Below are 65,039 nucleotides of genomic sequence, written 5' to 3'. Positions count from 1 at the left end.
GGATTAGGGTTAATTATTATATATATAGCAAAAAAGATTTTACAAAATATTAGTTTTATTTATTTATACTGCGATAATGTAATATTTTGATTAGAAAATAATAATTCTTATAATAGTTAAATCTGCAAATTACTTTGCAATATTAACAAGTTTATTTCTATTTTTCCATCAATGCTTTGACGATTCTGCTGCAGCAACAAATGTATTTGATATAAATCATTTTGTTTAACAAGAATTAACAGATTCTGCTAGTTCTACATAAAGTAAATATCATGTAATATCATATAAAACAGATAGTAATAATCAGTTAGCAAAGTTTGACTGCTATTACATCAAATGTGTAGCTGTGATAGTTTTGCTCCATAATCTTTTTATCTTTATTTAATTATGTATAACCATAGATGGAATCAGTACTTTGTCGTATTACACTATCGTAATATTAAAAAAAAATCTGGATTACTTAATTTCTTTTGACCATGGTCTACTAAATTCTATTTACGTGCTTGTACAACTGAATAGAGAATCGCACTAAACTCACAAACAAAAGAAACTCACTCGAAACAGTTAACGACTATTTATTTACGAGATTTACTTTCTTTATAACACATCTATATAAGAAGAAAAATACTGAAATATTCTCAATACTCGATCGCTACTAAAAAAAAATCACCATATGGTTATCGAAAACAGTAAATTATTCTAAACAACGATACAAAAATAATACAAGACACAGACGTACAATAGAATAACATGTTTAAAAAAAAATTGTAATTGTAAAGTGTATAATACCTTCAGTCGCAGTTGACAAGTCAAAGACAGTATCCACAGTATCAAAGACGGTATGTAACAGATATGGTTCAGCAAAGACTGTTCAAACTTGAATAGAAATCGATAAAACCGGTCTTCCTTAAAAAGGAAGATGTCGTAATGGAACACGGAACAGTTTTTCCACTACGTGAAGATCATCCTTTCGAAGAAAGATACAGTAGGGAAGTGAAGAACGAAGTGCATACGAACACGGATAAAAGTCGACTGTCATCATTTGACTGACTACCTACCTATTACTTGTCTCACGTATATAATTCTAGATATCCCTCTCTCTAAAACTTTACAATTGACATGTGAACATTGTACGAACTGCGCAAATCATGAAATTTACAAAGCTATTGCTCTTGATATAACATAATAATAGTTACTTAGCATTTCTTGATATTGCCTTAGGTAATGGTATGACGTGAAGTAAATTGCTGAAATCGATAACGAAATGTGTCTACTTTTAATGCTATGTATCTTACGTATTTATTTATTTATTTATGCATCTTATGTATTTTTTATTTTAGAATTTAACAAAACTTGATTATATATGCCCGTATACGTGCCATTTTTTTGTTTTATAAATTTTTGTTACATTTAATTTATATAGTTTTTTAATATTGTAAAATTAAAATTTTGCTAGAGTGTCTATTAAAAATACAATAAATTATACTTATATCTTTAAAGCACGATTCTCGAAAATCTCGACAGAGATTTATATAGCTTAATTTTTTACAACTTAAAAATCAAGTTCTGATACAAAAGTATCTATGTATATTGTATAGACTCAAGATAAGAAAGTTAGAAACATTTTATAATCGCTGCAATTCAGGAAACAGAATGTAATGAAGGATATACCCCTATATGTTTTAAAATGGAGAAATAGTTTTTTTTAGGATGCAGTTGTAAGTATAGATATCTAGGTATATGTACTGCGAAAAGCTATACAGTCATTAATGAAATATAGCAGCCATTCTAATGATATGGATCGCCCATATGACAGGCTGCAGTAGCTGCAGACGGAACAGCATGCTTACAGCATGTGGAGGGAATATGCTGGTAACACACTGCACCAAAGCAAGAGACTACGTCTATGATTCGCTCGACACTTTGGCCAGCATCGAACGGTTTGGTGTGCGTTGTCACCAAAACTACATGCTGTAAGCATGCTGTTCCGTCTATAATCAAGTATCACTGCCGTAAGATCGTTAATTTGTAAAAAAACCTGTTTGATTATTATCAGACATCTGAATTATTAATGTTGAACTTTATTATGCCAATTAAAATCATTAAACATAATAATCAATTAGTATAATATTACGTGTAATTAGTTTGCAGCATACATTGTAAACCAAGTTACATAAGAGAACACATAATAAAAAGAAACAATTTATATCGCCTACATTAATGAATTTATGTAGTTTCATAGCTTTATCAATTTTGCAATACAAGTCGTATACAAGTTCGTAATACACCGAGAATGCGTTATTACAGAAATGTTTCCAGGCCAATGATATGAAGGTTACCGCTATCAAGGCCGAATTAAATTGCTACTTATACCTAGCAAAGTTATAGGTAAAGATTTAAACTAGCCTTTACTGATCTATAGACAATCGAGATGTTAGCATATATCGCTTAAGGATACAATAAATTATCTGCATATTTCGATAGCAAATATCCCATCTCGATCAACCTCAAAATTATTTACGTAATTGAGAAAAACTGTTTTTCAAACAATTACCGCAGCAATTTGGTCACGCTAGCCATGTACTTTACATAATGCAATGATTGGATAAAATTTAAATGGCCGTTGTTTAATGGTGAATCATGCACGCAATAAATACAAATATCTTATTATACAAATTTTTATTTAAAAAATTAATAAAAAATACAAAGTATTTTTTCATAACTATATAGGTAAAAACTGACTAATTAGACTAGCAAAGATAAACACAAGTCGGGTAAATTAAGATAACCCTTTATTCATAATTTTGAAACACATTGTATAAGAAATAATTTAAAATAATTTGTTAATAATTATATTCTAAATAATACTTGATTTTAAAAAATACTGGTATTTCAAAAAAATTATAAGTTTGTCACAGAAGTCGGATTGAATATACAAATACAAAGAATACAAATCGAATCCAATTTCTTATAAGACGATTAATTTATTACTCCGAGTTATTCTCTCGCAATCTTATCGGTGTCTATAATATGTGTTTGATTTTGTCGCCAAAAATTACACAACAAATGTTCTTCAGATTCTAAACTAGCAATTTCAGTCATTCTTCCGCTGTTACCTGAGACGTTATTCGTTTGATTAAAGAAATTCATACTCTTGACAACTTCGATTTGGAAAAGGAGATTAACGTTACCAAGTTCACGGTTAAATGTCGATTCAGACACAGCCGTGCTGTACCCGTACCGTAGGTATCCGTACCGTGCACGGACAGAAACATTAAACAAGCATGGAGACAATAAAAATCCTTGTCTATTGTTTCTGTCCGTGCACGATACGGATACGATACGGGTACGGCACGGCTGTGTCTAAATCGACCTTAAAATAATACTTTATACGAGATAACTACGGATTCCTTTATTAGGCAATTGGACATTCGTCATTGTCACTCTAAATTATAGAATATACGTATATAGTAACTTTGCGTGCAGCCAAGTAACTGTAAGGACGCTTTCAATTTTGATAGATTATATCGCGCTCACATTGATCTTGTTATTATAAAAAACTTTTCACTCTTTAAGTGTGTTAATTTTACTCAAGTAAAAACTGAATTATTGCGCAGAGTAAAATTGTTATTATATTGTATAAAATAAGTTTTATGAAACTTCCCCGAGTTCATTTGGAGCTAATGTTTTTCCAGCACCAGCAGATAGACTATCTCTAACTACGCGTCCTTAATTGCTTAATTATTAAAATATATTTTTATAGCCTTGCGTCTGCGGAGTACGAGAATAAATCGGAATTTATTTCTGAAAATCTAATCAATAAGGAGAAATATTTGAATAAAGATTTAAAAGTTAAAAATGATAAAAAAGTAAGTAATATGACAAATGTTTTTTTTTATTGACAAATATTGTCTACCTTTTTGAGTAAAATTTTTGTTATAAGTTGCTCAAATAATAATTGTATTCATTTATTATGCTTAAGGAGGTTCTACAGGTACTCTCTAGTCAGTTGAGAGATGAAGAGAAAATCTTCAAATTCATCGATTCTAAGTATTCATAAAATATTTTCGTGAATTTTGATGACGTTAGAGCTTATATCATATCCATATTAGTCGAAGCGAGGAATAATTAAAAATATCGTGTAAGTGCTCCTTTGACTCTGGCGGCTTATAATGGAAGAAAATGTGGTAACGTCGCGAACTTGACAGTTCTGCTCATATGACCGTGGTTATTTCACAATTTCACATAATTCTAGAGCGAGTACTTCTCCGTAAGCGCTCGTAAACGTTAGGTGCTTAAGTTTGAGGTGCTGTCATACTGTGGTGCTGTACTGGCTGTACACTTTTCACGCGGGTGCAGTCGCTGCGACATTGCCAAATCTCCCTTGTTATTCGAAGCACGCTACGTGAACTGTGATATGGCCTGTTTCAATAGCCAATATCACAAAATTTTACGCGATAACCCTTGTTTTTCTCGATATTTCTGAAAAGCTTAGATTAAGATCTATAAGAGCTCCGTTTTTTGAATCTCTGGTAGGTTGCCTTTATATAATTAATATCTCGTTTCCTGTCTCCAAGAGCCCCTCTGCCATATGTAGCTTATGTTAAAAACTGTGATTTCAAAATTCATTTTTGCAAATTTTTACACGGTAACCGATGCTAAAATTTTTTGAGCACTTTTTTCGCATCTTAATTTATACGTCCATAAAGTTTTTTCCAATTTTTAGATACATCCATTATCTGTAGAACCTCCTTAAAGAAGTAGACAAAATCATTTATTAGTTAAATATTTGTCAGTAAAAAGACAGGAGTCACTTACTTTTTTACCTCCACTTTTACCTGGTATATCTTTTTTTTAGATATTCCACCTTATTGCCAACTAAATATTCCAAAAGATCAACTCTTTTTATATCGATTGCGGTTTAAAAATGTGGATTAGAAATCCGAGGAAGTCAAACAAAAAAGCGTGTAGGGTTTTTTTTAAGACTTAATGAATTAACACGTTCATGTCATCGATGAGTCAGCATAGTGTCCGCATTAAGCAATGACCGACCGGTGAATCAGGGTATCACATGTTAAATATTAGCACGTTTGGAAAAGTTGTATAATTTTATACATTGATATTAAAAAATAAATTTATGTAATATTATTAAAGAAAAAATAAGTAAAATAAAGTCATAAGCGAAGTCGTCGAACGCGAATAAATGCTTTGCCATAATTTTCTACCATTCTCAAGAACGAAAATAACGTTGCTCGTATCGGACTAAATATTTTTTTAGATTAACAAAATTTTTTTCTCATTGTCAGTGTAAGAGACAAAACTTCGAGTTTGATAAAACTTGTAATTCGTGAATAAATTATGTTTAATAAAATCTCGTGTTAGCCTCGAAAATTCGAAATACGCTAATTTTTATTAGAAAGATATATCCATTGAAAAGATAAATAAATACATTTTATTGTAAAATAAAATTTGATATAAATCACTAAAAGTCTAATTTTCGGTTTACTTTTTTTCGTTTAAAAAAAAGAGGATGGTCAATTATGCCAGAACATCTTGCATATAGATGGTTTATTTTTTCTATATTTATGTATTTATTTGTATAATTGCAGAATATTACAGACTATTTTATTAATTTTGTGATATCAAAATACAGATAATATCAAAACACAACGTAGCTGCGTTGAACTACGCTTTCCAGAACTACGCTCTTAGTGCTATGAGCGTGTTCTGTCCTTATTCAACGCTAGACAAGTCGAGCGCTAAGAACATGGTTCTGGAACGCAGTCTATGTAATGTAGAGTCTTTTGTTGCTAGATATATTTACTTATGTTTAATAATTAACCCTTCGTCACCCCCCTGGGACTTTTTGGGCACAAGCGAAATTTTAAGCTCAAATATCTCCGAAATAAAGAGAAAGCGAGATCTAGCTCTCCTCCCTAAAAAAGTTGTTAGTAGTAAGAAAAAAAATAAATTTTTGTAAACATTCAATTGTTATTTAAAAAAACTTTTAACATTTAACTATTGGATAATGTAATAGAGATCCTGAAAAGTAACTCTGAATTTTTTTCAAATTTTTTGAAAGCCTATAATAAAAAAAAAATGGGTTTATACAAAATGGACCCAGAGGGGCAACGAAAGCAGTAAAAATAACGGTGGTGACGGAGGATTAAAAGAGTTATTTGTTATTTGTAATATAAAAGATTTTACAAAATATGTTATAAAACCGGTTAGAATGGGATCATGTAAATATTGTAAATGAAGGCATTGGACTTTTTAATTAGCAGATACGTGGCAAAGATTCTTGAAATTATTATTATTATGTCCTCCCCCTCCCTTATATGTTAAGTGTGCTTAGATGCACAAATATCATTTGAACTAATATTAAAGCATACATATTATTAATGCATGGGTTAAAAACAGATTATAGCCATGCAAGTTTAGTGTAAGCAATTGCTAGTTTAGAAAGATGTTTACGATTGATTATTTCGTCGGAAATGTGTGGCAGTTGTTTCATAAAGTATATATATTGAAGACATCTTGGACCAACAAACGTTTCCGTTATGAATTTTTGCAGCTCCTCTTTCTGTAAAAACTCTACATGTGTACTTGTTCTAAAAACAAATCCGTTTGATTTCACGAGAAATAATTAGTTCTAAACCTGTTCTAATCCTGGTTCTGGCGCAATGAATGTCACTAGACGAAAGTTATCATAATCATGGGACAATGGCACTACGGCAGCTTCGGACACAAACGGATGACTTTGTAATGCAATTTCAATTTCCGCCGGAGAGATGTAGTAATTTCTGTAATTAATAAGCTGCTTGACTCGATCGATTACGAAGACATTTCCATGTTTATCGTAATAGCCTACGTCTTCGCTGCGAAACCATCCTGAAAGACACGAAATTGTGTATTTTTTTGTGCACATAAAGAAACGGATTTGACATGCCATATGTACAAATTGGATCAGAAAATGCATGGAGAAATATTAAATCTCTTACTTTCTCTGTTTTTTGTTTTTACAATAGATAATCGCGCATAAGATTTGTATAATATAAAAAAAAGAAAGGATAAAAACTGACTTTTTTCAGATATATGTATAGCTTATGTTAAATCTAGTAATTATATGACTATAATATGATATAATGACATCAACTCAAGCTTCTGGAAGTTGTCTTACGCATCGCAGTTACAAGAACAATTCGAAGAAGAAATTAACCATTGTCGTCAATAACAATTCTTGTATATCTGCTATCCTTATAATAGCCGTTCATCATGGACGAAGACTGACACCAAATCACACCAATGGTGTACGGACCCACCGGTTCTTTCGTCGCACAATCAGTGATCAACAAACGAACATTTTTAACCAAGCAACCGATAGATCCGATGATGTTCATAGTGCCTCGTTGGTAAGCAATCACACCTGTTTCAGGCAAACCTGAAAAGGTTCAAGAAATGTTGGCTTTAGGCATTCGTGAACTGTGCATTAATCGTTGTTCACAATTCTGATAAATGTACGCACAATACAGTTGAATAATGGAAACATTTGGCAGCGATTTGATAAGACTGATATGAACGTTGTGCTTGATCATCAATCCGCCGAAAATAACCATTTTCAAGGAAGAAGTATCGTATTTCTCGAGGATGTCGAATCTTGACAACCGGTTGCACATATTAGTTTTAAGGTATATCCAAGTCACCTGAAACAGACGCATTTTATATTTCAATTCTTTATTATAATAAATACATAAATTACAATTCTTACAGCAATATTGTTAAAATATAAGAAAAGAATATTTCTCTATGGTACCTTATACCTCCGTATTATTTGACATAAATGATGCTCCTCGAGAAATCCTGGGGATTTGATCACTTTTACTCCCATAAGTATAGCACGAACAGTCAAAAGCAAGCTGATAATCCAGTCCAAGGATTCGAACCATAAGCCGACGTCGTTGTTCGAATTCATAATGGGAATCTGGTTCGATGAATTTAGAAAAAATTTATAAGGAACTTCTACGTCTTTGAGAAAGCCAGTTGTACCACAAGATAAAAGTATTATTGCGGGGTCTTTAATATTCATTTTTACACAGAAGAATCGGTTAATATCGAGTCGATTAAATTTCTTCTGCAAAATTAATTCGAAAGACTCAAACTCGTCAAATGCATCGCCGAAAACTACGATTTTTGTAGAAACGTTCATTTTCACCACGGCAGCTTGAATCATTCTTACATTGTCACAGTCAACAAAGATTACCTTTGGAGTAACCCGCGTCAAAAAATATTCCGCATTCGCTATAAATATTTATGTTGAATAAATTAGAAAGCATATAGATACATAACTGCGACGAACAATGTCGAAATTCAGAAAAAAAAATATCATCTTACATCTTATCCCTTTTTTTCGTTTAGGCCATGGATTCACAATAGCGCCGATATACAGTGCCGCTAAATATGGTACATAAGCCTCCAGTTGGTTATGCGTACACACTGTTATTACGTCGCCGGATTTCACTTTCAATTTTCTCAGCCATAATGCGCATTTTACGCTTCTCTCTTTCATTTGTTCGAATGTACTTGTTTTCCCCGTCGCCGCATCAATCTGCAAAATATATTAATCTCATATTCCTATTAAATATGTCCTGTTTAGTAAGATCACGTTAATTCGACGTTATTAATAAATGCTTTCTCCGTGTGTTGTGTCTTATGGAATTTTATTTAAATTTTATTGAAGTTATTATGTATTACCTGGCCGATGAAATTCGGTCTTCTCGAAAATTTCATCAAAATTTCATTTCCGATACTGATATGCTCGTTATAAATCGGTTCTTTTGTGTCTATTAATCCTCTATTTCTTTTCTTGAATGGAAGTGTTTTCTTAAAAACAATAATGTACATCAGTAATGTTATTAGAATAATGTATGCATCTTTACGAAAACTTTGGACACTAAATGTATATTTTTTACCTCAATCTTGTAATTGGCACTCATACCGTTGAATATTTAATATATCTGTATTATAGTTCAATAGATTCTGAGATCAGAAGTAATACTATCCGATTGTTACAATAAATGCCGCATGACTAACCTTTCACTTTTATCGACTGTTATGATGTGAAATACCCTTCAGTCAAGAATTTAACTGAAAATATTTTGGTCAGAACCGCTATTGGGCTTGTTATGATTTTGAGCGAAACCTCTTCGCATGTATATTCTATTAATTTAATAATATTGTATCAATTTTTAAAATTTTTATTTTGTTTATTTATTAATTATTTATATTGTTAATTAATTTTACAGATTAAGTTTTGTAGAGAATATTACGTATAAATATAAGGATATTTATTTAATTTATAAAACAACGTATCGATCGATATTATTAAATTAATTTTGTACAAACAAACAAGGAAATGCAAAGACAATATTTTTATATATAAATTAAAATGCTTACACCTCGATACAGCATGTCACATAATAAAATATTATTTTCGATTATTATCAATCATCGTGAATTATATCTTTTGTGGTCTTCTTATCTCTTTCGTTAACTTCAACAGTTTCTTTTTTTCAAAAATTTAATTTTAGAAGAATTGGTAATGTATGTTCATTCATCAAGAATGCGTCGCTTGTCTAATAAATACATGTCAGTTGGATGAAGAAACTCAGAATTCATTTAATTTATAATTAATCCGGCCGTCTGAAGCAATTTTTACGAATCAAAAAAATAAAACTCACGTCACAATAATTTTAATTTTTTTATTTCACCTTACTTTCTTTTAGAAAATATTGAGTAAATCTATATATTATCTTTAAATATCTACTAATAAATTATAGAATAATAAAAAATATGCAATATGTAATTAATACCACTGATTTTTAATTAGTGTGTAAAAATCACTTCAGGTGACCATTTATGCAAAAAAAAAATTAGTTGTCCGTTCCCGGCTTAACAAATTTTCTGTTACAACCTACTACCTAGCTTTGTGCCACTCGAGAAATCGTTGATTGTTTTTCAATAAATTCTTTCTTCTCTCACGTTCCCGTCGAACGGCGATATTTCGACATTCAACTTCCTTGTTTCGCTTTATTTTCATGGACAGCAATTCTTCTTTTAGCTGTAACGCGAAGAATTCAGTTTCTCTTTCTCTCAGATTTGTAAAATTTATCTTGCCTGACAGCAAATTAATATTAAATGGACCTCAGTTAAAGACATTTCACATAGAAGTCCTAGTCGACCTAGACCACTCGATTCCGTGGGATTGTAACTTTTTATTTGTCTCGATCGCAACGTTTGAATTGCTTTGATTCCTTGAATCAGATGAATCTTTTTTTGAACGTCTTCGTCCTTCTGCTTAGATAGTATTAACTTCAGTTGGCGGGATTCCTCGTTAATCTCGGCAGCTTTTGCAAATTTATTTATTTGCTTATTTCAGATATCTTTCATACATACATTAATATTAGAAAATGACATTGATACCTCTCTTCCGTTTCTCATCTACCATTGAATTGAGAGCCTCGCGAGTAGCTTGTTTCATCGCGTGACATCTCTCGATTATCTTTGCCGCTTCTGTACTTTGATCTCGTCTCAAGTTTTCTAGTTTTTTATACAATTCTTTTTTCTTCATAGCGAAGATAATTATTATCTCAGTTTTTGTAAATTAACAATTTACATGTTACATAAATATGCATATAAAAATTAATATTTATGATTTATGTAGACGCTATATATAGATATGCGTGTATCAGCAAAGCAAATAATTATTTGTTACATAACGGCTATAAGTGTTATACGAACGAATAATTTGTATGTAAGAAAATTGAGATTCTATGTAAGTGACGTGAGCGGACGTTGACAATGTAATTACGGCGATTGACGTTTCGTGCAGCATGAACGATGCGCAAAACACGCTGCGACATTTATCACCATCCTCTTTTTTCCGATTATTATAGATTACATTTTGTAAATATCTAATTTGACATTTGCCTGTTAGAATGCAATATCACCTCTTTTCGCATTCTCTCCGCCTGCACCTTGATATCGCTTATCGACAACTGCTTGGCAAGAATAGCATCTTCTCGCGACAGTAACGCACTTGAATGCTTCTCTTGCATCCTCCGCATCTCTCGCATCCGTTCCTCCTGCTTTTTCTGAACCTCGAGTCTCGATATCATCGACGGATCGCTTCCACCCTCTGCTAACTGCCGTACTCTGATATTTCAAAGATCAAAAAATTTGCAAACGATTTTAATATTACAAATGTGTATATGGCAATGTTATGTGGGACAAACTATAAGCGATAAATATCTTGAAAATACATTTTGACCTCCTTGCATCTGTCATTTGTGACTCGCGCGCATTCTCTTAGAACGGATGAGAACGTGTGCCTAACTTCCACCGGCTGAGAAATAATACGATGGTATGATTAATCGCGAGGCACGGCAGTCGTATGCCGTTGAATTAAAAGCACGCACTTTGATGACTGGCGACGACTTTCCTGCACAATGCTCTGCAAGCACTCGCTTTTGATTCGATTTTCTGATCAGACCTTTAGGATCCTGAGAACAGCTCCATGCATTTTTATCGGCGTTATTTATTAGATTCGCAGCTTGCAACTTGTTAATCGTTTGATAGGCAACCAGTCTCTCTTTTACATCTGATTCAGGTTTTGTTTTAGACGTAATTTTATGAGTAGTCCAGTCCTAGCAGGGATACGAAAAATCTTTAAATAGATCTTGAAGACATATTTTTCGTGTCGCTTTTTAATTTATAAACCGAGAATCACGAAAGTTCGTGTGCTTTATATGAAACATGAGAGAATTCGCGATTGACATAAAAAAAAAGCAGTTGAATTATAACGCTCTATTGATAATATAATTCAACTTTATGGAAATATAATGTTATTTAAATTCAAATTGAAGACAGTTTTGCAATTTTTTTATTTAATGATACTTATATGTAAGAACGATCGGAAATACTTAAAAGAAATTTGCAGCAGTTTTTACGAGAACTTAAATCGTTTTAAAACAATTCATTTAATCTCAGAAAATAAATATAATTTACCTACTTAGTTGACATTTTTGAATTTATAATTTTCACAAAGACAATTATTTTTCACAGTTATTTCCATATCTCTGAATACTTTTTAGATGATCCTACGTATATCATATGTAGTACATGCACATTACGATTATACTTTACTTATTCGAGTTGATAAAAAAATATTTCAAATTATTTGCTCTTACCATTTTGAGAATTACTTTTATCCTTAAAAAGAAATAATCCTTTTTGCCATGCTATGTAGAACCCAACCTTCAAACATGGCCTTGCTGTCAAAAATAGATCGATAATTTACATTTCATAACTTTCCTCAAACATTATGCAACTGTTTCTAATTATGTTTCTAACTATATATATTATACTTTATTCTATGTTATTTTAGAGTGCATTTACGTTGAAGATAATTGTGTCAATTTTCTCAGAGAAGCAACGAGAGAGATCTACGAAATTGTTTGATGTGGAAACACATGGTACATGAATAGACAATTCGTTGTGCCACATGTTTATTGATATCTCTTTCTATTCCATCAGCCTCAGCATCTCGCTGAGAGAAACACGTCTTATACGCTGCTGTTAAATATATTAAGGAAAGAAGATATATACTTTAATATTAGTTTCCCTGAGTGGGCTTTGTACTTCGGTAATACGGGACGCGATAACGTTGTGTACCGCTCATATATATAGTCAATTGATATTCATAACGTCTTATCGTTAATGAGTATTTCCCTCGTTCCAACTTTAATTAATACTGCACAGATACACACTACTTACGTAGAGATGGAAAATCGATTTAAATCTCAATTGAGAGATCTGGGTTTTCCTATGAGAAACATATCGCGACGTCGGCGATTGATATCGTTCTTTTTCTTGTCGACACAATTAACTTATAATAAATTAACTGTTCGTATAATATATTGATGGGATTTGGAAATTTACGAAAAATCCTCGCCAAATCTTCGAATAGTAAGGGGGAATTAATTACCTCAATTGATATAGGGTATCGAAATTTTACATAGTCTATGATTCATTTTTTAAGATATTGTGTTTGATGTTCATTGTGTTTCGTATCATAAGCGTCGCTACGAATATATAAAAAGTTTAACAATAAAGTAAGACTACGATGTAATATACAATTAAAGATCGTTCGGTTCTTTTTGCTCACTGTCTCTTATAAATATCAATCACGTGGAGAGATAGTTTCACCTATATTAGTTTAATCGATCTATTCTCTCTCTTTCTTTTTTTTTCTCTCTTTAGATTTATATTATATCTATAAGATAGAGAAAAAAAGTTTTTTAAGTAATAACGTTTAATCCATATGTTGGTGAAACTAACTCTGATGTATACATAAATAAATAAAACGTTACGCTGCTGTTATATAATACTCGGTTGCAATTACAAATAAAACCATTTAGACAAAGTATGTCCTCGTCACGAATGGTTTTATCTTTCGAATAAGAGATAATACAATTTCCAGATATTTGAGATATGCAGTTTTCTTTGCAGTAACATGCAGTATCGAAAACAGTTTTAGAATTTTTTAGAATTGTTTTTAGAATTAATTTAGAATTAATTTAGAGTTAGAGTTAGTTAATTTATTGTAGATATTAATTAACCAACATTTTTTCTAACAAGATTTGTTTTCAAAAAAATTGTAACGGTAATTAGCATAAATATGTTTTTCTAAACATAAATAAATATGTTTTTCTAATTCATCATTATCATTTCAATTATTAGATACTACGATCTCATTAGTTAACAATCCGTGTTCTATTTCTATAGAATTAAAGCAAATACAATTCGCTAACAATAAATCAAATTCATTGATGTAAAAGAATGACAAGTACCAATCAAAAATATCGAGTATTTATCGATCTGCATCGCTGATGCAAGAATCATATTTATTCATGTTTTCGTCTTGCATCATATAGATTATTGTGTTGTACTTCAATTCGTTATTACGAGTGAAAGCCCAAATTAATCCGCGTAAATTCATTGAACGCATAATAATGTACGATCCAAACAACGCAAAACTCAAGAGACTTGCGTTGTCTGAACAATTATTATTAACAATCACTGGTGTCCACAACCTACTTGCACCTTATCAGCTACTTCTATTGATATATCACACATAAATTATTATAATAATAATAAACGATATATCGTCACGATCGTCACGTTAAAATGGCTAATGTCGAGTGAGGCGGTCAATGTCTACGAGCATGCAGAATTTGGAAGTGCGCGCGGAAATACCGTAGATGTCATGGTCCATTAAACTCGCGCGCGCGCGCGTTTACGAGAGAGAAATTAAGAATAATTTGTACAGAGCGCCTGTGGAGCGCGTTTAATTTAATTGCTGAACGACTTGATGATCGCCGTCATGCTCTCGTACGTTCCGGTGGCGAAGCCCAGTACACCGATCAACACTATCATCACATCCTTTGCGATCGTGAAGAAACCGAGGCTGGTGTTGTGCCAACAGACGATCATCTCGATAATCGGCGGAAACACGAGAGCAAGGGCGGTGCTACTGACCGCACCGACCAGGGATATGAAGAGACCCAATTGTGGTACCGCTTCTGCCAGGATAACTGGAAGAACAATCGATATTAAATTATCACGTGTACATCAACAAGCTGCAAGCTATTTATTCCGCATCAAAGTTATATATATTTATAATTTTAGATAAGCTTTTTATTCTGTGCATAGAAGTATTTCGTTGTAAAGATATAAAAATATTGTCAAAATTTATAATTTGAGAGATATAAGTTTGACGAAGAAGGTAATGTAAACAAAAGTAAGTTTGTGATGTAAATAATATAATTTAATAAAACTCTCCCGATGTAAATTGTACTTACATGTGATGAAGCACATGACGGATCGGAAAACGATTTCCGCAAACACTGGCCGTTTAAATGGACCGAATCTGTCAACGATGGCGGGCCACATTATTGCGATCGGGACGTAAAACTGCAACGCGTAGGTAAGCAATATGCTCAAAGAGATGGCGGTCTTGATGCATTGAGGCAAGCTGCAGAAAAATTCAATCTGTTAGTCGAAGAAAGATCGCTCGTTATATCTTTCGTAAATAGAAAAAAAAATCATGTGCAATTCAGTTCGATGATTAATAATTAAAACATGCACGAAGCGCACACATTATTTATGTTAAATTTTCGCGAAGTCACGAAGCTATCTCTAATATTTATCACAGGACACAGCAAACGTTTAGGTAAAAACCTTAATTGACTGATGATTTCCCCGTCCATCCTTGGAATACAGAAAAAAAATGTTAAGATAATCGTTCGACAATCAGGCTAACACGACAAGATAAGTTATAAACGATATGCACACAAAGTGTAATTAGCTTCGATACTTACATTTCCTCTGGCGCAAGATTGAGCGTGACCGAACCAGCAACCGCGTCACCGTACTTCAGATAAGACAGGAAACCGATTGCGACGAACATAGTGCCGACTATCACCATACCGACATTGAGAACACCTAATGGCTTGTTAAAGTTGCGAGGTTTCTTCATTTCATTCTTCAGTGGCAGTACCTGTAAATTGTCAGAAGTGTCAGAAGAATAATTAACATAGAACGTATACTGTAACGCCAATTTTTGTTCTTATCAACTATATTAACAAAAACAGTATTTGTACTTACTAGAGTAATACCCTCGAAGGAATATATCACAGTACCAAAGAACAGAGGTAGGTTGTTCCAATCCGCGACGTATCTTCTCTCGTGTATGGACGGTACGTCGTGGCTCATGATGTACATAGTGGCAATATAACCAGCGATCATTAGGAAATTCGCTATCGAGGACACCGGTACCAAATACTTGAGATTTCTAATCCAAGTACTAAGCATTATGGGAACCAATACCACGGCCATGTGCTCGTAAACCTCCATCTCGATTCCGTGCGCGTCCAGTACCTATCGCGAAAAATAAAACAAAATTTTTAATATTTATTAATAATCTTTATTTATTGCTAAGATAAAGTATAAAGATTAGATTAAAATATCTTTTTTATCTTTCCCATAACAATTTATTATTAATTATATGCGGTAAAGATAATGTTATCTATCGTGAGCAATTTTGGGGGAACTTCATTTTTCTTGCAATACAAAAAGAAACAGGCATACGGCAAACAAAGCATTAAAATCCAAAAAGCTAAGATGGAGTCGGTGAAAAATGCTTTACCTGCTTCATGTTCGAAGAAATGAAAACGAAATATACGCAGCAGAATCCGAGTTGCGTGACACATAAAAACACATTAACCAACTTTCTGCAACAAAATCACAAGAGAGCAACATAAATAACATGCACCTTTGGCGACGCGGTAATGTGAAAGAAATTATAAAAAATAATCAAAAGACGTGTAAAAAGTAAACTAAAAAATAGGCATACGAGTAGCGTTCATGTGGATTAAAAAGTGTGTATATAAGTGAGGATCAAAACGATTGTGACATTGCGTGAGCTTGTGTTCCTTATTATTCCGTATTTCCTGGCTTCGCCATACTTCTATCACGCACCTCATAAAAGTCGAATATTTACGAAATCCAATGGGACCGGTAGCAAAGCACATCTCCACAGTTCCAGCAAATCCATTCGCGTAGATGCCATCGCCAACGCGACGTGTCACCTCCTCGTTACATTTAATCTGCAAAAGATATTAGTATCAAAAGCGTAAGGCTCCTGTAATTTCATCAGAGTTATATTTTATTACGAAAAATATTATTAATTTCCTATATTTAATATTTCTCAGATAAGAGAGTCATATATTATTTCCTATTTTATTTATATAATTGATGATTATTAATTAATTGCACGTACGAGAATGTGTTGAGCGTGCACGCAAATGATACCAAGGAAGATCGTCAGCGGGGGTCCCAGTAGTAATCCGGCGTTCTTGAAAGCATCTCCCAACGCGAAAATTCCCGAACCGACGTTACCCTTGAACAGATGCATCATGGTTTCCAGGTACCTGCAGTTCGTTAGTGCGTTCTATTTATTCTCGCCTCGGCGTGATATTCGACGGTGACAGGGTAAATCAAGATTAATCATCGGATATAAGCGGGATTCTAGTCAATAGAGAGATTACATAACTATGAATCAAAATATGAACATGAATGTTTGATAAGCATTCCAAATATGCCAAGAAAAGATCATGATTTGCGAGAATTTTTTGGGTTTTGCCAGTCATGGATTTTGTTCGATTTTGCTCGCTTAGATTTATTAAATACGTCTCTTTAATTATATACAAATCAATTTGAGCATATACTGTTCAGTAGTTTAAATATATCAAAAAACAATTTCTCAAGGATATATAGATTGCAATTCGACAGTATATTAATGTAAACACGCTCTATACATATGTGCAATTAGAAAACAATTGGCCGTACCGAAGTGTGACCGTACGCACTTGTGTGCGACACGGAACCTATTCATTCCATATGCCACCACATGTTACCGAAACCAGTTCCTGATACATCACTGTGGTAGATTGTATCTGTATAGATATTTGTTCTGTGCGTGAGGACTAGAGAACCGTCCAAAAGTTTTCCCGTAACCATAAGAAGATGTTTTCGCATTTACTTTTAGAATACAAAATGTTGAATCGTATTGTCGCGAGACAACTTATACCTGAATTTTCATGATTTTATCAATATCTTTCATAAATGCTTTTATAAATACGAATAACTCTACTGCGATATATGAAATATCTAAACAAAAATATCAGTACAGAGATTATAAATATATAAATCTCGAATTATATTTCGAAACGTACTACCTTTGTCGTAAATTTTATTCATAAATAAAACTGTTTTTGAAATAAAATTAAAATTAAAATAAATCATATCAATTTAAATTTAAGAAGTCATATTTTTTTGAAAGTTTCTTAGCTGCGTTTATGCAATTCGCAATCCCTAATAACAATAAAGCAATAAATAATTAGCTAAATATGATTATTGACGCAAATTGATGCATTTATTTCGCTATCATTTTTGCAGTACGGTTAAAAGACACATTTTCTCCGCAATTCGGTTATACCAATGCATTTATGTATGTGCAAACGTATTTCTGTAGCTGAGAACGCTAGAAAATTGTAACAAAAATTTTAACCGATGTCAAAATAACGTAACATTCTGACAAAACGTGATTCTTCCCGGAAAAAATAGCTATGAGTTTGCACGGAAATACAGTAAATTCGGTTTTTAACGGACTATGAGTAATCAGGTAATATAATACTCGCTTCCGTCTTTTTGAAATCATACGCTTCGCGATGATCACGTGCCGTATCACTCTTATCGTGTGCAATATTTGTTTGTTTCTCCAGATTTGTTTACTGTTAAGGTGTGTAACATTATTTTCATCGCTCGTGCATGACACGCACTAAATGTTCTGTTTCTGTTAATGCAACCTTCATCAATGTCTAATGTTTTTAATCAACGTCAATCTATATCGTTTTGCTGTCGATCTATTGCCGGTATTCATAGTTGGATCTTATATTTAAGATTGTCTTAAGTCTGGTCAAAGACAGTCTTAAAGCTGGACTCCATCCAGCCAATGAAATGACCGTATTAGCATCTTAAGACATTACTTAAGACGGTCTTGAAATAAGATCCAACTATGAATACCGGCTTATTTGTGTTTGTGGTTATTAAAATTTTGCTGCTTTGTTAATGCCAATTAAACTTACGAGGTGGGGTGGTGCACGGTGATACCGTGCTCATTACTTCTTCCCTTGATGGCATCGCCACCTTTCTCCATCGCCAAAATGGGATCTTTCGATTGGAATGCTCCATAGGTCCCGCTATTTCTGTAATAAAAAAAAATGTGCAAACAGAGATTAGTATTATGACATAATAAATTGTCACGGATGCCAGAACTATTTTGTTATTATAAAAAAATTCTATCTAATTGTCCAGGATGGAGGAAGTGGTCACAATTAAGTTAATTGTCGCCGTGTACGTACAGCTAACGATGGACCGTGATATTTCACGGGGCTTATTCCATGTACAATGTACTAATCGCCGGATATGTACGCGCGCATGCTGTAATTTTCAAGCGAGATGATCGAATTTTCACAATTAACGTTAACTGCGACGTGAGACTGACGCAGATAGATAAACGTATAGCGAGATAATATTTTTCTAACGAGCTTCGGTAGAGACATGATTGTCATAATCATGCCAATAGAACAATACGACATTCTTGGCAACAATCTGACACCTGAAATAGCATGTCTATAAATTTAAGGCAGATATTCGTCCCGACGTTTATCGATTGTTTCCGTATTGTTCTGGCATCTTATTTCGAGGTGCTATAAATTATTACGACTCGAACTTGTAAGCGATATGTTTGTATTTATAAATAGAAGCAAACTAAATAAGAGTAATCGGTAGTAATTATTAGGTACTGATAACAATTGGTCTTCGTAAAACTAAGAAAATTTTTAAACCCGTTTGTCACAGGACGTGGTAACACAGGATCGTAACATTGTTTAATGATCGTCCACGTAATTATGCAACTCAGCGAGTGATTAAGTTAGCTCCAACGAAGTAATTAAATCACATTCCTCATATGGCGCGTTCAATCAGAATTAGCAGTGTCGCGCACTTGCGACTGCACTAATCTTCATGCAATTACTGTCCGTCACAGCGTCTCGTATTAATCAACTTTTAAATTATTGATTACATAATGCTTCTTTACGAACAAAGTTCATTAATATGAAACATCTTCAGTAAAATAAACTTATAATAGCTTTATCGGATATTGATATCGGAAACAACATCAACAGATTATTTATTAAAGAGAGAGAATCTGTTTTACATTCCCGATCGTTTATGTTAAGATAAACTTACCCAAGTGGCTGCTTGAGAGTTGTATCATCGCCGTGAATGGAGTTCTTCGGCGAAATCGGGGAAACCGGATTGCTGTTCATTTCCATCTGTAAAATAATTAGACAGTGAAAACACATTTTCGAATTACATTTCGAGCTAACATGCTCAAAGCATATGTAGTAATGTATGTATATTAGCCTATATTGTCCATGTTTTATAAAACATACGTATGAAAATTTTTTACTGATTTGGACCTACAATTAAGCACTTTAACATTTTGATTAGTGCCTCTTAAGTGAAAATTATCTTTGCGTAACTGAATATCGACAAAACTAATTGAGAGAATTGACTAGTATAACTTAAAAATCTTTGAAATAGATAAAATAGCTAATTACGATTTCTAGTTACGCGGTGTTATTTCTAGTCCAAATACATAAAATTAGAGGGGGAGGGGGTTATGATATACAAATAATTTGATTACTATAATCGTGAGCCCCAAATTTTTCCCAGAGTATATATACACAGAGAATATCTAAAGAAATACTAAAGTATATATAGAACAGTGCGCCTCTCGAGACTCTATTTTCGCGCGCGGCTCTATTCGCGAGCCCAAAACTCTGAACTCGCGCTTTTCGTAACGACACGTACGTCAGAAAGTCCTTTGTTCAATCGTCTAGACGTGTTACGACAACATGATGAATGAAACGCGTATGTATGTACATGTACGGATCAGTCCGGCGCCAAGTATGCGGACTGTCATCGGCACGAATAAGCGTCGGCTCGATTATTTTTACACACTTTTACAGTACATTATTTTCTTTTTTCTCGCTGGAAACCGGACTGTAACGATAGATCAAAGATCCTCAGTATTATTCCGTTATTAACAACATATTGTCGTCCGTCAATTGAACGCGCCTTGCACGCTTCCGTATTGATTGGCTTCTTAATTAATCCGTAGCGTGCACAGCATTTAATCCCATATGGGATCAATATAATTTAAAATACTAAATGAGAAAAAAAAGGAAAAGAAAAAAATACTCGCTTGCGAGTACGTGTGAGAAACGTGACGAGTCTAGCTTGACAATAGTTGTGAGTTGTGACTATACATTTATGTATACATGTATACAAATCGTTACAATCGTTGATTTTTCATTTTCCTTTTATTTTTTATTTTTCTAGTTAATTGGGTAGTGAGATAATTGACATGCCAGACATAAATAAACCGATCAGCCTCATAATCGAAGTATTTACTTTGAATATTACTTCAACGTTTTTATTTATAAATTATACGCAGCTAAAATAAATAGCGCAGTGTGCTTATTCGTAATAAATTCTTCGGTTAATTTATCTCCAATACGATTAAATGAGTGTACATCTGTTTATATATATAAATGAATCATCGATCTGTAATTCGATGCTTTTCCACCTTTCTTTTATCGGCAAGATAGAAATAAGAATAAAATTTTTGGGAAAAACAAAGGTTTTATCGATGCTATGTAGTCTCTGTTACATGATAAAAGCGAACAGCGAGTGGTACCCCTCCGACGAAGAGAGAACTTCGTAACGCGGAAGTGTACAATCGTCATCAGGCGGTGTTTCTTCAGGCGAAATAAAAAGAGACGACCTTATATATTAATTGTCATGTAAAACGCGCATGTAATCATTTCCTGCGCCACTTACCTTTAATAGTGTAAATGATCTAAATCGAGATATCCTCCAGGTTACAGCCTGAGAAGCTATTATATAATTAATGTAAACCCCGTGTGCTATGTAGAAACACTGAATTGTCACCCGGCGCAAGTGGAACAACACGAAATATTTATGGCACCTTTACTGACGTGAGAAAAAAATAACTGCAACTTTATAAAAATACGGCCGATAAGACAAACGATAAGACAAATGGCGAATATTACAATGGCGCAATTACTTTTTTGACATAGCTTCTCAAGGAGAAAAATGAAAATGTCAATTTCATATCATACTGATAAAAAAATGACGTAAATTTAGTCAAATTGGCGTTATTTTAACTTTCTGTTCTCTTTGAGTTCTGACATCGACAACATACCGTGCAGAAGAATAGATAACGCCGATAAATAATGCGCCTAGAATTGCAAACCTCGTCAATGCTGCAATCATTAGTGCCACTTGCACAACAGAAAAAGCATTTAGTCATGATGGAATGTAAAAATATGGTCTGTAAAATGTCATATTCATTAACCATATGAAAGAAAATATAACTGTCTGCGCTAGATAATATTCTCGTGTATGTAACGTGTAATCTATTATCGCTTCTCATGCTAATAGATCACGAATCGTGACCCTTAACCAGATCCAAGCGCCTCAGCCTACAGAAGTAGCATATAGACGGTTTTGCTCATTAAGCAGATAACTTAAATTAAAATTCCAGAAAGGCGAGCGTAAATAACAGATGTTGAAGTTGACGCGGACTCGAAGTTATAGTGCAAGTTATAGTCTAAATTGGACACGGCATTGCAGAAATAAAATAATACGACCCAGTATGCGAACTTGCGAAGTCGAGTTTCATTATATTTTTTCGTTTATTTATATTTGTATTATTTTATTTATTTACATTTAATATGTAATAAATACGTGTTTCACGCGTGTACACGACAAATATATTTCCATTTATCACGTTGTTTTAATATTTTATGTTTCCTTTCAAAGTATAATGTACCATATTGAATCATATGTCGATATTATTTTGCATGTTCATATAATGATTCATTTTAGCGATATAGTTTATCACTGTCTCACTGAGTGATTGCGGTATGTGGACTTCGTAATTTCGGAACGAAGGCAACAGGCGTGACAGTACGATTTTTCTGAAAGTTAATACTCCGTTTAAAATCCCTTTTACAACTACCTACAGTGGCATATCTAAAGTGTATATTACGTATTTGAGCTAGTTTTATTACTTCCGGTTAATTTGACGCTCTTATATAGACATTACTTTCGTTTAATTCGGCGCTCATGTGGAAACAAACGTGAGGATAGCAAGCAAAATTATGCTCATATTAAAATTTATGACTACGTTTGTAATAAATTTAAGTACTTTAAACACTGTTATATAAATTGTATATTAAGATAACCTCACATTTGTATCATCATTTCCATTTCTTTTGAATTAAAATTTGACTAAACACAAGTCTGATTGGAGAGATTTTCATGTGCAAATAATCGATCAAAATCTAAATCAATTTAAGTAAACAGATAAATTTTATCGAGAGATATGTGCTGTGTCAAGAAAACAAAATAACAATTAAAATATAATCGTCGATATATCATTATAATAAATTGTGCGTTCTCAGAAGAGAAGGCACGATTTATTATAATAATAATACCAGTGAAAGAGAATAAGATGATGTGACATTCGTCGAAAATTTGTATTCCACCTTTTTGTTGCAAGCTAATCATACAATCGTACGGTAAACACGTTGACAATGTACTTATCCAGTTAGTCAACTTAATGTAATCACTGTAATTACTGTCGTAATTCGTCAAAGAGCTTTTTTTAACGTGTCGACGACACGTGTGATTATTTCGATCAGAGAGATGAGGAGTAGCGTCATGCAGGCTAATATTATTCAGATTCAATTAATCGAATCTCTTAAATCACGATGACGGGAGGTAATTACGTTTGGAATCGCCCACAGTATTTGGATTCCCGTTAATCGTATGTGGACTCATGAACACGTTTGTGCTTCTACGATTTCACGGTAAGTAAACGATCGAACAGATAGCACGAGCAGCCGCTAAAGCTCAAACGACCTAAATCACTGTCACGTGTCTCGCTCGAGGAAATTGCAGCGCCTGCATTAACCGACGCGAATTCGCTTTTTGGCAATGTTACCGCTGCCAGCGACGATACCACCAAAATAGAAGCGTTCACCGGCGCTCTTTTAGTCCCCAGTCACGTGCACTTTTATCAAACGCGAACCGTGATTGCGTCAAAATGTCAATAAGCATTCGACGTTTCTGCTTTCTTTCTACTGAAAAGAAGTATAGAGAATTTCTGAAAGAAACGCTCGAGAAAAAATTCCTTGTACCTTCCGAGTGATAGTATAGCGATCGTAAAACTTGATATGTCATTAAAAGTCATAACATTCGAGTCGCGATTAAGAGATGATCGTGCTTCTGTTTAGACTGTCAAATATGATTAGATAATTACTCAGAATAACTGATAAAGAGATATTACGCGAGGAATTGATACACCTGCGTTTCGAAGAATTTTTGAGAAATAGAGCAGTTTCGGAAGATAAACATGTCTAAAATTAACTTGAATTTACTCCCGAATAGCTCGGAAGAACAGACATGACTTAAGACGAAGAGCTTACAGGAAGTAATTATCTTTATGAATACATATCTCAGACATGGAACGACGAGCATTCGTTTCTGTTTTGATGTCTAGTATTTCAGAGATAGTGCGCGAGTTCTGGGACACGCGGTATATGTACGAATGTGTATAGATATCGCTCGGAGAGAAGGCAATTCGCGCGCAGTCAATATGAAACCGCGATCAAAATGTCGAATCATCAAACGATAAGCTGACATCATTTTCGCGACCACTCATACGTCCCTATAAGTATTCCTCGCCTATAGCTTTATAAAAAAAAATTCGACCGCGTAACGCAATAAATGAAGCTCACTTTCACTCGCGTTCACTTCTCCAATAGCTGAAAATGAAGGCATTGAAGTAGGTAAAGGCATCGTTCACGTAACGTGAACAATTTAGCGAAATTACGACAAATTGCAAAAACAGGATGCTTAAATTCCTATTCAATAAAAATTATTCTAGTCTCGGTTATCCTCGATTTTCATTCCTTCCTATACAAATTTGATGCATGCATTGCAATAATCGCAATTCACCGCAATCACCAATTGAAATTGTTGCACTTGCTATCCTTGAAATGCGTTACCAGGAAAAATGTTCTTTTTCTGTCAGCGTATTAATATTTACTAAGGTGTATTGAAGTATATTACGTGATGCAATACATAATTGTATCATGTGATGTATACGTGAAACATACAGGTTTCAATGCTTAAAGGACATTCGACACAAACTACTATTCCGTGAATTTTCACCTCGCTACATTGGTATACACGAGCCTCGCAGAAGCCAAGCTGTACAACTTTGTGAAACAGTGAGTAGAGAAAATTGATGACGTTATAGATACACGTGCTTTAATTGGTATTAGAATTAATAAATTTATGAAAACCGCAATTGATTGATTAGATTAGTTTCTGAGAAATTCATATCTTTGTATACGTAAAACCGCATTATGCAATATCACGTTGCGCTTTATACCAATCGAATCGTATTTGTATTCCAAATAACGATATTTCGGCGCTAAGCTTAGTGCGTCATTAAATGCAATTTTGGCACTTGCCAGAAAATCATGTCGCGCGCTTGACGCAGTTAAAAACAATGTGATCTTGATGGTAAAACCTTCGGGGAGATAAATGAATGTATTTGCAGTTAAAGCTAACTGCCCGAATAAAACTTATCTCCATGTGAATGGCATGGTAAATATTGTCGCAAAAAACAATGTCGACACAAGTGTAAATGTTCGAAAAAATTACGCATGTTTGCAGGTGACAGTCGATGATGCCCACCGCCAAAATAAATTTTACCACACGGCTAGGAAAATTCGAGTACAGAACGATAATGATAAGAATTGAACAAAATTGTACATTAAAAAGATAACAGAAGTAAATAAATGCAAGTGACCATTCAATATAAAATTCATACTTTTGGCAAAATTTACAAACACAAAAATAAAATTTCCAATCTTTAAACAAAATAAACTCCTACTGTTATTTTACTTATGCAACGTAATTTTACCTAATTGAAGTATAAAACTATTTTCTGTCTTATTTGCTATCTATTAATCCTACTAATCTTATCTGATCTTGCTTAAATTAGTTTTCATCTTAATTCAAACTTAATTTTTTATTATCTGACGTACATAGATGCACATGCAATAGGTAATAAAACTATAAATAGATTATTTTAATTACTAAATGTAATTGTTTAAAACTTTTAAGCTTCTCTACGTCTGCGTGAATTATATATATTATGCAATATGTGATATATAAGATGACATAGTAAAAAGACCAAAAATTTTAGAAGCATATAATCCTCAGGAGAATTGATATTTATTTAGCATACATGTGTAAAAATTATTTCTATCAGTAATTTATTTCAAATCGGATTTTTATTTCGATTTGTGCAACAAATATTCTGTATGTGTCTGTCTTTCATTTCAAACTTTTTGCAACAGAAAATTATTTTAAAAATATACTTTAAAAAAGTAAAAGTATATTTTTAAAAATTCCTAAGAATTTTCGATTTTATAAAAATTAATTAAGCTCCTTTCTCCATCAAGATTATTTAAGAATTTTAATAGCTAAAATATCACTCACGTGTTGTAACAATCATGTTATTACAAATTACTTGATTTATTATCGGTTGTTGTATATAAACTTAAAGTTTTATACGACGCCAATTTTTACATCATACGTGTTGTATCTCTTGCTTGCCACAAAAGTTTCTTAAGATTCAAGAAAATACGACATGTTTTGCGAAAATATGACGAAAACTAATGCGATCATATTTGCGAAGGCAAACGTCATTTGTTTACTGTTCATTAACAAGTGATGATATTTCGCGCGCAAAACTTACATCCGATCATATTTGTCCAATTGTCATTTGAAACAACGGGATAATAGTATGATTAAACGTCTTCAAATTAGCTTATTTCTTCAATCAAGAATTTTTCTTGCTTCAACCTTTTGTGCGATAATCATTGCACGTGATAAGATTTTATGTTAATTTATTTGCATCACTAAAACCTCGAAAACAAGTTATTCTCGTCGGTTTCAAGATAGAGAGAGTGAGGAGAGGTCATTAATTCATTATTCAAAAGTACGTGATAGTAAATAAAGTCTGAGACACGTCATAAAAGGTCAACAACTCACTCAATGGGTTGTCGGGAAACGCGTGTGAAAATTAAATAGCAGATGACACACGTACGTACCTTCGTTCGCGGTCAGTTCGGCTGTTCTCGGCTCGGTTATATCCAAATAATAAGAGGACGCGAATACTGATAACCCATGGATGGTGCTGTCGATTGTCGCCGTTCCTGCGGTTGCACGTTCAACGGTCGGCTGCTTACACGCGACTGAAACGGTGTCGGTCTGAAACGGTCGAGGAATACTCGGCGCAATAACCACTCGAAGGCTGTCTACTTCCTTCTGACTATTCGCTTGCTGCTGCTGGTGCCGAAATGCCGTGTCCCTTTATTCTTGGCACCGGGCTTGTTGAGACCCGGGGCAGAGACCGTGTCGGTTTCATCATCGAGTGCACGAACCGAAAATCGACCTCGATTCCGAGGGAGGTCATAACTTCACTTAGGAAAATCCCTGGGTCTCGTATACTTCATCTACCGGCTGTGAGTTTTATCGATAACAGCGTGGTCGTTATCGAGGTCATAGAGTTTACGAAGGAAAAAAAAGGCGGAGTGATAAGAAAAATCTGTCGTAACACAGCGATAAAATTTAGCTATAACAAATTGTCGAGATATCGTTCGGTGAAACATTGCAGTGGATGGTTTGATCATTTAGCTTAGCAGATTGAGAAAATTTAATATAGCAGATCGTTCGGGGCAATCTCGAGTGAAGGGTGCTAAGAAAGGAACTCACAAATTTAATGGGTCGGAGTTAAAAAAGAGCTTAGTGGCCAAAGAAAGAAAGATCATAATCGAGCGAATTAACTGTCGCATCAAAGCGCATCACGAGTGTCGCGCCGCGCGTGATTGGGACCGTCTTATACTTTCTCATGACTGCAATTAAAGATTAACAAGTCGGAATAACTTGCGTGGATATAGTCATTCATTTTGTTAGCATAAAAGACTTCAATGACGCGACCGCAACGTGCAAAGGATTGATGTATTACCGGTCAACGCACTCGCTTTCGGCATCAAAGGTTGAACTTCCCAGACGCAATGATAAGCCAGTAGAAGTCAGAAAAGGAGTGGAATCTTTTCTGATCCGAAAAGTTTACACGTACTCGTTACAACGGAGACTGTTTTTTGGAAACCCAACGGTGCGATTAATGTGTGACAATGTTTGATAATCCAAATGTAAATAAACTTCACGCTTAATGACGAAGGATACGTTGCGACATAGTTTAAAATAACGTCGATGGAAATCCGACCTCGCTATTGACGCGCGTCCTCGACTTCGGCACGGAGGTTTCCTTTGATTCCTTATTTGAAAGTAAGAGTACATTCGAGGCACCCAAGGCCTCCGCGCATATGCATATGCACAAACCGCAACTAAAACCGAGCGATCGGGAAAGCGATATAAGAGGCGTGGTAAAGAAGCGAGATAAGGAGTGTACACGTTGTGCGGCGTATTGAAAAATTTACGCGTATCAAATCTGCGGCTGTACGGCGAGCGACTCAGCTCTAACGAAAACGGACGACACGCGCGGCACGCGGGGACCAGAAACAGAAACGAGGTCGTACGTGAGATTTTATAAGCGTGGATTGACCTTAAACCGTTGTACAGAACAAGCACGTAATATATCTGATGTATACAAACATATACTCGACACTGCACACTGCAGAATTTTTGTTTCGCTTTTAAAGATACCTTGTCATTTTGTACGAAAACTACAACGACTGTTCGAGTAGAACGGAAATTAAATATTACTTCTTTCTATTTTAATGCAATTTTTCGAAAAGCGGTCTCCTCAGCAAAATATATAGCGTGAGGGCTTAGAATTAATCAAGAACAGATCCCAGGGAGCACATATTAATTTCATATACGTTTTTTGAATGTATTGTTTCATAACCGTAAAGAACCATTAAGAAACGTTTGAACAAAAATGTTTTTGAAACCATGATTTAAGAAACGTATTTTTTACGTTTCTACAATTAATAAAAATACCTATTTTGTTAAACTTTTCCTTTTAAAATTATAATATATATATTATAATAGCTTTAATAGCCTCTTTTGAAACGTTTAAATTTATATTGAACTAATTATTGTATACAAAATAAACACTCTACTAAACGTGGCCATTGAAAAAACATTTATACGTGTGTTCCGTTCTCAAGAACTTCCTGAACTGGTGCACATCAATAATGCAATTAACTTAGAGTGAAACAAGTATATTTTGTTTCACTTTAACTTATTGCATGAATGTGCACCAGTTCAGGAATTTTTTCGAAAAAGAATAGACCTCATAGATGGTATATGCATAAAGCTTCTAGAACATTCTCACGCATGTCTCAAAGACATCATAAACACGTTCAAAAGACGTACAAAGTAGGAATTTTAAATGTCTTTATCTAAAATGTCTTTATCATTAAAACAAAACGTTTCTAGAATAGTTTTTTAAACGTTATTTTGTCGGAAAAGAAACGTTCCAGCAAACGTTTTTCGAATGGACATTTTTACTCATGAGAAACGTTTCTAGAAATCGGTTATAAAACGTTTCGGAAAAACGCTTATAAAACATTTCTGAAACGTGTATGTGATACCTGAGATGAGTTCTCTTCTTGGTAATTCATTCTCTTACATGCAATTGCGTAGCATTGTCTCTTACGTTGCAAAATCTGCGAATCTCACTGTATCACTGGCGAGATACAGATACCGCGATCGGTTAATCGCGAAACTTCGCGGAATTGCCATCATAAATGGTTTCATCAATTAAAGTAATACCCGTCGTGCGATTAGTAAGTTTGCTCTAGGTTGCGCTTATCAGCCGCTGACAGTTTCTCTATTGTGGAGAACCGCGCAAAATATCGCGAAAGCTCTGTTCGCGATCATAAATCTCATCTTGAAGGGCTGATACGCGAATCTTCGCAAGCTACTCGATAAATATTATAAATAACACAACGATAGAGCGAATAAGCCTCCAACTGACATTTTGAGATTCGAAAGATACACGTTTCATCTTTCTTTTTTAAACAATTCGAATTCTGGAGATCGTTTATCAAATATACATATCACGTAAATATAATGTACATATTTCATGGGTGGTGAATTGATCTTATCGCTCAATCGTATTGAAATATAACGATAAGTATTGGAGATCGCTAAACAAATTAGCGCGATTACGACGAATATGATAATTTTCGGAACAAATACGCTGATTAAATTGTAACGTAATGGAATTTTGTTATTCCGTTACGTTTGCTAATCAATACTTTTCGCAAGCCTTGAAGAATCTATAAAGATAGCGGCGACGCTTCTCTACTGTGTTGACAGTGTAAAAGCTATGTGGTCTGCAGCAATTTATCATAATAATTTATTTGTTAGAATATAACCGGTCCACGATAACCGATGCTAACCGGTCCAGTCCGCACGGCAAAACATATACTTAAAATTTTCCATTAGGATGACGCAGCACACCGAGGAATGCTTTCGATAACAATAAGCATGCATTTTCATTATCTAAAGCAAAATAAACATTAAAAGGGCTGTGTGTTCATTTTATCATGTTATTAATTCCGAGATAACATGTTGACTCTACCTATGGAAAAATTGACAAGACTCTTTGAAGAGACCGCCGTGTCCACACTTATTCTATTCCACAAGATTTGTAAATATTATAAAACAATGTATAAAGTAAAATAGTAAATAGAAAGTTCAAAATTTATGCGAACAACATCCTGCTATTGTCTTAAGCTTTAATGTTTTCCAATTAAAATTACGTTCGTTATAAAGCAAGTTTCTAAATTCCGCAAGACTTATTTATATCATAAAATAATGTATAAAGTAAACGGAAAATTCAAAATCCATGTGAACAACATCCTGCTATTGTCCTAAGCTTTAACGTTTTGCAATTAAAATTATAGTTTGTTATGGACAAGTTTCTAAATCACGATTTAGAACGAAGGAATATGTTATATAATATAGGCAGATCGCGTTACTGGAATTTAAGTTTATTTTGTATTTTGCAACCACTATTTAGAGAATTGGTGCCAAGATGCGTAGTCTCGCGGAAGAGGATCCAAAATAGCTAACGCTTTCGGCGGCTGGTCAGTGACCGATGCATTTTGCAATTCTTGATAATGTACGAAACAATAGATCGCTTCCACATATAACGAATGCCCATAAATATGCATATTCTTAAAAAAGAAAAAAAAATCTCTTTTAAAAATCGATTTATATTCTAAGAAAATTTATAAAATATGCCAACTACGTTTAAATGTTTCCCTCAGCTGCTAGACTATTCAATTATTTGTAATATTTCGATAAGAAACATTAATTAATAAAATATAAGAATGTTACGGATTTAAATTTATAAATTTTAATTATTTTGGAGAATTGCAGGTAATAAAAAATCCGTAAACATTTTAATTAAATAATCTGCCTGTAAAAAAATCTCTGTAATCAGTACACTACAAATATTTTTTACATAAATTAAGAAATAAGGCAATTATAAGACTGTTCTAATTCAATTTCATCAAAATGATGACTCATGTCATTTCCGTAACAGTTAATCAATTTCCAAAGAGCTTCTTGTGGTAATATTAACATTTCCATACAATGCGTAATTACCGTGACAAAAGCATTAAGTATCATAAAATATCAAAGGTCGATAATTAATGAAAACGAAATGTGCGAGATGTATAAAGTTAGCGGTCAAAAGTGACCGTTATCAAATCAATGTGTTAAATCTGTGCCAAACGGAAGGCTGTATTGGTCCTAATTTATCATCAACTCCGACTTGCAGACCAGAACTCGATCTGGCAGTCGTCCGCTGTTACGCAAGCTCGGAGACCTTGACCGACGCGCGATATCTGGAGTTCGTTTTAAACGTTCTTTCTATAGCATCTCGCATCGAACCATATTTTTATCGTCATCTTGACAGTTAAAAATACCTACATATATCACTTTTGATATTATTAAACCTGATACAAGCGCCACGTCGTATAGGAATCAGTGAGGATCCTTTTCTTTTCAATAAAAACAAAACAGTGCAATATACAACTGCGTATATAAATTTTTTTTCACGTCCTACACAGTGTTAAAAAAAGTTGGCAATTAAAGAAACTGACAAAACAAATGCGTTGCTGAAGCGAAATATACACGTGTAAAATTATTTGAGTTTAAATTAGCTTAAAGGCAAATGCACTTGAGGATGAGGACGCCGTTTTACTCGTTGGCAGCGAGTGCAACCACTGTGAAGCGTACTTCGTTGGGATCGCGTTCCATATATTCCTTGCACACGCGGGCAGCATCGTCCAGAAGTGCCTCCGGTGTAGTTGAGCCATGATTGATAGGAGCAGGCTTTCGACCGTCTAGAAAAACAAATATTTGTTATTACAGCATTTTTAATTAGCCATGTCATAAAGTCAAATGTAGAACAAACGCGTACCTAGCTCGTACAAGGAACCGTCCTTATGTACAAACGCGACAAAGTGGTGGTACACCTCCATATCCTCAGCTGGTGCCTAAAAGAAGAAAATAAATCTGTAATTTACAGTTTGAAAGACAATCATGTCATTTTCAGTTACAAAGTAGCCAAGTACCTCAGTCTGTCCTTCCTGGGCAGATTCCATGTGAGTATCAATAATTTCCTGCGATTTTTCTAAACGCTCTCCACGTTCAGCGTATGAGAGTCCTTTGGTTTCATCTAAGAACTTCTTGAGAAAGCCATCCTCCAATTGTATGCTGTAACGCAATAAAGGGAAAAGTATTTTTACTGTTTGTCAATGTGACGGACTAGATTATTTATGATCATAGATGCTTACACGTCCAAATTATTCGCTACGCTGTGAAGTAACGCAATTGTCCCACATGCGTTTGAGATATTTTGCTTCAAATGGTATACAGAATCTGAACCATCATTCTTGCTATCCTTAACTTCTGCTTTATCCTCTTCAGCCTTGTCAATCTAAGAAGACATTAAAGCAAATTTTTATATACAGAAACATGTCAGTCAAATCACCAAGACGCTTCGTCATATTGTACACTACATATACCTTTGAAAAAGGATAAAGCAAAATAACGGCAAGAACGGGCCTAGGGACGATTGCCAGCAAGTCCGACTCTAAACCGTACACATCTAAGACCGACCATTTCTTTGGAACGCCCAGCTTGTGGAGGAACTACAAAAATAGGCATGAAGTCAGTACACTGAATTTTTGCGCATTTCCGACCGTGCCGAAGAAATCTGTTAGAATGTTTTCTTTCGCGCGAAGCACGTGCTGATCGACGTATCCACGACTACGCGATCGCCGAGGAAACAACGAGATTAACCCGAACCGGCTGAACATTGCAGCTGCTTACCTTCGTCATAACCTGTAACAGAAAGCCCGGTTGTTCAATCGCTGCTCGAGCAACGTGTCGTGACTCGAGATGAGGCTCACTTACCTCTGGATTCGACTCCAAGGGCACCCAAGCCATGATGAATCGCGATAATTTTCACACGTAAGAGATTCCGTTCCAACACGCCGGTAAACGTTCCTCGACAAGCCCTTTCACGTCACACTCGTCACACTCACCACGTGATCACGTCACAGTCGATTCAAATTCGTGCAGTCTCGTTTCCATGACGAGACGACATCCGACATCGCGCGAAACGTCAAGTCACGCTACGTCTCGTTCTCGAATCGCGCGATATATTGCGATATATTGCGAGTGGTCGCGCGCGCAAAATTGTACGGTGTACAAAACGAAGGAAAATTATTTTTACTGTTTATCAATGCGACAGACTGGATTATGTACGGCTGAGTTTCTAAATTCATTGCCAGCGCTGAAAATCTATAGTATACGTTACGCGTACTATAGATTTCCAGCGCTGGAAGTCTATAGTATACATGTACGGATCCATCCTGTATCCGCGAGATGTTCCGTTCGCGACGACGGGAGATTCGAGAGTGAAATAGTGAATAGAGTGAGTACTGACGCCACGCCAATTTCATAATGATCCCGCGCGCGACACGACGCGCGCGATCGCCAAGTTCGAATGCCGAATCTATATACACGACAGTTAAATGTTATTATTACAAAGAATGTAAAATACAGAATTGATGCAGGTTTTGCTTACTAATTAAATGAATTGTGACGCCAGTTTTCCCGAAATCAATTTGTTTCCGTGTCTATCACGTTTTTCTAATAATGACGAAATATTTGAATATGCAACTTTGGTACGTGACACTACGTGAGTCAAATGGATGGCTAATAAAAACGTACAGTTGATCAACTAAAATTATGCAATTAAATTTTATTATTGCATGTACAGTATACAGTAATTGAACTTATTAATATTGCAAAAATATATTATGTAAAATTACACAACACGAAAATCATAAGCGCAGCACGGACACGCACCAAGGGGAGAGACTTTATCGACAGTGCCAGAAAATGGATATGCCAAATAGTTCCAACGTTGAAAATGGGTGCGAGTGGCGTTTCGAGCGGTCCAATATAAAACGGTATCATTTCAGGTTAGGTCCCCGTGGTCCAGCAGACAGATATCCACGTAAAAAGATTCTGTAACATATCATTTTTTTCATACAAGCAGTAGATTGCACGAGCAACTTCTTATTTACATCTGCTTTGTAGATTGCACCTTGGATGATACTTTAATTACACTATGAATACGATAATGCAGCCAAATGGAGCCGAGATGCACATATACATACATGACCATAATTTTACCATTGGTTAAAGATAACGTGACCTCAGTGAAGAGATAACATTTACTCTGAATTAATCTTGTAACACGAAATTGGTAATCCAACATTTGTAATTACGTATCCACAATAAAGTCAATCTACAATTGTCATCAATCTACAATCAATCTACATCAAATCTACAATTGTCAATTTTTGAAAAATATTTTTTCGAGATTTATAAAGATTTCTATTACAATTGTGAATTTTCGATTTGAATGCCAATTATTGAAAATTTACGATAAATTGACAGCTATACATGCATGCTAATTTAATTTAGATTAAATTTAATAATAAATATTATTTAAAATTTTTTCTAGGGTTTTAGCGGAATTACAGTGTTCCATAAAAATGTTGAACTGTACACATGAATTATATAGCGTCGACCAATAATAATGTGATCTTTGTCCTAAAACAATATGGAGTGCTAATCTAATCTAATCTCTAAATATGAAAGCAAAACAATATACAGAAATAGAATTCTCGTCCAGATTTAATATCAGTCAATAGGAATAAAAGACTCGTTTAACAATCATTGCTTTCACTACAAGTTTTTACTGGCAGGATGACGTTTATACATATCTGGTGTGCCGTACTGATTCTCTGTGTGACAGTAGAGGCATATGTTAATGTAATAACAAACTGGGATGAGAATAATTTTGTGCCATTTGCAACAAAAGCACCCAAATACGATCCAACTTGGTCTAGTCTAGACAGTCGACCGCTTCCGTCCTGGTACGATGAGGCAAAGTTTGGAATCTTTATTCATTGGGGTGTATTCAGCGTGCCCAGCTTTGGCTCCGAATGGTTTTGGAATCATTGGAAAGGTTGAACATATCTACTATCTTAGTTCTTATATTAAAAAATACTATGGAGATTAATGTGATATCTTATAGAATTCTATAAATGATATTGTAGAGGAGAAAAGAACTACAAAATTTTCCGATTTTATGAGAAAAAGGTATCCTCCAAATTTCACCTATCAAGACTTTGCACGAGACTTCACTGCTGAATTCTTTGATGCTTCCGAGTGGGCAGAATTATTTCAAGCGTCAGGTGCAAAGTATATCGTATTGACAAGCAAGCATCATGAAGGATATACACTGTGGCCATCAACGTATTCATTCAGTTGGAATTCTATGGATGTGGGGCCTCAAAAGGATCTTGTTGGTAATGAAGACATATATCTAATAACAATAAGATTTTGCATTAAATATAAACATTCTTATACGTATTACTTTTTCTGAAATAGGTGAACTGGCAGAAGCAATTCGAAACAAGACACATATAAAATTCGGCTTGTATCATTCATGGTTTGAATGGTACAATCCTCTTTATGTAACAGACAAAAGAAACAATTTTACAACAGATAGATTCGTCACCCATAAAGTGATGCCAGAATTCCGTGAGCTGATAGAAACGTACAAGCCGGATATAGTTTGGTCAGATGGAGATGGAGAGGCAACGGATACTTATTGGAAATCAAAGGAATTTTTAGCCTGGCTATACAATGAAAGTCCTGTAAAAGATACAGTAGTGGTGAATGATAGATGGGGCATTAATATACCATGCCATCACGGTGGTTTCTTTACATGTGCTGATCGTTTTAATCCTGGTAATTTATTATTATGCTTGTTATAATTAGAATTATCTAAATTATCAAAATGTAAAAGAGAGTATATTAATGGCAATTAATAGACTGGCAATTAATATTATTTAATAACTGATTAAATTGTTATATTAACAATAATTTGCTTCCCAGGTGTACTTCTTCCACATAAGTGGGAAAACTGTATGACTATTGACAAAAAATCCTGGGGATATCGCAGAAACGCTGTTTTATCCGAATACTATACATTGGCTGGATTAGTAAAGGAATTAGTAATTACTGTAAGCTGCGGTGGAAATTTACTGTTGAACGTTGGGCCAACAAAAGATGGTATTATTACACCAATATATGAAGAAAGATTGCGTGGAATGGGTAAACATCTTTTATATCTTATCATATTTTTTATTAATGTCTTGATCGATTCAGATATCAATTTTCTGATAATCTTAATGATATACAAGTAAACTTTTTGTTTTAGGCGCTTGGCTAGCAATTAACGGCGAAGCTATTTACAATACTAAGCCTTGGACAGTACAAAATGATACCTTAACTGGAAGTGTATGGTACACTATAAGTAAAAATGAAAAACAGCTATATGCCTCAATTCTAGAATGGCCTCAATTCTTTAATATCTTATCGTTAGGCTCGCTTAAACTTTCGGAGAATTCTCAGATACATCTACTTGGTTATTCGTCAGTAATTCCTGTAAGTGTATTACTACTTTTACCAACCTTTATGTTATAAAAATGGTGATAAAATAATTTTGAACATTTATTTCAGTGGAAACAATCCGATAATAAGCTGGAAATAAGTTTACCTCCTAACGCACACAAAGGACAGCCAGCTTGGGTATTAAAATTTAAGGAAAATAATCATTGAATGGTTGAAGATACAGTATTTTATATATAGATATAGATTTTCATCAATATATGCATATGTATTTACTGTATACATATGTAATACATATACTTACTAAGAATATATTTCGTCTGGTAGACAAGTTTGGAATTAGAATTAGAACTATTTAGAAATGTACTTAAATCATGAAAAATAATAAATCTTTATTAAAGTACTTGGCTGCCATCCCGTGCGTCTTAAAAGTTTGAATAAAAGAATATATCAGAAAACTTTAATAGAAATATTTTCTATTATACCTATATAAATATGTTAATATCAAATTTACATCACTTATTAAAACTAAAAACAAAGTATTTATAAACTTTTGTAGCATTTTTGTAAAATCGTTCCAGATAAATAAGTTACAATGAAAAAACTTTATCTCTCGTATAATCTTTCCTATTTCTCTCATATCTCCTCGTAACTCAAATTCATGCGATCTTATTTTCGTGAGAAGCAAAACACAAGTCGAGATGAATCTCGCTCCTCGAAAACACAATTGGTAGTGAATTGTTATAGAATGTAAACATTAAACATTAAACTGTGGGTGAAGAGATCATTAATTAGCACATAGCGATCGTTCTGTAAAATTGAAGCAGTTAAATAATACTGCATTTGGATATAAAACGGATATTTTTTACAAAAAGAAGAAAATTCTGTAGCGTATCATTCTTCGCATTTAAAGCAATTTCGATTTTATCTACGGCTGCTTTCCGATATTCCCTGTCAGTTTTAAAAATATATACAGTTTACGTCACGTACACTATAGATTTTCAATATTGGTGGTATAATGTACTGCGTGACTGTCGTGGTCGTGACTTAAAGTATAGATTTTTTCAATACAAAACCTAACCTAACATCCATTGTTCTCCTTGTCCCCTGTCCCTTCTCTGTATTTTAATTATACTGTATTTTTTAAACGTGATAATGACCAAGACACGAAGACGATTGTGGTCAACTTTCAAAAATAATGTAGCTTATGAAAAAATAACATAACATTTATAATACGTGTTGATCAATGTTATAAAATGAAGACCGTTAATCTAACAGTAACTGCGTGGTTATGTGACAATAAATAAAGCTTGTCAAGTTTACAATTATTGTTTTGAAATATATATTGCACTTTTCTATTATCATGCATAATTATGAACAAGATTATATGATTCAATCATTGAGGAAACCGGTTTGCGTTTAGTGTAGTTTAATATAACTGAATATAATAAAGAGCATTTGTTTCAAAACTCAATGCTTTTTGTGGAATTATTTTGTAAACAATGGCCGCTTAAATTTTCCATTCAAGTTGTATTGGTATCGATAAATAATATATAATGCCTGGTTTAAAAAATACGCGGTAACGATATCTAATCTCGAAACGATACAAAACAGTAATATAATCTTCGTCGAGTTTTAATACAAATACGGAGAGAAATAAAAGACCCGTTTGATGTCTGTTGCTTTCATTAGCTCAAGTCTCGTGGGATCAGAATGACGTTGTTTGGATGTATTTTGAGCACTGTGTTGATTTTGTGTATGTTAGTGGAGGCACATTATAACGTGATAGCTAGAACAGATGAGGAGGAGAATTTGGTGTCGATTTTAACAGAAACACCTAAATACGATCCAACTTGGTCTAGTCTAGACAGTCGACCGCTTCCACCCTGGTACGATGAAGCAAAATTTGGAATATTTATTCACTGGGGTGTATTCAGCGTGCCCAGCTTTGGCTCTGAATGGTTTTGGAATAATTGGAAAGGTTGAGAGTGTTATTATATTTTTTATATTTATGAAATATATCATGTATGTAGACTATACTGTTATTTATATATGTGATGTTGCAGAAGAAATTAACTCTACGAAGTACTCCGACTTTATGAAACAAAGGTATCCTCCGACTTTTACCTATCAAGACTTTGCACGTGACTTCACTGCTGAATTCTTCAATGCTTCTGAATGGGCTGAGTTATTTCAAGCGTCAGGTGCAAAGTATATCGTATTGACAAGCAAGCATCATGAAGGATACACATTGTGGCCGTCAACATATTCATTCAGTTGGAATTCCATGGATGTGGGACCTCAAAGGGACCTCGTTGGTAATAAAGCTACATGTATAACAATAAGATTTCGCATTAAATGTAAACATTCTTATAGATATTCTTTTTTTCATATGAAATTTCCAGGTGAACTGGCACAAGCAATTCGTAACGAGACAAACATAAAGTTTGGCTTATACCATTCCATGTATGAATGGTACAATCCTCTTTATGTAACAGACAAAGTAAACAATTTTACAACAGACAAATTTGTTACTCAGAAAATAATACCAGAGTTACAGGAGTTGATAGAAACGTACGAACCAGAAGTAGTTTGGTCAGATGGGGATTGGGAAGCGTCGGATTCTTATTGGAAATCAAAGGAATTTCTAGCATGGTTATACAATGAAAGTCCTGTAAAAGACACAGTAGTCGTGAATGATAGATGGGGTAGTGATATGCCGTGCCATCACGGTGGTTTCTATACGTGCACTGATCGTTTTAATCCTGGTAAGTAATGTAAAATTATAAAATACTAATACGAACTACTAATATGTAATTAGTAATATTAATAGTATATGTAATATGTAATATTATTAAATAAAGATTTGCATTTATACATAGGTAGGTTTACAAATTAATAAAATTTTGCTTTCTAGGTGTACTCCTTCCACACAAATGGGAAAACTGTATGACTATTGACAAAAAGTCCTGGGGATACCGCAGAAATGCTGCTTTATCCGAATACTATACATTGGCCGGATTAGTGAAAGAGTTAGTGATTACCGTGAGCTGTGGTGGAAATTTACTGATGAACGTCGGACCAACAAAAGATGGCATTATCACGCCAATATATGAAGAAAGATTGCGTGGAATGGGTAAACATCTTTTGTATCTTATCATATTTTGTATTAGTGTCTTGATTGATTCAGATATTAATTTTTTTGATGATCTTAATGATATACAAGTAAATTTCTTGTTTCAGGCGCTTGGCTAGCAGTTAATGGCGAAGCTATTTACGATACTAAGCCCTGGACAGTACAAAATGATACTTTAACAGAAAGTGTTTGGTACACATTAAGCAAAAATGAAAAACAGTTATATGCCTCAATTTTAGAATGGCCAGATGATAATATCTTATCGTTAGGCTCGCTTAAACTTTCAAACAAGTCTCAGATAAATCTACTTGGTTATTCGTCAGTAATTCCTGTAAGTGTGTTGCTATTTAGATATATGTTATAAAAATAGTTAAGTAATTTTGTTCATACATTTTAGTGGAAACAATCCGATGAGTTGAAAATAAATTTGCCTCTTGATGCACACAAAGGACAGCCAGCTTGGGTATTAAAGTTTGGTGATTAAATAATGTACATATATTTTACTAAGAATATATTTTATATTGTATATATTGTTTTCAAAAATACATACGAAAGAAAATGACATTTTATAGAAAATGACATTTCCATAGAAATTTTCTGTAACAAAAATATCAAATACAATGCAGCGTATTGTAATCATAGTTGTAAAACGCTTCAAAGTAAATTAAAAAAAATTAAAAGAAATACCAAGCACCTCTTTGTTATTCCACAGATAAGCAAATGCTAACAGAAAAAATATTACACGTGAGCTACTTCGTATAGATAAGCTCCAAGTAGTTTTGTCTGGAAATAATAAAAAGATAAGTTGTAAAGATAAATCGTTTTAATATATCGATTTTTAAAAAATGGTCAATTAGCAAATTTTTAGCTGCTCTACCAATAGTTATGCTTACCCCTTGGATGTAATTATATACATTCAACTTTTCATTTTGAGAATGTGCACCATCGTCACCCTGGCCGACTGGTAAGAGCAATACATTTTTACCAGTAACTTCCTGGAAAGTCAGGGTAACTGGTATCGACCCGCCTTCCCGAGAAAGGTCGGGTTCTACATTGTAAACATGTTGAGTTGCTTTTCGGCCAGCTATGTAATTCGGATGGTCGGGATTCTCGGACCATGGTTTGCCACCGTGGAACATGCTCACGTTCATAATATTTGGGCTACCTCTGCTTTGCCATTTCTTATTTATATAAGCGATAACCTTCTCGGTCGTCTTATCCGGAGTCATATTAGGCACTATTCTAATCGAAAATTTGCCAATAACTTTACTCGGAATTACTGTTTTTGCTCCTGGCTCACTGAAAGCACCTTCTATCCCATGAATAGACAAACTGGGCTGCCTCCAACGATGCATTAAGATCTTGGTCTGCAAAAATTGGAATATAAATCGGGACATATATTTAACATGCATTTTTAAATTTATAAAAAAGAAAAGAGAAAATATATACATGCACATACCTTATCTTCCTTATGCGCTAGTTGTTTAGTTCCAACTGTTTCCCTAAATTCATTTACATCAAAATCTATATCCTTGTAACTATCTAATTCAGCTTTTGTCAATTCTGCCACATTATCATAAATGTTGTCTATCAAAATGCGACCGTTGACATCGACCAGGGTATTCATTAAGTAAATGAGATCTGCCATAGCTTCATATATACATCCACCAAAGGTACCACTGTGTAAGTCCTTAGTAGCGCAATTGACTTCTATTTGGAAATAGCAAATGCCTCGCAGACCATAAGTGATACATGGTTTCTTGGTGCCCAGCCAATAATTATCAGATATGCAAACGTAGTCTACGTTCTTTAAAAAGCTGTCTTTCCTTGCCCAAAGAAGTTCATCCAAACCTTCACTGCCACTTTCTTCCATTCCTTCAAAGACAAACTGTACAAAAAAATTCCAAGCAATTAAAATAAATATAATATTATAAATTAGTCGACAATATATCGAGTCAAGCATTCTTTATTTCGTTAAGAAATACCTTGAGATTAACAGGGATATCGATCCCAGTTGCTTTGTAAGCTTGCAATGCGTGTATCCAACAAAGAACCGGCCCTTTGTCATCTGTGCTGCCTCGACCGAAAAGTTTTCCATCTTTTTCAATAAGAGTGAAAGGCTCGGTATCCCATCCATCCTTCTTTAGCGCAGGCTGTACATCCAAATGTCCATACAAAAGTACAGTTTTCTTTTTCGGATCTGAGCCAAGACTACCGAGTAGTACAGGAGGGAGTGGGATTTCACTGCCATCAGGGAGAGGCTGTTTGCCTACGTCAGCTAATTCCGTAGTCGCTCCAAGATTCTTCAACCTCACTTCTCCCCACTTCATCATTTTAATCACTTCGTCTCTGTGATCCGCCCATGCTGATACGGATTTGATAGCTACCGCCTCTTTCAAGTTATCTATATATTCCTGTTTATGCTCGTCTATGTACCTATAGCAGCGCAAAAAAAAATAACCGAATGAAAGTGAGCAAAAATTACAAACAAAACGTACACATAAACGACTGTATACATTGAGCCTGCCCAAAAATGACGTCTTTCTACGAAATTAGCTTTCGTGAAATTAGAAATACTTTAAAGAATAAACGAAACGTACTTAAATAAAGTTTCCAAGGCCGGTGGTAATGCCATGACTGTTAATATTAATTCCGTTAGAACGCACGAACGCAGATCAAACGTGTAGTGGCTGGAATGCAACTGCCAACTCAACCTGGTTTGGCAAATCTGGTACTCCTATAAGATAGTATATCTTCCTCTCCCCTTTACTCTCTCGTTTCCGCTCTTTGAGAGAGCACACGCTATCACGCGAAACTTACGATAACGCAATACCTCACTCACTCACTCACTGTGGCTGTGGCAGGAATCAGGAGTGTGGGTCGTGTGGGATCGGTTAGCACAACAGCTGACAATAACAATGACACCTCGAGCCTCGAGTCCTCGTTATTATTCGAACGTGGGACCAATCAAAATAGATTTCACATAGAAACTCACGGAAACGCCATTGTTGCATTATAAAATGATTACAAATTATTAAAAATTCGTCAGCATTATCTACTTATTGTTAGTATTATTCTTCTACATATGCCAGATAAAAACGCTCGTATTATCTATGATGGATATATGACTGCAGCGGAATACACATTTGACGAACATGGCTTTGCAATTTTACTCTTCTCGTAACTCTTTTTTTTTCTTTCTGTTTATAACATCTGTGACACATTATACACTCATCTTGTTTTGTGTAGCATTTCGCAGATAAAAAGTTTTATTTAATGTATAAATAAGAATTATAAAAAAGAAAGTTAGATATAATTATATCTAACTTCTTTTTTTTAAGAGACTGGAGACTGTTTTTCATTCTGCTCCGAATCATACGAAGACGATTGTTGCAAAAAAGTGTTACATTATATTATATTATTATGATGATTACCGAAATATTGCGTTCTTCTTTTGTTCCTTTATCAAGTTAAAATGTTAAACTGTTAGAGAATAAAGCTAAACGTCAAATGTTAAAGGTGCATTTTCAAATGAATAAATTCCCATCTCACATATTAAAGTAATTTGGACTAAATACCGATAAATTTAATCGACGATTAACTCAATCGGCGAAATTGTCTACGACAACATTTTTCGTTACATAATATTGTTATATATATATATCTTTCTCTCTTTCTTTATTCTATCTGTAAAAAAAAAAAAAACTTATGTAAATATATAAATAAAATAATAAAAATATATAAGGCTCTCGTGATTAAATCAGTAAAATTTACTAAATAAAATAATCCTCTTTTATATGTTAACCCTCCGTCAGCAATCATGTTTTTACAAATTCGTCGTTCTGGGTCGTTGCTTCAACACGCATTGACAGAAACCGGCGTCACCGCGGCAGCAATCTCTCTATTATACGGTCTACCATAAACTTTTTTTAGGGGGATGAGGTATCAAACACCGTTTCCTCTCCACAAAGAAATGCAAGAAAAAATTTTGCTGGGGGCTTTAAAGCCTCAGATTGCTAATAGGGGGTTAATGCTTATATATGTTACCAAAATGCTGCAGTTGCTTGATAGTTAATCACCGATCAAATTAATCGAAATTTTAAAAACTATTAGGGGCAGTATTCGTAATTCGATCGTATATAATTAACATCGTTTTAAGTACGATTTTAAAATGTTATTTTAAGATGTTAACATTTCGTACGTTGATTAGAATCTTAAGGTTATCTAAATCTAAAAATAGACTTAAGCTGATCTTGAATACACAAAATCAATCCATGAATGTCCCATGTCCGCTCTATGTCCCTATATGATCTCGAGGTGCCGTGCGGTCATTTCATTGGCTGGACGGACTCTTGAGGTCATCCTTGAGATCAGACAGATCTTAAGATCTTATACAGGATCGCGCTACACGAATACTGCCCTAGGACTCAGCACCACTTTAGAAACTATGATATTAATCTTCTTTATGTCGTCCTTGATTTTTAATTAGAACGCTATTAATTTCTACACGTCTATCATTATCGTGTATCGAGCGTTCATCCAAGTGCATTTACCCGGAAACTATCCCTGCAATGTACGCATGTCGCGCGGTCGTCGAAGGGGCAGCTCGACCCATGGTCCTGTCGACTCCAGTTTGACTCCAACGTTGTCCCCTGTACTCTTCGGCTTTTCCGTCTTTCTCTCTAATGTCTTCCCCTATATATCTATTTCTTTCTAAGCGCAGAATGAACGCAGTGCAGCTACAAGGACGCATGCATCGTTCTGTCAAAGCTCTTGGCGCGCAAGCGCAATTTGTCGGGCAATGTCAAATAGACCGACTCTTTTCCTTCTCTCTTTATCTCTCCCACTTTGCGTTAGATAATCGTTCTCGCCGAATGAAACGCATCTCGAGCATGACGCCGGCTGCGGAAAATGCGCCGCGCTGTCGCGCTCGTTGACGCGATTCGCCACGCCTGTCCTTTCTCTCCCTCTTTCGAATCCTCGGAGTCCTCCACCGTGTATGCGTCGCATCGCGATTTCCGTGAAATTGACGCACGATTGACGGAATGCCAGTGAACGCATCCGTGGCTTTGCCGGCCCGTTGTCCCGTAACAAGGCACCTGGTGGAACGTCGCTCCTCCATGAACCGCGACTCCGTGCGCTGAGTCGTGCTTCGTTGGTATACATCAAACAAACATCGACTCGAATGCTCATTTATTACGCTCATACATCAACTGTCAACGAAACGAAAGCGGATTCGAAGCTCCAACGAAGGCAGAAGTGTGTATGCTGTAATGCATGTGTTAAACGCGTTCAATATAACAATCTCCATAATTGTTGAGTTTAGCTTAAATTAGGTAACTAAAGGGATAAGAATCGTACCTGGCCGTATTCCAATACTCATGCTATTTTCAACTTGCATCTTAATTTGTATCTAAGAACATACTTTTAATATTTAGGTAAGCGATAAGAAGAACTGGGCGCTAAGATGGTACGCGTGATAACGGTGCACAATTTCCTGGGACAGAATGTCGCCCAGATCGATGAACCCACGGCGACGTGCACGGCTAGCAGCCAGGGGCAGGAGATGCTCCTGCTGGCGTTGCCCACACACTGCGTGGAGGTATGGGAGCTGATGAATTCGGACGTCAAGTTGCGCACTGTTTTTCCCACGGTAGACATGATCAATCACATGGTACACTGCGCCAAGGGAGACTACGTTGTGACGCTGGAATCAAAATATCTCAGAGACACTGCGAGCAATAATCATGCAAATAGAGCCACTTCTAATTTTGTAAGGATTTATGTAAATTGGGCTACGGCGAAAGATCAGAGTCAGCCGATGCGAGCCAGGATTGCTGGGCGGGTCACGCCGAGCTTAAATCGACCCTTGAACAGCTTGGAGATGATAGAGTTACCTCTGAGCGTGCAACCTACGTTAATCGCTTGCTGCCAGTGCACCGGGAACTTATTGGTAGCTTCCGGAAACAGTGCGATTCTGCATGAGTTCAAGATCGAAACGCAACAGGTATCAAAGATGAAATTTATAGATTTTGAGCCTAGACCTTGGTCGTTGGGATTCACATTCATACCTACACGCATGGAAATCATGGAAGATTTTATAGCAATCATGGATAATACAAATTTATCCGTTTTTCGTCTCACAAACTCGATGTACGAAGATATTGACCAACTTAGCTCTTTAACTTCCACTTCTTCTTCCGTCGACAAGACGTCCATATCCACAGATTCATCTCTCGTAGATAATAGCAGCAACCTTGGAAATGATGATATGTCACTGCAGGGAACAAATGTAAAGCACAAATCTATTGATCAAGATTGTCAGTATGCGACACCTAAAAATAATGAAACAATTGTGACCAATGTAAAATCTAAAGATAAAAAACACAGGAGTACAAAGGGAAGTACATGGTATAAGCCAGAAGTAGACGATTTCAACAAAGCAAAGGCAAGTAATAATAAGAATTACATAGACTGGGAGCACCTGATATGCAACGAGAAAGATGAGATGCAAAGGCTAATTGCTCAAGGAATTATTGATCCTTCTTCACAGCCATTGACGGTGAATCTGCCACTGATAAGCTTAGAAAGGGCTGGTCCAGGTCACGCTCTCAGTCCTTTTGTACTAAATTCAGCGGACATAAAAATCTTCATCAAGACAACTTCGCCTGACGTAGGCTGGTCTGAAAATTATATGATAAAAAATTTACTATGTTTAAAAATCAACGCTGGAAATAATAATGCCAAGGTAGACGGAATTCTAGAGATCTTCAGATGCCTCGTACTGAAGCCGCTGTATATGAAGAAGGAATGTAACATCACCGGTGTGAAGAAATCTATGTTGCGATCCGATAGGTACAGATACTTGCAAGGTGTAAGTTGTTTCGTTTGTACTACGCAGGAGGGATATCTGTATCACTTCTCAGCGGCAAGCAGCGGTTCTCTGGATGCGACGTGTCTGACCACTTATCCGTTCACCGCACCTGTTCATCACGTGGCGCTGGAGCACACGGTACTTCACGCATTGACCGAGGCCGGTCTCGAGTCCTACACATTACGTCTTTCTCATCATATCGCGAAATTGTCAAACAGCACGGACAGCGTTAGAGTAACTTGCCCCAGTGTCAACGAACCGGTAAGCCTTATCGGTTTAAGACCGTTCCTGGGAATACAGAAGCTGTTGCATACGAGAAGCTATATAGTTCTGCTAGCTAAGGCCGACAGTTCTTGGACCATGTACTCTTTGAATCTACCGAAATTCGAAAATGTATATTTCGATATATTGAATGCAGCAAGGAGTCATAAATCCTCCAGTCCGAGCACTTATCGACATTTGCTGGGAGAGGCACACGCCTTGATACGCTTGGCGAAGGATGTTTCGTACGATGGCGTGGATAACGAGGAATTCGACGATGCGATGCACAAGAATGATCTCAAGTTGAAAAACCTCTACAATCAATCGTGCGCGTTGCTCGCGGATTACTATATACGATCGGAGAATGAATCGGATTGGGATTTGTGTATTCCTTACTACAAGATGTCCGGGCTAAAGCCTTCCGAGGTGTTATCCAGGAAATGCAGTCAGGACGCACCGGGACTCCTGACGTTCTTAACGGATGCGCTTCTCACGATGAAAAGCGGATCCGAAGCGGACGCGCTTTTCCAAGGATTTAATATCATAGAAATCATCTGTAAACTGGAGAAGGAGGATCTGTTGAAATTAATCTTCGGGAGTCCTGTGCTGAGGGAGTACGCCACCGAGAAACTGATAAATCTTCTGCTAACGCACGAAACCGACGATATTGTTAAACTCGCCTTGGCACTCTTATACATTCAGGCCGACAAACAGGAACAAGCGGAGAAGGCGTTGGAGCCAGTTTCCGTGCGATGTATCAACCAGATTGTTTTGGAACGCTGGGAACTGCTATTCGACGTAACCGCAGTGAAAAAGAGGAGTCCTATGATCGCTACTTTCTCGGACTTTGCCGGTATCTTGATGCTCATAAAGAACACTACCTTCGCCGATATCCTGATACAATTAATAGAAGACGAAGGTGCGTTGTCGTTGCATCAAATCATACAGGTGTTCCTGGAGTACTTGCCGTCGCGAGTCGGAAGGGACGGGCACAACGCAGCTGCCACCCTGCAAGTTTTTCTCGAGAAATATTTACATAATTATTTCAGTTCGAAATTCATGATGGAGTGGCCACAACCTGTAAATAAAAATCAGATACGCTCGGATTTTGCTCTCATTGAGGCGTTCAAACTATTAGTGCGATCATACTTAGGCAAATTAACTCAAACAAGGGTGCATAAAACCGATCTCAAGGAGGATCAGGGAGAAAATGATAAAGAATATTTCATGTTCGCCAAATATCGACCGAGCTATTTGAACAAAATGCCACCATACGCCAAAGATTACCAAAAAATTTTAGGCATGAACGATTTTAAGGATTTAGAGAATTTTAACAACGCATCCGAGACCGAGAAGATTATACCTAAGGAATTGTTTAAGCTGCAATCCATACTGTCGTGCGAATTTCTGCCGGTCGAATGTTTGCACGAGGTCAAGCAATTTCTCGAAACGCAAAATATCGATGGAAGCTTGTCTCTCAAGACATTATGCATTCAGAATACGGAAGAAGTGACGACAATTCTAATGGATAGTTGTCCACAAGCTGTAGTACAGTATGCGAAGGTATTTTTAATACATACACACACATGTAACACGTGATATCGTGATTTTTATTCAAACATTTTGCCAGGAGATTTACTGTCACTTTATCATGTTGCAGGATAAATATACGAAGGACACTGAGTGGAAGCATCTTATTGAATTAACGCAGGACAAAATTGCCACTTCAACGACGCAACAGGAGTTACAACTCTTGTACACGCAGATCATGAAAGGTAAGTTAAACACAATAATATGAACGGAATGTGAAACAGATAGTATATGTATAATAAAATAATCTTGTTTTTTTTTTCTGAACTTATAGAAATCCTGAATTATTTGCCACATGCATTACCTATGAAAAGTCTACATCGCATCTTACCGAGAGATGACATGGCAGCATTTCAAAGATGCACCGAAATGTGCAATCAAATCATGCATGCGGATCATGTAAAATCGTTGATAATGGAAACCGGACAGCAACTTTTGACAACTTTAAAGTTGTGAAGATAGGTTTCCATTAAATATCATTTGTTAGCTAATTTCTAGACAAGGAAGTGATAATACTAAGGAATTACGAATATAAATTCGGATATCACGTTTTAACAATGATATCACGAAAGACTACTTTGTGTGCACTTATACTCGCAGATTAGCCATTTCTACAAACATTTCAGACATATGTTCCTGATTAATGCAGTCACATAAACTGATGTTAGTTAATAATTGTGCTGATGCACGCATTTTTAATGATAAATAACTTTCATCAATTATTTAAAAAAATTCGAAGGGAGATATTATAAATAGAATTTGTCTATAATTAACTGTTGAATCGTTCTATATAGATATATTATATTATGACTAAAAATATAAAATCTGTCCCAGAGCAAAGATAATAACTTAACACATAAAGATTGACATAAAATAATGTATACAAAAATTATAAATTTGGAGCACATTATATCTATACAAGAAAATGTTTTTAATTATTCATTAATTGAATTTAGAAATAATTATATAAATGTTTGAATGCTCTACGCAGTTATATCAAAATTTATTAATATTAATTACATCAATCGATTTTGTTCTGCTCTGGAACAGAAGGTATGTCTTTAGTGAAATGAATTTTACTAAAATAGTTTTTATCAAATCTGTTGATCCTAACGAGTTTTACGTAATCGATTTTTGAGTGTTACAAAACATGTAACTTTGATGTGCCTTTAGCAATGATTTCTCTTTATTGTAAATCTAATTATGTTAGAATGATTAATAATATTTATAATTCATCATAAAAAAAAAAATAAATACATAATAATCTAGCTGTTACTTTTTTATCCTATACCTGGTTCATAATTTTATCCCTAACATAATAACCAGTAATCATTATTAGAATTACAATATTAATTAAAAAAAACATAGATTTCGAAATTTTTATTAATGTTACAGTAGTATTAATATAAATTTTCAATAGGCATAACAATTTTGTATATGTGATAAAATAAATTCTAAAATAAAGATAATACAAGGTGTCCCAGATTTTTTCCGTACAAACTTTAGTAATATGTTCTATTAGCAGAAATAAGAAAGAAATGTTACATAAACATACGCTCCAAAATGCTTTATTAGAAAGTTATAGCAAAAATACGAGATGTATAAGAAACAATTTTACTTAAGTTTGCATTTCAAAGTGCCGCCAGCCTATGTCAATATAAACTATACATCGATGTAATATGGAACTTACTACCGTAGGAATTTGAACTCGTCAAACATAATTGCAAATAAACATTGGTAAAGACTGTATGATGCAGCACTCTTCTGTTAGGAAATCTTCATTGATATTCTCTAACAGAAGCCTTTACATTCCCTGTACACCAACCTGAATATAAAATAAATATCCGTGTATTCTTCGTTTGTTAAAACTCACAGCATTTTGGGACAATATTTTACGAGATACTGTTCATTACTAGTAGTTCATACAAGTTTTCATGATTACCTTCAATCATTTCAAATAGTAAGCACGAAGAAGCAGATGAGATAAACATCATCGAACGGTGTATCACTTATGTACATGGCATGTTACATATCTATGGCAAGACCGTTATTATTTCTTCAATACGAAATTCTGACTTTTACGATAACGTTCTAATAAAGCATTTTGAGATCTATATTTATACAACATTTCTCTTTCTTATTTCTGATATTCTATTTCATAGAATATATTACTAAAGTTTATACCAAAAAACCTGAGACACTCTGTATAACAAGATCCAAATTTGAGCAACTTGAATATTTTCAATAGAAATAAATGTGATACAATCTTAACAGTTTCGCAATAGATATAAAATATATATTTATACCTACTATTTTCATAAAAATAAAAATAGATATTAGGAATGTAAGATGTTAACAAATTTCTATGGCTATAATAAATTGCCCTGAAATATTATTAAACTGTTATTCATGTTGTTTAGTGTTAATGATAAATGAGCTAATTGTCCCAGTTTTATATTTCTTATATATACAGGATATCAAAGTTAAAGAATCGGTACAATACGTACAATAAAAGTGCGATAACTCAATATCTTGAACGTCTTGCACATCTGTATATACATTTTCTGTGTTTAGTTGACTAAATATTCTAGAATTTAATTTTGCTAAATGTTTGAAGAACGTATTGAAAAAAACGTTTTATTATTTTTGGTTGATTACCTAATCCAAATGTATTCCTGAATAATCCATATAAAATCCATATAAAAATGAACCGTTGTATGAATCTTCAATGCATTTGCGCCCGTCTACATTATTTCAAATTCCCTGTTCAGTTTTGACAAATCTCTAGAAGAATATGGGTATTTTACATATAAATAACTATCATAAAGTTTTTATACATTAATCTGTATAGAATTTTGCATAAAATGTTACCTGTTTTCTATAGCTTCCATCAACTCATATTTATGCATCAACGATATAACTAATCTTAACGTAGACCATATTGTGTTTGACATTGCTTTAGGAGGTACGTTACTAGCTCGTGGGCCTCTCCCTGCAGCTTGTTGATTCAATGCTGTCAAAAGATGCTCGCCTGCCTCTCTGTAATATCATAATAGTTTCATCGATACATTGCTAATATTTTTCTTATATAATTTGAGAATTATATACAAAAAAGGTCTATATTTACTTATATGCTCCAAGATTAACGCAAGATATGCCCAAATTGTAACGTGCTCTAATGAATCCAGGCGATAATTCTAAGGCACGATGATACGCATTTACAGCTTCCGCCGATCGCTGACCATTAGCTAAAGTGGCACCCAATCTATTCCACAATCTGGAATCCTTTCCAAAAAACATACAATCAAACATGAGTGTTAGTTCGGATATATCCCAACAGAAATAGATTGCGCTTACATCAGGACGCACGTGCAACGCTGCTTGGAAACAATCCACAGCTTTGTTGTAATCGTTCGATAAATTAAACAATATACCTAATCCACACTGTACGTCCGCATCGATTTCATCCGTAGGATTCATTCTTGCGGCTTGAATATACAGATCTTTGACTTCATCATATACTTTGCTAAAAAAAAATGACATGTAAAAAAATATTCCAATATTAAAAATGATTTTTTACTTACTCGTATAATAAAGTAGACACGCTCAAATTCGAATGTTCTTCTTTGTTAAGATTAGGTTCTGAACCTGCAAGATGGTTGTATTTTTCATTCTTCAGTAACCATTCCTTTAATGTTAGACAAGCTTGCTTTTGATAAGACTCATTTGCATAAGAAGCTGCTAATGCCATGAGAGCAACGCTGTTAGATGAATCCAAACACAGACAACGATTTAAAGCAGAGATGGCCAAAGGATCCTGCTCGTTCTCGGCTTGTGTTTTGCCAAGGAGTAGCCAGGCTTCAACGTTATTTTCATCCTGTTGGGCAGCAGCTTCAAAACAGAGTACAGCGCTTGGTAAATCTCCCGCCTCTAATCGTCTCTTGCCTTCTTCCAATGCATTTGGCAAATCTTTCATAGGGTTTGTCTCACAGAAATCATATTCTTTATTAAACGGATCATAATATGTGTCGAATTCTGATACCCACGGGTGCGTGGAGGAGAGTCCATCTGCAGAGATCTTGTCCCATTCGTCTTGAAATCGCTTCCATAATGACTCTATATTTTCTTCTAAAATGTCAATCATTTTTATATTAATAATCACATATTGTATTTAAAGATAAATGTACTTATTTTTATAAAAAGAAATTAAAAATATTACCCGTAACAGGATTTTTCTTTGTAAATTCGTCTACCCATGTACCCGCAGCTTCTAATTCCTCTTCTACTTTATTCAACACTGTATCGTCATTCGACACTGTATTGTCATCGTTGACGAGACTAGTTGCATCATTATCTATAAATTGTTCTATCCATTCTTCGCTTGTACCATTCAGATTTGCCGTTTGACTGGTTTCTATTGGAATGTCACCTTCTTGTGCCATAAATTTCATAAACTTTGAATACGCAAAATTTGGATCGTTGTCCTCCTTAGCTTGCGCGGCTTCATTTTTGTCGGTACCGTCACGTACGGTATTCGTATTACATTCTAGAAAATCTTCTGCCCATTTTGGATCCAGACCATATTGATTAATCCTGTCGAGATCCGCGTCTTTCTCTTGATCTTGAACAGGTAATACAGATTCGTTCCATATATTGTCCGCCTGCAGTTCCTATAATTCATTTACGACAATTAAATACTTTACAATGCTAAAAATAAATATAATTGCACGAAACGATAATAAATTTAATGAAATTACGTCTAGAGTCTTAGATGTAAGGTACGAATTTTCCCAAGCTTTGTCCATGTCGCTCTTTAATTCCTTCATAATCTGCGGCCCAGCTTTTGGAGGATGATTAGCCTGATCGATCTCCCTCATTTCCTGCAGTAGATTGTCCATTCGAAACGTCTGCGGGCAAGCGGACTCCCCCAAGAACTGTTGAACCAACTGATCTGCGTCCGGTACTTGGTAAGCCTCTGCCGAACTGAATGGTTGACGAATTCCTTCCTCCTTGAAGCCATGATCTTGCACATAGTGCGACGTCAAACGTGTCAGGGGACTGGGACCTCCGCAGTCACCTTCCACTAACTCACGAAATGCCATCTTTTTATATCGTTACTGGCTTCCTGCATAGGAAAACAAAACGATTGCTGTTTCATCTTTTTATACACACCCTATAGAAATATTATCTGCCATTTCATCCACGTTAAATATTAAGCGTACATCGAGTCCAACAGTGGACACTTAAGAAACATTTAAACGGAGCAGCAACGTGAAATGTTCTACTTCTTATCTGGTAAATAAAAAGGCCGAACATCTTTATTATGTGCGATATGTAATGCAGAAAGTTATAGCTGTACATAAAAGTGAGGGTCAATGTATTAATACGCATGAAAGGCATAATAGATAGGCAATCGCGAATGCTCCGATTTTGCATTACGTGGAACGGAATCGTTCAATGACAAGAAGATAGCCGCGACCTGGCGCTCGCGGTATCCGAAGTGAGCGCCGATTGTAAGAAGGAACACTTGCCGCGTGCGAAGTTTGGCGTTAGTCAGCCAATTTCGTCGGGGCCGTCCCTGCCCGCCACAGACGCGTAAAAACGACAATTAACGGAATCACCTCGGTCTCGGTGTTTCGTCACCACCCACGTTCTTCCCGTCCTTGTTGTGATACACTCCGAGTTATTGTGACGTGCGTTCCAGAATAGACAGCAAGATTTTGATGATCGAGACTTTGTACCGGAACAACTGGAGGAGGGAGAGGAGTCAGGAGATACGAGGACGAGGACTGGACTCTCGGCACTCTCGCTAATGATCGAACGCGCGCAATAGATCGGCGAGGACGGCGAGAGGGAGAGAAAGAGAAAAGAGAGAAAGAGAGAGAGGGGAAGCGCGAGAGAAAGAGACAGAAGGCGCAAAGAGAAATGCCGGATGAGAGATTTGTTCGTGAATTTTTTCAGGTGAACGCTAACATTCTCCTTCTTCCGACGAGATGCGGAAATACGCCGATTTAAAGGGGGGAAAAAAAAGAAGAAAAAGAAAATATATTAATTAACCTTCCCTTTAATAAAGAACCCGCGCATCGCATTTCCGTAAGGTGCGCCATCTGTACTTCGACGCGCGCGGCGCGAGGTGTGCAGGTTCGCGCTCGCGGCGGGCGATGGAGGGACGATAGGAGCCGCAGGACGCTGATTGGCTCGCCGTTTCGACATACGATACCTGCCTGCGATTCTCGAAATTTTGAACCGCGATATTGCGATTCTCGAAATTACCACTTTCTCCGGTACTCCGGGGTCTCCGGGATGGGACAGTTCGTGTCGTTCGTAACGGGTGCTCCGGGGACTGTCTCGTACGTTTCGCGATCGGTATTGCCCGAAAAGGGCATCGCGGACGCGAAGAGTGATCGCGAGTGTCTTGTGAAGTGCCGTCCGATCGCCGTGACATATAAAACATTGAAGTGTTATCGCCACTATGCTTGGAGTAACGGGATCTCGGGGAGTCGCAGCCTCTGGGTGAGCTGAGAGTTCGGAGCATCTCCTCGTTTCTCGTCACTTTCTCGCCCGGGTGCATCGAAAGCGGGACGAATGCTCGGCCATTAGCAGGTATGTGCATATAATCTATAAAATTGGCAGTGTCATTGATGTGTTGTACGTCTTTGATGAATTGTACGGCGCGGATGCGCTAGAGATCCATCAAGTGAGCTTCGTACGATCGTATCTACGATGGAGTATGTATATATAGTATGTACAAAGTACGCCAACGACCGGTATCGCAAAAAATGTGAAGCATTATCTAATTGTCGCGATTAAGCGTAGATGGTAACGGAAGAAATATGGAGAATATTAACCGTCAGTAAATATTAATCGTAACGTTAATGGTAAAGCGAGTTAATGGCCTATTTACATCGATCTCTTGATACGCGTATCAAATAGTATATTTGAGCTGATCAATCAAACTAATTTACTAGTTATTTACTATTTAATACGCGTATCAAGTGATCGGTTTAAACTAGGCCAATGGGTTAAAACGCACACAAATTATACTTCCATATTATACTATATAAATATTTTTTTTATGCACAGTGAGATATACACAAAATTGCATAAATATTTTTGCATAATATTTTGTAATGCATAAAAATATTTATATAGTATAATATATAATATAGAATAATTTGTGAAAGTACATAATAGTTTATATTTATAACATACTTTATATTTTGCGAAGTTGAATTTTGTTTTTACTTCGAAAATAATTTGGATTGATTAGATAAGAATGTCGGGAAGTAGCATAGTATTTCATGGAAAATTAATTGGATTAAAAATTGACAATCGTGCTAAATATACATAGGGCAATTGTGCGATTACATAATAAAAAGATTAGATGTTTTTTGAGAATAAACCAAGGGGTCTATTTTTAAGGAAAAAGCAATATTTTTGATATTTCATTAGCAATAAATGAATGTATTATAGGTGTTATATATAATTTGACTTCAACTTAAATATCGCCAATTAAGAAGTGAACTTGGTTCATAATTTTCTCCTTAACTCACTTTACCATCATATTCCATACTTCCAACTCTATACTCCATACTTCATATACTCCATACTCTATACTTCATATTCCATACTCTTTTATTTTAATCTTACTACGACACACTTTTCCATTACACTTTTACCTCTTACATCTAATTTATTTAATATCCTTTTCTATCTCCAGCACACATATCCTCTACATTTCCATATATCTAACCCACCCATACCTTCTTACACTCATACTTGACCTCTGAGCAAATAGGTATATAATTAAAAATAAATTGCACATGTTATTTGCGTGCTTTTTGTGCAAATTATTTTTTAAATGATTACTAAATTGGTTTCGTTTTTGCGTTATTATCGCTAACGTCACTCGTATGTCGTTAATCACTCGCATTTATTGATATTTACAACAAGAAAAACTGTATGATATTGCAGATATTAAATACATATAAAAAATCTGCATTTTCCCAAACTTATAAATAGAAATAAAATATCTTGAATACAATAAATCTTCAATACAAGAAATATTGGGCATGTTCTTTGTTGATTAGATATTTTTGCGTTTCTCATAGATGGTTGATTTTTTAAGATGCACAATTTAGCATCACGCATGTGAACATTAAAAAGAGCATAAATAATGCATGCAAATTACAAGTACCAGATCAAAATATAATTGTATAATTATATATTTAATTATATATAATTATGTAATCATATAATATTAAACTAATTACATAATTGTCTGCGTGCACTATGGTTTAATAACACATACGTTTATAAAATAAGCCAGAATAATTATTGCATTCAAATTATATCATTATATTCAGTTATATCACCATCATTTCCATAGCTCTTCTGGAAAATAATTTTTTTGTAGAATCGGTATTATTACTAAATTAAAATGTAATTATTGTCTGACGTGAAGGTCTCAAAATGACGGTATTATTCTTAACAATAAATTAATTATTTCTCATTTATTTTTTTTAATTATTTATTTCGATATTTAATAAAATTACATAATAATGAAGATAAACGTTCTTTATAATTTTCCTATTTGTAATATTTTATAATTTGATCAAGATTGTAATATATTAAAATTGCATTTTGCTTGGTCTTTTGTTTTTGATAGGATTTTATATTAGAATACAAGATATTATTGTCTCATTCTTTTTTTTATATGTACTTATATTAAATAAGAACGTTACAGATAAGTAACATAATTTGTATCAGAAAAATTAATGGTCATAATTTTCACGAAATGAAACTAAAAGTTTTATTTCTACATTTTATTTCAATAGCTGCAATATAAACATTGATCATGTTAATAATTACATAGAAGAGATGTTTCCGAATATATAAGATTCAATAATTTTATAAACGATTAACATTTTCGATTCTTTCCGTGTTTTCTTTGCCAGTTATTTCAGCAGTTGTCGACAACATTATTTATTGACCAGCGTTCTTCTTTCTTAGATCTTCGATAGATTTTGCGACGAGAGTCTCCCACTGATCAGGTTTATTTGTTGTATACCAATCGACTATCAAATCCATCTTCTCCTTTTGTTTCTCAGTACATCTCTTACATTTGGTTTGGAGAGCTTCGCTAAAAATCTCTGAAATTAAAATAAGAAACTTTTATATTGATTTTAATTCGTAATGAGCATAAAGTTTTTTCTCTCCTCTTTTTTTTTCTTTTCCTCTTTATAGCTTTTGTTATAATCAATAAGTATACGAATGGAATATAGAAAAATTAAGTTTTTAGTAAAGAGTATTTTGCTGATATTTACGCAGTTTTTACAAAAAATAAGATTAAAAGCCTCCTCCGTCATATTTTTAAAAAATTAAAAAATCTGTCCGAAAGTTAACGATTATACAAGAATCTCTATGATTGTCCAGAATAATACATAATATTTCTTGTTTTGTGTATATAGGATATCTATATTTCTACTTTCGTTACATTTGAATGATACAATCTTCGAGTAATTTAGTGTCAGTTTTGGGAAAAGTTTAAAATATAATATTATTGTAATAATACATAATATTTCTTGTTTTGTGTATACAGGATATCTATTTCTACTTTCGTTACATTTGAATGATACAATCTTCAAGTAATTTAGTGTCAGTTTTGGGAAAAGTTTAAAATATAATATTATTGTAATATTTTTGTGATTTTTCAATTTTTTAAATTATATATCTTTCTAACTAATTGTAAGTGCCGAATGAAAACTTGCTATTCTCTCGAAATTATCTAAGGAGTATTATTTTGTCATTTTCTTTATTTCTTTAATAAGCAATTGTTAATTATTCTACGTTAATAGACACATCTAGACACTGTTGAGGAATTCTCGATTTCTAATTGATCAAAGGGTCTGTCATAAAAATGTATTCGTTATAACATTCTATAATGCATAAGTATCAATACAATACCTTTAAAGAACTTCGCATCTGCTGTCACGCATGGCGCCGTTCCCATAAAACAATTGTAGTATTGATTTCGCAATTTATCGTTCTGAAGGATACTGTCGGCGTCAATGTCATCATACTGATCAGAATAGAGTTCTTCCGCGAGAACGCACGTCAGTGCAATACCGATCGTCACGATGTAACTTAATCGAGCCATTGTTTCTTCTATTTTCACAACTCGTAAGATATTGAACGATCGGCCGAATGCGCGTCTTATTTATATACTATAAGCATGAGATAAAAAATCGTCATAAGATGACATGCATAGGATGATGATAAAACTGGTAGTACATAATCGTAGATACATCTCTGACAGCAAATGAGAGAAAAACGTGACTGTAATAATTATATATCGTTGAATTATTCAGATAGACCTGGTATGAGACATAAAATTGCGTTTGAATATATGTATATGTATATGGCCAATTAGCAATTGTCTTATGTAAATATTCTTATAATAGGCTTCCAGGTACAGATATGAATTGTCGATTAGTTTCCAGATACATGTTTTTCACAATAATTTTCCTAACTATAGTGTGATGCTATCCGAAGATAACTTTGTACTTATAAAGTTATGTAATGTAATTATTATGAAAAACATGATATTTATTGTAGTAAGAACGCTGAAATTAGAACAGAATTTTAAATTTTGTAGATTTATTGAAGACTACAGCTCTCTTAAGATTATTTTAAAACTTCTTTAAAAAATATGTATATATACATCAAAATAATTTTAAATATTTCCTAAATTCAGGTAAAGAAGTAAGGATTAGATGATGTATATATTGTATACGTATTGAAAATAACACAAAAATTGGTTAATTATATTTGCGATAATTATTATTCTTGCTTGAATTTTTCTTAAATATCTCTGTTAGATGAAACAGTTTATATCTGTGGAAATTATTAAAAACATTTTGTGATACCTCTCTCTACTTGACTTGTTACCTTCGAAGACACTTCGAAGTTCTGAGTTATATATTGCATTGGCAAATAAAAATGTGTAAACATAAAAAAACAATATATATCTTTTATGTGTCAAGTCTCAGGGCTTAGGCTGAGTTTCCACTGAGCGCGTTACGCGTCGAGTCATCCATCGCAATTAAAACATCTTATTTTATTACATTATTTGTGACGGGATGTTTAGATTGGTTAACGACAGACGACGTGACGCGTGACGCGCTCAGTGGAAACTCAGCCTTGGGCAATAAAAATCACAGTCTGAATCACAGAACTAGTTCATTAAACTAGTTACGACGTTGTTTTCTCAATCAACCTGCGTAGTTAAGACTGTGATTTTTATTGCTTATAAGCCCTGAGGCTTGATACGTAAAGATATATTGTTTATATATATATATATATATATATATATATATATATATAAATACATTATTTTAATACTTTTAGATGAAAATCCATTTATTATCACTTCTGTTATCTCATAAATAGAAATTTATAAAAATGTTTCTCTCTATTCTTATATAATCATTTCAATTCTCTATTTTTATGTTATTCCGTATTACGTTTTATCATCATAGAATTTTCAATGTTTTATCTCGTGATTATTGAATTAGAGAACTGTAAATATTCTATGAGAAGAACAAGAATAAGCATTGAAGAAAAATACTTTATGTCAAAATTTAGTCAGCATTTTCAATATAGCACACGAATTAAAATTGTGAATTATGCAGTAAAAAATATCTGAATATAATTTCTAAGGAAAAATTAATTAAATTAGTTAAAAAATATTTTTGTTATCTTTTCTCTTTGCATATTTTTTATTTTAATACATTAAAACAATTGTTCTTACATTAAATATTTTTTTAAATATTACAAACATATTATATATAAATATTGCCAGCATATGTGGTAAAGCACATCTGCCTTTTTTTAGTGTCCGAAGATCTAAAATCTAGAGATCTAAAGAAAGTCTCAAGTCTAATTTTAAATCTAAACCCTAAGCTCCGACAGCACATACCTATATCTACTTTTTCTTTTGTGTGTGTAAGGTGTAAGTTTGTTTGTGTATGTATGTTGTGTATCCCCTCCACCTGCTTTGACGGTGTGAGTAGTCGCGTTCTCATTCTGACTGGCATCACTGCCACTGCCTCCAAGTTTTACGTCATGTTTTATGCAGAATGAAATCCCCTACGTGGGAAAACGTCTGTCTGGTCTGTCAGACTCGCGGGAATAGTTTGTTATCGGAGGCCTGATCTAATCGTTCGTAAGTTTGTAAATATTAGGCCGATAAACCGTGCTAATCGCTCATGCATTAGATATGAGTTTCTACGGTGCTCAGTCTTTCGCAACGTGACGTATTATGAGGCTGCGACGAGAGACTAACCTAAAAGGGACGTTCTTGACGTAACGTAGTCAGTATTATTGTCTCCGATTGCCCACAAAATCTCATTAAACGATGAGCGATGCGTATCAAAGGCCTGCTACTGTTGCTTATCTGCATAGCAGGCAGCAGCATCGTTTTCATCGCTTTCAGCAATCAACGACCTTCCATTCAGACTCTAGTGACGGAGACTCACAAACAGTTGCGGAGCTTCCAGGTATATTATTATTTAGCAAACACTACCGTGTCGTTTATCTTTCCATTAGTTTTACACACAAAAATCTTGCTTCTAGGAAAATTTAAAAGACGTTGAGGAGAAACGTCTAGTGACGGATTCTAAGTACCTTGCGTTGCTTGGTCTGGATGGACAGACAACCACTACGCCGATCAGTCCAAAACCTCATAATGTAACGGTTGTGTCGCTCGTAAGGCCTGGAAACGAGCAATATATTTATGGCTTCGTTAGGAACGTCAGCCATTTTTTGCCAAATAATAGTATTGTAATTTATAGCGTCGGTTTAAACGAAGATTCCTTACAAAGTATTAGACTCGCCTGTAATTCTACAAGATGTAATGTGACTCACTTTGATCTAAATCCTTTTCCTGCTCACGTCGAAGATGACACGCTGCATGTTTATAGACCTTTAGTTATTCAAGTGAGTAGTTGTCCAGGGTGTCTTTATTTAGTTTTACAGAACGACCGTACTAATTGAATAATGCTTTTATGCCGCAGACAGCTTTAAATACGCTAGGTAGTATAATCTATATGGATTCCAATGTACGTCTGAATTCCTCAGACATCGCGAAATATCTTTGTCCAAAATCTGGAATCTTGACTTGGCCTACAAGGCACGCCATTAGTTCACTGACACATCCAAAGATGTACGAATACTTTCATGCCTCTGCTGAGAGCTTCTTCTTTCTCCCACTGATTAGAGCATCACACTTAATAATTAGCAATTTTAAAGATATTAGAGAAAAAGTAATGCTGCCTTGGGTTCAGTGTGCATTGACGAGGGATTGTATCTCCCCCATTGGTAGGTATTCTTTATTTTTATTTTTATATTGATATATTTCCGTATTTTTTTATACTTTGATACTTGCTTTGATAGGAATATGTATGGGAATATGGGAATATCAATTTTTCCTCCGTTTATATTAAAATTTTAATTGAATATTTGTAGGTGCGCAATCGGCGGGCTGTAGATTCAACAAAAAACCACAATATCGGTATTCTGGTTGTCACGCATACGACACCTCCGCGTTAAATATAGTTTTGGGATTGCATTTTAACTTTGATGATACATACTATGTACACAAAGAACGGGAGACGTATTTTAACAAGATCCAGCCCGAGGAAATCACCGAGGAATACCTTATGATTACACGGCAAAACAACGCTACCGAGACCAACGTTAAAAATTTCGTTCAAGAGCGCTAAATCTTTTTTGATCTCAATTTACCTTAGGTAATACGTCGAATAAGCACAACTTAATTTAAGATTGTTAAGCATTGAATTAAATTATAATAAATAGCAGAATGACCAACAAACTTGAAGTTACGTTTCAAGGGCATTAAATGTCTTTTAAAAATCCTGAATCTAATTCTCTCTTCTTTCTTTTCTCTTCCATTCTTTTATCGTTCACAATGACATTCTTGATACAATTGAGTAAAATGATGATACTATATATGTGTTGCAGTCTCATTACATTTATTTATAAGGCACTAAACTGTCTCGACATTTGACATGGTTCATATAATTTATGAATTCGTATACTTTCGATGACATATATTATACTAACACTCGTACTTCTCTTAACAGGGGCCGACCAGAGTTAGTTCAAGCCCTGACAATGAAATTTTTTTTCACAAAATATTCTTACGATTAGTATATGTACAAATACAATAAAATATAACATAGAATACATATATTTTTAAATTATAGAAAGAGCTTTAAGATTCTTCGAAATACACTTATTCTATCTTCGACGTCATAAACAATTTATACGTAACAGGAGATTATCTGACGCGTTATCTTTATTTATATCGGTTTCTCTTCTCTATCGTCGGCCCTCAATACGCATTTCAATCGAACGCAGGAACATATTAAAGTGTGATTGTATTATTACGAGTGCAAAAATATTTTAGAATTTTATGATTTACGCAGTCATGGATTTCTCTTCTTCTTGAAGTCGCTCAATATCAGATTTATTCATGAAGTAGTATGAGGGCTGTCGAGATTTCTGAAAGGCAAGAAAATTAGTTTCTTATTTTATCAGTTATTCGATAGAAATACGTGACCTTACCAGATCTTTAACAATGCGTTTTGCTCCCGCCTTGATCAATATGTTACTCAAGGCTTCCACGGACGGCACGCCCATTGCGTAATGAAGAGCCGTTCTCTCCAACTATAACAAGGAAGATTAATATTCTTATATTTTATGAATGCATAATATTTCTTGTTTTTCTTTTAATTTTGGACACAACAGTCAGTAATTTTCTTAGTTAATGCTAATGATTCATAATAACATTTATAGTTAGAAAATTACATTGCTCAGTTATTTACTCTAACCGATTATAATTCGTGGTATTAAGCCAGTTTTATCTTTTTATTACGCGAGCGTGCTCTTTTCAATGATTCATACATTATCGCCGATGCGTAACGTTTCCGGATACATTTTTGCGATAAACTTGACGAGCCCTTCATCTTCCCGAAGTACGGCGATGTGCAGGGCGCATCGGCCGATCGAGTTCTTTCCAACCGCCAGCAATTTCCCACCCCCATTAGTTTTACTCAATAGTTCCTTCGCACGATCCTCGTCGATGGTCCGAATGGCAGCGTGTACCTCTTCGCGTTGATTCTGGAATACATGTCGGACGATCGCGTTAAAAGTCGTAACACAAAATAACAGTATGTCATTTCTCATTGCTAATTATACATTACTTACCACGTAATTAGGAATTGATTGCAGAAATTGCACAGTGGCTTCGTGCTGTCTTTGCGCGGCCACGTCGATGATGTTTACGCCGTCATCTTCGGCGTCGAGAATATGATCGTAGCCCTCGAGCAGAAGCTCGACCAACTTTTCAGTCTCTCCTGCGTATCGAATTGAGTTCGTATTATAGGTTCTCGTAATTTTTATGTGAGCATAGCTTGTATTTTTTCTTTTCTTACCTCTTGCCGCAAGATAAACAACGAAGCGATCGATCTCCTCGACGTTCTCTCGGATATTCGCCTGTTCGGCAACATCTCTGGCTGTCCGATACAATTCATCCCTGAAACCGACATTGACCTGCGTTTCCAGCAGCAGGTGATACAACCCATCCTTCGAATAGGAACGAACCGCCGCGAAGTGGATCATACTTTGTCCATGTTCGTCCTAAGAAACATCGATTTCAAAAGTTTTGTTCTACGAAAGTTGGGCTATATTTTTGTTCACGTACTCTATTAGGATTGCTAAATGTGGATTCAGGTACGTCCGAATCTGGGCTTCGGGGATAGCCGGCGTCATCGTCGAACGCGTGGTTCTCGACATTACCCAAATTTTCCTCTTCGCGATCGGGTATAATGAGAACGTCGGATTCCTAAAAGTCGAGTGAAGAAAATCAGCGTGAAGCAGTCCAATATTAATGCGACAGCAATGATATTTCACGGCGTTCAATTCTTTTGTCATTCAGACACATACCTGTTCATTGGCTTTATTCTTGCTAGCAAAGTTATATAAATATGTTGCGAGATATGCAATCGGATCTTTTGGACGTGCGTTAGCAACTTCTGTTAATCCTTTAATTAAGGGATCACCAAGTGCTGAAATATAGATGGTCTTGTTACATTAATTTCTATGAAGAATATGATACAACGTACTGTGTACTTACATGATGCTAAGTAACGTCCTTCCTCCGAGCGAAATATTGGAATGTCGACTCCGCTA

General features: G+C 34.8%; 12 protein-coding genes across 20 annotated transcripts in view; 4 read left to right on the top strand and 8 right to left on the bottom strand.

The window, feature by feature from the left end:
* Window positions 1-5,703: 5,703 nt before the first annotated feature.
* On the bottom strand, window positions 5,704-9,190 carry LOC112455193 (4-coumarate--CoA ligase-like 7). The gene is made up of 8 exons (XM_025016974.1): window positions 8,970-9,190; window positions 8,752-8,880; window positions 8,392-8,605; window positions 7,814-8,298; window positions 7,526-7,703; window positions 7,220-7,441; window positions 6,659-6,891; window positions 5,704-6,583 (listed from the first exon to the last, which is right to left on the bottom strand). Exons 1-8 carry the CDS (start codon window positions 8,991-8,993, stop codon window positions 6,422-6,424), a joined length of 1,647 nt encoding a protein of 548 aa, XP_024872742.1. The 5' UTR covers window positions 8,994-9,190; the 3' UTR covers window positions 5,704-6,421.
* Window positions 9,191-9,905: 715 nt separating this feature from the next.
* On the bottom strand, window positions 9,906-10,642 carry LOC112455199. The gene is made up of 3 exons (XM_025016985.1): window positions 10,480-10,642; window positions 10,201-10,403; window positions 9,906-10,117 (listed from the first exon to the last, which is right to left on the bottom strand). Exons 1-3 carry the CDS (start codon window positions 10,625-10,627, stop codon window positions 9,974-9,976), a joined length of 495 nt encoding a protein of 164 aa, XP_024872753.1. The 5' UTR covers window positions 10,628-10,642; the 3' UTR covers window positions 9,906-9,973.
* A 1,904-nt stretch (window positions 10,643-12,546) lies between these two features.
* On the bottom strand, window positions 12,547-28,249 carry LOC112455183 (proton-coupled amino acid transporter 1). 2 transcript variants are annotated; one of them, XM_025016958.1, is made up of 11 exons: window positions 26,967-28,249; window positions 19,930-20,015; window positions 18,765-18,884; window positions 16,898-17,048; window positions 16,597-16,724; window positions 16,265-16,349; window positions 15,724-15,996; window positions 15,438-15,616; window positions 15,298-15,327; window positions 14,919-15,091; window positions 12,547-14,651 (listed from the first exon to the last, which is right to left on the bottom strand). In XM_025016958.1, the coding sequence occupies exons 2-11, from the start codon at window positions 20,013-20,015 to the stop codon at window positions 14,410-14,412; spliced, it is 1,467 nt and encodes a 488-aa protein (XP_024872726.1). In that variant the 5' UTR covers window positions 26,967-28,249; the 3' UTR covers window positions 12,547-14,409. The 2 variants fall into 2 exon arrangements, with proteins under 2 accessions (XP_024872726.1, XP_024872727.1); XM_025016959.1 differs by lacking the exon at window positions 15,298-15,327 and having other exon boundaries at window positions 26,967-28,248.
* Window positions 28,250-31,923: 3,674 nt separating this feature from the next.
* On the bottom strand, window positions 31,924-33,478 carry LOC112455187 (ubiquitin carboxyl-terminal hydrolase isozyme L3-like). The gene is made up of 7 exons (XM_025016963.1): window positions 33,322-33,478; window positions 33,238-33,249; window positions 32,931-33,056; window positions 32,700-32,842; window positions 32,478-32,619; window positions 32,324-32,399; window positions 31,924-32,246 (listed from the first exon to the last, which is right to left on the bottom strand). Exons 1-7 carry the CDS (start codon window positions 33,352-33,354, stop codon window positions 32,101-32,103), a joined length of 678 nt encoding a protein of 225 aa, XP_024872731.1. The 5' UTR covers window positions 33,355-33,478; the 3' UTR covers window positions 31,924-32,100.
* Window positions 33,479-34,228: 750 nt separating this feature from the next.
* Window positions 34,229-37,306, top strand: LOC112455173 (alpha-L-fucosidase-like). 2 transcript variants are annotated; one of them, XM_025016938.1, is made up of 8 exons: window positions 34,229-34,432; window positions 34,516-34,684; window positions 34,946-35,452; window positions 35,544-35,795; window positions 35,878-36,240; window positions 36,388-36,606; window positions 36,713-36,939; window positions 37,015-37,306. In XM_025016938.1, exons 3-8 carry the CDS (start codon window positions 35,191-35,193, stop codon window positions 37,111-37,113), a joined length of 1,422 nt encoding a protein of 473 aa, XP_024872706.1. In that variant the 5' UTR covers window positions 34,229-34,432; window positions 34,516-34,684; window positions 34,946-35,190; the 3' UTR covers window positions 37,114-37,306. The 2 variants fall into 2 exon arrangements, with proteins under 2 accessions (XP_024872706.1, XP_024872705.1); XM_025016937.1 differs by having other exon boundaries at window positions 34,229-34,445.
* A 668-nt stretch (window positions 37,307-37,974) lies between these two features.
* LOC112455171 (alpha-L-fucosidase-like) lies at window positions 37,975-40,636 on the top strand. Its single transcript, XM_025016935.1, has 7 exons — window positions 37,975-38,103; window positions 38,596-38,884; window positions 38,970-39,221; window positions 39,309-39,671; window positions 39,821-40,039; window positions 40,147-40,370; window positions 40,437-40,636. The coding sequence occupies exons 1-7, from the start codon at window positions 38,059-38,061 to the stop codon at window positions 40,521-40,523; spliced, it is 1,479 nt and encodes a 492-aa protein (XP_024872703.1). The 5' UTR covers window positions 37,975-38,058; the 3' UTR covers window positions 40,524-40,636.
* A 104-nt stretch (window positions 40,637-40,740) lies between these two features.
* On the bottom strand, window positions 40,741-43,213 carry LOC112455172 (cytosolic non-specific dipeptidase). Its single transcript, XM_025016936.1, has 5 exons — window positions 42,640-43,213; window positions 42,025-42,475; window positions 41,499-41,927; window positions 40,933-41,406; window positions 40,741-40,822 (listed from the first exon to the last, which is right to left on the bottom strand). Exons 1-5 carry the CDS (start codon window positions 42,672-42,674, stop codon window positions 40,778-40,780), a joined length of 1,434 nt encoding a protein of 477 aa, XP_024872704.1. The 5' UTR covers window positions 42,675-43,213; the 3' UTR covers window positions 40,741-40,777.
* A 1,476-nt stretch (window positions 43,214-44,689) lies between these two features.
* LOC112455206 (Hermansky-Pudlak syndrome 3 protein homolog) lies at window positions 44,690-50,032 on the top strand. 2 transcript variants are annotated; one of them, XM_025017001.1, is made up of 4 exons: window positions 44,690-45,298; window positions 45,478-48,737; window positions 48,835-48,949; window positions 49,039-50,032. In XM_025017001.1, the coding sequence occupies exons 2-4, from the start codon at window positions 45,507-45,509 to the stop codon at window positions 49,218-49,220; spliced, it is 3,528 nt and encodes a 1,175-aa protein (XP_024872769.1). In that variant the 5' UTR covers window positions 44,690-45,298; window positions 45,478-45,506; the 3' UTR covers window positions 49,221-50,032. The 2 variants fall into 2 exon arrangements, with proteins under 2 accessions (XP_024872769.1, XP_024872768.1); XM_025017000.1 differs by having other exon boundaries at window positions 44,690-45,375.
* A 224-nt stretch (window positions 50,033-50,256) lies between these two features.
* LOC112455207 (peroxisomal targeting signal 1 receptor) lies at window positions 50,257-54,640 on the bottom strand. Of its 3 annotated transcripts, XR_003040836.1 has the most exons (9): window positions 54,296-54,639; window positions 53,522-53,889; window positions 52,984-53,434; window positions 52,349-52,892; window positions 52,122-52,290; window positions 51,892-52,049; window positions 51,636-51,803; window positions 51,423-51,548; window positions 50,257-51,351 (listed from the first exon to the last, which is right to left on the bottom strand). XR_003040836.1 is itself a non-coding variant. In XM_025017003.1 (8 exons), the coding sequence occupies exons 2-8, from the start codon at window positions 53,864-53,866 to the stop codon at window positions 51,509-51,511; spliced, it is 1,875 nt and encodes a 624-aa protein (XP_024872771.1). In that variant the 5' UTR covers window positions 53,867-53,889; window positions 54,386-54,640; the 3' UTR covers window positions 50,257-51,508. The 3 variants fall into 3 exon arrangements, 2 of the variants coding, with proteins under 2 accessions (XP_024872771.1, XP_024872770.1); XM_025017003.1 differs by having other exon boundaries at window positions 50,257-51,548; window positions 54,386-54,640; XM_025017002.1 differs by having other exon boundaries at window positions 50,257-51,548.
* Window positions 54,641-57,574: 2,934 nt separating this feature from the next.
* LOC112455177 (ejaculatory bulb-specific protein 3-like) lies at window positions 57,575-58,965 on the bottom strand. Its single transcript, XM_025016946.1, has 2 exons — window positions 58,731-58,965; window positions 57,575-57,916 (listed from the first exon to the last, which is right to left on the bottom strand). The coding sequence occupies exons 1-2, from the start codon at window positions 58,921-58,923 to the stop codon at window positions 57,750-57,752; spliced, it is 360 nt and encodes a 119-aa protein (XP_024872714.1). The 5' UTR covers window positions 58,924-58,965; the 3' UTR covers window positions 57,575-57,749.
* A 1,875-nt stretch (window positions 58,966-60,840) lies between these two features.
* On the top strand, window positions 60,841-62,658 carry LOC112455175. Its single transcript, XM_025016944.1, has 4 exons — window positions 60,841-61,324; window positions 61,401-61,763; window positions 61,841-62,144; window positions 62,292-62,658. Exons 1-4 carry the CDS (start codon window positions 61,190-61,192, stop codon window positions 62,546-62,548), a joined length of 1,059 nt encoding a protein of 352 aa, XP_024872712.1. The 5' UTR covers window positions 60,841-61,189; the 3' UTR covers window positions 62,549-62,658.
* Window positions 62,659-62,799: 141 nt separating this feature from the next.
* Window positions 62,800-65,039, bottom strand: part of LOC112455174 — a 20,084-nt gene continuing 17,844 nt past the window's right edge. For all 4 annotated transcript variants that reach the window (XM_025016942.1, XM_025016940.1, XM_025016941.1 and 1 more), the window contains 8 exons: window positions 64,984-65,039; window positions 64,794-64,915; window positions 64,552-64,692; window positions 64,283-64,487; window positions 64,056-64,204; window positions 63,753-63,968; window positions 63,414-63,515; window positions 62,800-63,350 (listed from right to left, as the gene is read on the bottom strand). The exon at window positions 64,984-65,039 is cut by the window's right edge and continues 4 nt beyond it. In XM_025016942.1, the coding sequence (XP_024872710.1) occupies window positions 63,267-63,350; window positions 63,414-63,515; window positions 63,753-63,968; window positions 64,056-64,204; window positions 64,283-64,487; window positions 64,552-64,692; window positions 64,794-64,915; window positions 64,984-65,039 (1,075 nt within the window). In that variant the 3' untranslated portion in view covers window positions 62,800-63,266. The remainder of the gene's footprint in view (window positions 63,351-63,413; window positions 63,516-63,752; window positions 63,969-64,055; window positions 64,205-64,282; window positions 64,488-64,551; window positions 64,693-64,793; window positions 64,916-64,983) is intronic.

This window comes from Temnothorax curvispinosus, unplaced genomic scaffold (genome assembly GCF_003070985.1).
Source record: "Temnothorax curvispinosus isolate PA1 unplaced genomic scaffold, ASM307098v1 QBEX01005876.1, whole genome shotgun sequence".
In the NCBI taxonomy this organism is placed as follows: domain Eukaryota; kingdom Metazoa; phylum Arthropoda; class Insecta; order Hymenoptera; family Formicidae; genus Temnothorax; species Temnothorax curvispinosus.
Note: the sequence above shows the minus strand (reverse complement) of the source record. Positions and strands in the feature narration are given on the sequence as shown.

What these genes read in the sequence shown, in the direction of transcription:
- LOC112455172 (XM_025016936.1), bottom strand. Translation starts at nt 42,674, where the DNA reads ATGGCATTACCACCGGCCTTGGAAACTTTATTTAA. An exon ending in ATATCCCTGTTAATCTCAAG is followed by an intron (nt 41,928 to 42,024) that starts GTATTTCTTAAC and finishes TTTTTTGTACAG; the next exon opens with TTTGTCTTTGAAGGAATGGA. An exon ending in TAGCGCATAAGGAAGATAAG is followed by an intron (nt 41,407 to 41,498) that starts GTATGTGCATGT and finishes CAATTTTTGCAG; the next exon opens with ACCAAGATCTTAATGCATCG.
- LOC112455199 (XM_025016985.1), bottom strand. Translation starts at nt 10,627, where the DNA reads ATGAAGAAAAAAGAATTGTATAAAAAACTAGAAAACTTGAGACGAGAT. An exon ending in AGATGAGAAACGGAAGAGAG is followed by an intron (nt 10,404 to 10,479) that starts GTATCAATGTCA and finishes AATTTGCAAAAG; the next exon opens with CTGCCGAGATTAACGAGGAA. An exon ending in GTGAAATGTCTTTAACTGAG is followed by an intron (nt 10,118 to 10,200) that starts GTCCATTTAATA and finishes TTCGCGTTACAG; the next exon opens with CTAAAAGAAGAATTGCTGTC.
- LOC112455207 (XM_025017003.1), bottom strand. Translation starts at nt 53,866, where the DNA reads ATGGCATTTCGTGAGTTAGTGGAAGGTGACTGCGGAGGTCCCAGTCCC. An exon ending in GTGTCTACTTTATTATACGA is followed by an intron (nt 52,291 to 52,348) that starts GTAAGTAAAAAA and finishes ATTTTTTTTTAG; the next exon opens with CAAAGTATATGATGAAGTCA. An exon ending in CGTTGCACGTGCGTCCTGAT is followed by an intron (nt 52,050 to 52,121) that starts GTAAGCGCAATC and finishes TTTTTTGGAAAG; the next exon opens with GATTCCAGATTGTGGAATAG.
- LOC112455206 (XM_025017001.1), top strand. Translation starts at nt 45,507, where the DNA reads ATGGTACGCGTGATAACGGTGCACAATTTCCTGGGACAGAATGTCGCC. An exon ending in CTGTAGTACAGTATGCGAAG is followed by an intron (nt 48,738 to 48,834) that starts GTATTTTTAATA and finishes ATCATGTTGCAG; the next exon opens with GATAAATATACGAAGGACAC. An exon ending in GTACACGCAGATCATGAAAG is followed by an intron (nt 48,950 to 49,038) that starts GTAAGTTAAACA and finishes CTGAACTTATAG; the next exon opens with AAATCCTGAATTATTTGCCA.
- LOC112455183 (XM_025016958.1), bottom strand. Translation starts at nt 20,015, where the DNA reads ATGGAAATGAACAGCAATCCGGTTTCCCCGATTTCGCCGAAGAACTCC. An exon ending in ACCGTGCACCACCCCACCTC is followed by an intron (nt 17,049 to 18,764) that starts GTAAGTTTAATT and finishes AACGAACTGCAG; the next exon opens with GTACCTGGAAACCATGATGC. An exon ending in AATCTTGCGCCAGAGGAAAT is followed by an intron (nt 15,328 to 15,437) that starts GTAAGTATCGAA and finishes CTGTATTCCAAG; the next exon opens with GATGGACGGGGAAATCATCA.
- LOC112455187 (XM_025016963.1), bottom strand. Translation starts at nt 33,354, where the DNA reads ATGGCTTGGGTGCCCTTGGAGTCGAATCCAGAG. An exon ending in TGCTTTATCCTTTTTCAAAG is followed by an intron (nt 32,843 to 32,930) that starts GTATATGTAGTG and finishes ATGTCTTCTTAG; the next exon opens with ATTGACAAGGCTGAAGAGGA. An exon ending in CGGTTCCTTGTACGAGCTAG is followed by an intron (nt 32,247 to 32,323) that starts GTACGCGTTTGT and finishes TTGTTTTTCTAG; the next exon opens with ACGGTCGAAAGCCTGCTCCT.
- LOC112455171 (XM_025016935.1), top strand. Translation starts at nt 38,059, where the DNA reads ATGACCAAGACACGAAGACGATTGTGGTCAACTTTCAAAAATAAT. An exon ending in GTTTTGGAATAATTGGAAAG is followed by an intron (nt 38,885 to 38,969) that starts GTTGAGAGTGTT and finishes GTGATGTTGCAG; the next exon opens with AAGAAATTAACTCTACGAAG. An exon ending in ACCTCAAAGGGACCTCGTTG is followed by an intron (nt 39,222 to 39,308) that starts GTAATAAAGCTA and finishes TGAAATTTCCAG; the next exon opens with GTGAACTGGCACAAGCAATT.
- LOC112455193 (XM_025016974.1), bottom strand. Translation starts at nt 8,993, where the DNA reads ATGAGTGCCAATTACAAGATTGAG. An exon ending in TTCCATTATTCAACTGTATT is followed by an intron (nt 7,442 to 7,525) that starts GTGCGTACATTT and finishes GAACCTTTTCAG; the next exon opens with GTTTGCCTGAAACAGGTGTG. An exon ending in AATTGTTATTGACGACAATG is followed by an intron (nt 6,892 to 7,219) that starts GTTAATTTCTTC and finishes CGTGTCTTTCAG; the next exon opens with GATGGTTTCGCAGCGAAGAC.
- LOC112455175 (XM_025016944.1), top strand. Translation starts at nt 61,190, where the DNA reads ATGCGTATCAAAGGCCTGCTACTGTTGCTTATCTGCATAGCAGGCAGC. An exon ending in AACAGTTGCGGAGCTTCCAG is followed by an intron (nt 61,325 to 61,400) that starts GTATATTATTAT and finishes TCTTGCTTCTAG; the next exon opens with GAAAATTTAAAAGACGTTGA. An exon ending in ATAGACCTTTAGTTATTCAA is followed by an intron (nt 61,764 to 61,840) that starts GTGAGTAGTTGT and finishes TTTATGCCGCAG; the next exon opens with ACAGCTTTAAATACGCTAGG.
- LOC112455173 (XM_025016938.1), top strand. Translation starts at nt 35,191, where the DNA reads ATGACGTTTATACATATCTGGTGTGCCGTACTGATTCTCTGTGTGACA. An exon ending in AGAAAGATTGCGTGGAATGG is followed by an intron (nt 36,607 to 36,712) that starts GTAAACATCTTT and finishes TTTTTGTTTTAG; the next exon opens with GCGCTTGGCTAGCAATTAAC. An exon ending in GTTATTCGTCAGTAATTCCT is followed by an intron (nt 36,940 to 37,014) that starts GTAAGTGTATTA and finishes CATTTATTTCAG; the next exon opens with TGGAAACAATCCGATAATAA.
- LOC112455177 (XM_025016946.1), bottom strand. Translation starts at nt 58,923, where the DNA reads ATGGCTCGATTAAGTTACATCGTGACGATCGGTATTGCACTGACGTGC. An exon ending in AGATGCGAAGTTCTTTAAAG is followed by an intron (nt 57,917 to 58,730) that starts GTATTGTATTGA and finishes TTTTAATTTCAG; the next exon opens with AGATTTTTAGCGAAGCTCTC.